The sequence below is a fragment of the Triticum dicoccoides genome, chromosome 3B (assembly GCF_002162155.2).
Source record: "Triticum dicoccoides isolate Atlit2015 ecotype Zavitan chromosome 3B, WEW_v2.0, whole genome shotgun sequence".
NCBI classification, from domain to species: domain Eukaryota; kingdom Viridiplantae; phylum Streptophyta; class Magnoliopsida; order Poales; family Poaceae; genus Triticum; species Triticum dicoccoides.
In genome coordinates this window covers 732827705-732899793 of record NC_041385.1, presented here as the reverse complement: position 1 = coordinate 732899793, position 72089 = coordinate 732827705, and the positions used below count along the sequence as shown (strand labels likewise).

At 48.9% G+C, this 72089-nt stretch overlaps 1 pseudogene; it reads left to right on the top strand.

The window, feature by feature from the left end:
- The first annotated feature begins 40228 nt into the window (after positions 1–40228).
- On the top strand, positions 40229–41803 carry LOC119279877 (annotated as a pseudogene).
- Positions 41804–72089: the final 30286 nt, after the last annotated feature.

Below are 72089 nucleotides of genomic sequence, written 5' to 3'. Positions count from 1 at the left end.
CACTCCGGTCATGTAGTTTGCAAGGTAATCATCAGTAAATAGCTTCGGAAACAACTGAAAAGAGAAAATATCAGATACTGAGGTCTAATAGAGTAACTTGTTATGGCCAGGGGGAAAAGGCAACACATTACTTACCATCATAAAGTTCACTGTTGTCTTGGACAAAGTGTAAATAAATAGCTTAATTCCCATCACCCGTTTCTTTCGCTTAATCTTTCTTAGTTTCCTCACTTGACGTTTGTTCATGAATATCTCATTGTCCCATACGCAAAAAGGATCGAAGCGTGGATCAGTACCGCTCATATATGTACCTACAAGCAACCAGTAAATATTAGAAGCTAAACTGAGATTGCACAAATGATGTAAAATACAACTACCTGCGTTCCTCAGTACAAGTATTTTTAAAGATTTCAATATGAACTACATATGGATGTATATAGAATTATAGATATAGTTTAGATTAGAATCTAGATTCACTCATTTAGCTCCTTATGTAGTCTATATTGGAATCTCTAAAAATACTTATATTTAGGAATAGATGGTGTATAAGACATGAGATGCAGCTAACCTCGACGGCAAACAACAACATCGCCCATTGTAGCCCTGTTTAAGTACATGGAAAGCCAATGTTAACTACAACAGGGTTAACATCCACCAAAAATAGCAAATGGTAATAAAACGACGACATCTGTAGTGATATCTCCATTGCGAAAGAATAGCACGATAGCAAAGGGACAGATTACAAATGGATACAACTGTTAATTGCAACAGGCTTAACAACATCCTAAGTCATGTTTTGTAAGTTTGTAGCAATTGAAATACAACTATTTAAAAATAGATACAACTGTTAATTGCAACAGGCTTAATGGCCACTGAAATCGGTACTAATAAAAATGCAATTGGCAGAGTTAAACATCACAAGGCAGGTGCTGCCAGAGCAGATAATGGCCCAGTTGTCTATAAAAAGGTAGGGAAATAGCCAAAACGGGTTAGGCATGTTTACTACAACATGCTTAATACATCGACCATACAAAACATAGCCATTAATTGCAACTGGTATTGGTAAGATTGAACTGGTGAGTTCATACTTGGTAAGTCCTAAAAGGTAATTGCTGGGGCACTTCATCTTGGCCAGAGCTCGCCCAAAGTCAGCGGCTGCAGAGACGAGCTCTTCCTCCGGGTCGAAGCATGGATCAGTGTCGTCGACATGTGTACCTACAAGAAGCAAGTATATGTTAGAAGCCAAACTGCAATTGCACAAATGATGTAAAATACTGTAAGACATGGGATGCAGCTAACCTCGACGGCAAACTACCGCATCACCTGTTATGGCTCTGCGTAAGTACATAGAAAGGCATGTTAAGTACAATAGGGTTAGCATCCACCAAAAAATAGCAAATGGGCAGCATCTCTAGTATATCTTCATTGTGGAGAGTAGCATGGTAGCAAAGGGACAGATTAACAAATGGATACAACTATTAATTGCAACAGGCTTAGCAGCATCCTAAGTCATATTTTGTAAGTTTGCAACCATTGAAATACAACTGTTTAAAAATGGATTCAACTGTTAATTGCAACAGGCTTAATAGCCATTGAAACTGGTACTAATAAAAATGCAATTGGCAGAGTTAAACATCACAAGGCAGGTGCTGCCAGAGCAGAGAATGACCCAGTTGTCTATAAAAAGGTAGGAAAAGTAGCTAAAACGTGTTAGACATGTTTCTACAACATGCTTGATACATCGACTGTACAAAACATAGCCATTAATTGCAACTGGTATTGGTAAGATTGAACTGGTGAGTACATACTTGGTAAGTACTGAGAGGTAGTTGCTGCGACACTTCATCTTGGCTAGAGCCGGCCATAGTCAGCGGCGGGGGAGGCGAGCTGTTCCTCCGGGTCGAAGCGTAGATCAATGCCACTGAGATGTGTACCTACAGGCAACCAGTAAATGATAGAAGTTAACTGCAATTGCACAAATGTTGTGAAATATTATAAAACATGGGATGCAGCTAAACTCGACGGCAAACAACAACATCAGCCGTTATGACCTTGCGTAAGTACATGGACAGGCATGTTACATACAATAGGGTTAGCATCCACCAAAAATAGTAAAAATGTGCAGCATCTCTAGTGATATCCTGAGTCATATATTGTAAGTTTGTTGCTGGTATTGGTGAAATTGAGCTGGACAGTTAATACTTAAACATCACACAGTGTGCAGTACTAAAATAAACAAGGCATGAACATGCTTAATACATCAACCGTACAAAATATAGCCATTGCAAGTGGTATTGGTAAATTTAGCTGGTCAGATGAAAGGATCGATATGGTTGACTAGAGGAGGGGGGGGGGTGAATAGGCAACTAACAATTTTTAAGCTTTTCTTTAACAATTTAAACCTTGCGATAAAATAGGTTGTCTAGATATGCAACTAAGTGGACAACCTATATGATGCAAAGACAACTAGCACACAAGCAAGCAATAGATACAACACAAGTAAGCTTGCAAAAGTAAAGGCACGAAATAACCAAGAGTAGAGCCGGTGAAGACGAGGATGTGTTACGGAAGTTCCTTCCTTTTAAGGGGAAGTACGTCTCCGTTAGAGCGGTGTGGAGGCACAATGCTCCCCAAGAAGCCACTAGGGCCACCGTAATCTCCTCACACCCTCACACAATGCGAGATGCCGTGATTCCACTATTGGTGCCCTTGAAGGCGGCGACCGAACCTTTACAAACATGGTTGGGGAAATCTCCACAACACTTAGAGGCTCCCAACAACACCACGAAGCTTCACCACAATGGAGTATGGCTTCGAAGTGACCTCAACCGTCTAGGGAGTAACAAGATCCGCTAGGGATTAGTGGGGGGAATAGAATATCTCTTGGTGGAAGTGTAGATCGGGGCCTTGTCACCCAATCCCGAGCAAATCAACAAGTTTGATTGGCTAGGGAGAGAGATCGGCCGAAAATGGAGCTTGGAGCAACAATGGAGTTTAGGGTTAGAAGAGGTCAGTCTTCTTGAAGAAGAAGACCCTCTTTTATAGTGAGGGACAATTCCAACCGTTGCCCACCACTCAGCCCGCGGCCCACGGAACTACCGCTCCACAGGCGCGGTACTACCGCACCGGCGTGCGGTACTACCGCGATGGACCGTGGTACTACCGCGAGCACGACAGAGACCTGACCAGGCAAAAAGGAGCACCGATAGGGTGCGGTAGATCCGCAGGAGCGGTACTACCGTGCCCCCAAGCGGTACTTCCGCAAGGCAGACACGGGCCAGGCCTGGTAGGCACAGATGTAAAAAATTACATCCGTGACTACCTCCGCTGAGAAAAATGTCATGCAAAAATCCGACACAGAACTACCGTGACCGAGGGTGCGGTACTACCGTGAAGGGTGCGGATGTAAAAAATTACATCCGCCCCTACCTCCGCTCCTGCTCCGAAACCTGGCCAGGTGCCACGGTACTACCACGCCACAGCATGGTACTACTGCGGGGAGCGCGGATGTAAAAAATTACATCCGCGCCTACCACCGCTAGAGAGCGGTGCCAGACCATAGCTCGCGGTACTACCGCTCGGATGAGCGGTACTACCGTGGGAGCCTACGGTACTACCGTGCCGGAGCCCGGTACTCCGCTGGCTCCTGCGGTAGTACCGCTCAAAAGAGCAGTACTACCGCTAGCCTGAGAAGAGCAAGACCGAGGGCTTCATTTCGCAGAGACACGGTGAGACGGAGGAACACTCCGAGGAGCTCGAGGAAAGGCGGTGCAAAAGGGTGTGTACGTGAGATTCCAGCCAAACCTTTCCAAAGCGGACCCCCTCTTAATAGTACGGCTTTCCTATGACTCAACTCCACCGAACCAAACGTAGAGAAAGGCCGTCTTCTATAATCTCCGAGGGGCATCAAATCGTCTTGTGTTTAGTCGTGATATATCTGAAAAGCTCGGTACACACGATTAGTCCGCAAAGGCATTGTCATCAATCACCAAAACTACATAGGGACAAGAATGCCCTTACGATCTCCCCCTTTTTGGTGGATTGATGACAATACGGGATTTGCACAAATGAAATGAATATAGCACAGGCAAACCCCACAACTTCTAAAATATAGATGAGCTCCCCTAGATTCGTGCTATAGAGTAAAGTGCTTTGGACTGCACGACGCGAATACTAGGAGCACCACTCCCCCTATATTTTAGAAACAAAGCATATCTTTGCAATAGTAAGGCTGACACTAGAGATGATATGAGCATAACATGAATAGCATGATAAGCACAAGCTCAATAAGGAGATAACGAGAGACTGCATATGTCTTACACCATATGTTAGACTTAGTCTCACGAGCACAACCAAAGCAAAGCAAGCAGGTTCAACAACGGAGAGCAAAGCAAACGACGAAACACACGACAGGCACGCAAATCCTACACTCTCTCCCCCTTTGGCATCGAGACACCAAAAAGGCAGAGAGGTCACCTACAACACAGGTGGTAGCTCAGGCAGAAAACGACTCATCATCGCCAGACTCCACAGCAGGAACATACTCCTCCTCTGAATCGGTCCAATGGTAGCTCTGCTTCGCCATCCAGGCAGTCTCTAGAGTGATGTGCCTCTCAGAGCTGCTTGCCACGTCCTCCCCGCAAGCCCTCAAGATCCTGATGTCGCGACGACGACTCTCCTTCTGAGCAACATGGGCCTTGTACTGCCCCTGAACCTGCAAGCAGAACAGCCTCTTCATCTTGTCCTTCAGCTTCTTTGCCCAAGAAGGCTCAGCAGAGGGAGGCGTGAATGCAGAACGATCCTCAGCAGCGTCTTCCTCCTCAAACTCCTCATCAACAGTCATCTTGGCAGCCTCTGCAGCAGTGGTGGTGTTAGCCCATTGGGGCTTGATGCGAAGCTTGATGGGCTCATGACGAATCCAGCCTGGAGCTTCAAACTCCTCATTGGGGAGGAGCTTCTCCCACGTCTTGGAGATCAGGTAAAAACAGATAAGGCCCATAGATGGGGACCTTACGGTTGAACACGGCGAACTGAAGCTCACACCACATGATATGTGAGACATCAAGTGGCTGAGTCTGAGCCTGACGGGCCTCCTCACAAAGAAGCATCATGTCAACGAGATAAGCATGCACCTATCCCATGTCACCAATGTGCGGAAAGAGCGTGTTCTGGAAGAGCCTATGCATGATGTCAAGGAAGGGTTTGAGCACCCATGTCTTCTTCTTGTTAGGAAGCGTCTTCTCAACAAGGTATGGCATGAGCTTGTTCTTGTTGGCAGAGTCAGTGTTGGCGTGAGGGCGAACTCCAACTAGCGTGTCGAGTCCTTCATCGGGAACAAGGAGCAACTCCATGAACTCCTTCCAGGTAGCAGACAACTATCGACCATTGGCCATCCAAGTCATGGTCCTCTCTTCATTGACGCCAAAGTGGACCGAAGCAAAGAACTGTGCAATGATCTCTGGATCAAAGTCCTTGTGGAAGGTGAGAATGTGTTCAATGCCGAACTGCTCCACAAGATCCAAGGCCTCTCCAAAGTACCCATGGTGCTTCTCCTGCCTCATGTGAGTCATGTCAATCCATTGAACTTCAACATAGTGATTCTGCTTGGCCTTGATCATATCCATATAGATAAGATTCTGCTGCTTGTTCCAGAAGAGTTCATTGCCCCGCGTGCTAGACCGGAGAGACACATAAGGATTGATCTTTCTTCTAATGACAAATTCTGCCTGGGGCATCTCATCCATGCCCATGATGGGCTCCTTCTGTTTGCTGGCGGTATGCTTGGTCCTGCGTTGGGGAGCAGCAGAGGACCCCTCTGGAACATCATCTGGGTTGCGCAGACGCTTGGACCCTGTGTCACGGCTGGGATTCGAGCGGCGAGGGAAACCGGAGCCACCACCTAGACACAAAGACACAAAGACACACGCGGGAACAAAACGAATCAAAAACAAACGAAAGAACACAAACACATGCGACTTGGACAAAAGACAAAACGGCGCAGGAAGATCTACGGTAGTACCGGGCGGGGTTCCGGATGTAAAAAATTACATCCGCGCCAACCGCGGAAGCACAGTAGTACCGCGCATGGGGCGAAAGTAATGTTTTACTTCCGGACGCCCAGCGGTAGTACCGCACCAAGGTGCAGAAGTACCGCGGAGTATCAGATCTAGAAGGGGCTGCGGTAGTACCGCTCCAGGAGGAGCGGTAGTACCGCACGGAAGGAACAACTGCCATTGAGGATGCGGATCTAGATCTAGAACCTCTGCACGATAACTTCGGTACTACCGTTGATCAGATGGAACTATTTTGACTATCCAAAGAGCATGCAACTACTCTACCACTCTACAACGAATCCCACTTGCATAGATTTAGCCAAAAATCTCAAGAACACCACATGCATCTCCCCAAGACCTAGAAACACAAGGAAGGACAAAAACGAGAGGTATTTGGGGAAAAACCTGGGTCCATGGCAAGAGGGCGAGGTGGGGAGTGATGAAGTCATGTACCTAGGGTAGGGTCATGAACTTGTCTAAGGTACCCTCCCCGAGGACATCTTTAGATGAAGTCATCTTCCAGTCGACCTAGAGGGACTCCACTCGACTGATTAGAAGACACTCGACGAACATGAAGACACTCGACCATGAAGACTCACTCGACCACCAGGAGTTCAAGATCTACTCTGTATCCAAATAGTCTGTAATTAAGTAGTCTTTATGGTCATGATGACACTTTATGTAAGGCGTTACCAGTAACGCCAGACCTTAATGTACTTTAACCCTCCGCTACGTGGGCTGGCTGGGGTCTCGGCATCCTCTATATAAGCCACCCCCTCCACTGGCAGAAGGGTTCGCACCCCTATAACTCTCACACATATAATCCAGTTGACCGCCTCCGGGCTCCGAGACGTAGGGTTGTTACTTCTTCCGAGAAGGGCCTGAACTCGTAAAACACTTGTGTGCACAACTACTCCATAGCTAGGATCTTGCCTCTTCTTAGTACCCCCCTACATTACTGTCAGGCATAGAACCACGACAGTTGGCGCCCACCATGGGGCAGGTGTCTTAGCGACTTATTGGAGAAGTTGCAATTTTTCCGATTCCCATCATCATGGTTTCAGGTGGAGTTTTGGTTGAGGGCCACGAGATCCGTCTCGGCGCGCTCATGTTCGTCGCCGACGACTCTGCCTGGCTGCAGGAGGCTCCGCTCGACGTCGACGCGCTCCCAGTCCGTGGAGCTACACACTTTCGAGCGTGCGTCCGCGGCGTCCTTCTGCGGCAACCGTCGACCCAGTATCGGCCGGTTTTCGTGTCATCCTCCCTCCCCGCTTCCCGCCGGCGTAAGCGCTCCGGTCGGTCGAGGCTTCAGTGGTGGGTGAGGCACGCGGTGGCTCGCCAGTCGACCACCGCCCAAGTCACGACAATCGAGCCCGACGAATCTCTCTACGGCCTGTTCGACCCGTCGACTGGCTCCGCAGAGACTGCATCCGAGTGCGACAGCAGTGATCCAGCGGCGGAGGTCCTGATGGTCAATGGACCGCACGTTCCCCCTGGCTTTCCCGGTGCCGAGGGGGGCAACGGCGGAGGCGATCCGTCGCACGCCCATGAGGAATATCTCCCCGAGCCCCTCAATTCGCAGCAGAGGGAAGAGCTTCGCCGCCGGAACATGGATGCACTTCACACTCCGATCGTTGGAGAAACCCCTGAGGCTCGTGCCTTGGAGGACGCGCGCTTGGCCAACCTGGCCGAGCGCACTCGACTAGAGAACCTTCAGCGGGCACTCGACGAGCGCGCGCGGCAACGGATTCCAGACTCCAGTCGACGCCAGCTCTTTCCACCTCCAACTCAGGTATATCGAACTCCGATTCAGAATTTGGCAGCTGCACCCCGTATAGCAGAATCGATTCAGCCTTCCCAGTCAGAGGCTGGCAGAGGTTTGATGCAGATCAGGGATTTGCTCCGGGCAGCAAGGGATCAGAATTCAGCTGTGTCGCAGTCGCGGAACAGGATCCACAGCAGATCCGTGGCAGTGAATACAGTCCAGTCGTCTCATAGCCCCAGATCACCCCCGAGGCGTGAAGGGCGTGGTGACCAACACGATCAGTACAGGAACCATGAACAGTATGATCACCGATTCGATCGCAACTATCGACGTCGAGTGCCTACTCCCCCCCAAGGGGTGGGTCCTATATGCCTCGACAGCAGGATGATAGACGCCAGCACAGTGGCGGGCGAAGGATTCCGGTCGACCCCAGGGAACCAGGCTTTGATGCGAGATCCATCATCGTTCAAGGTCTGGTCGACCAAAACAGAGCCCACAGAGAGGGTAACAACAGAGGTATACCCACCAGCAGCCGAGTGCATGTCTCCGGACCAGAGTGCTTCAGCAGAGCCATCAGAGCCACGGTGATTCCTCCCAACTTCAGGTTGGCGACTGGAGTCAGCAAGTTCAACGGTGAGTCTAAGCCCGATACTTGGCTTGAGGACTACCGAGTGGCTGTTCAGATCAGCGGCGGGAATGACGAGGTGGCCATGAAGCATCTGCCTCTTATGTTGGAAGGGTCAGCCAGAGCATGGCTGAATCAGTTGACACCCAGCAGCATTTACACTTGGGAGGACCTCTCCCGAGTGTTTGTCAGGACGTTCGAAGGAACATGCAAGCGACCAGCAGGACTGACAGAGCTGCAATCTTGTGTGCAGAAGTCGAATGAGACTTTGAGGGATTACATCCAGAGATGGATCATACTGCATCACACAGCAGAGAATGTATCTGATCACCAGGCGGTCTGCGCCTTCAAGGAGGGCGTAAAGCACAGAGAGCTAAGCCTGAAATTCGGTCGAACCGGAGACATGTCTCTGAGTCGAATGATGGAAATAGCCACCAAATATGCCAATGGTGAGGAAGAGGATCGACTCCGGAGCGGCAAGCATAAGTCAGTCGCCCAGGAAACCGGAGGAGGGAACTCCAGTCAGAAGCAGAAGCGGAAAGCCGAGCCAGCTGCTCCTGGAGAAGCCTTGGCTGTGACTCAAGGGAAGTTCAAAGGAAAACCCAAAGGGCCCTGGAACCCCAAAAAAGTAAAAGATAAAGAAGGAAACGACGTGATGGACTTACCGTGCCACGTCCACACGAAGAAAGATGAAGAGGGTAACTTCATTTACCCGAAGCATACCACTCGACAATGTCGACTCCTGATACAGCAGTTCCAAGGAAAGCAACACAAGGATAAGGAAAAAGACTCGGACAAAGTTGAGGACAAGAAGGACAGTGACGAGGAATATCCACAGGTCAATTCCACCCTGATGATTTTTGCTGACGTTGAGAGCAAAAACCAACTGAAAGTTATAAACCGAGAGGTGAATATGGCTGCTCCGTCAACACCCAATTATCTGAAGTGGTCTCAAACTGCCATTACATTCGACCAATATGATCACCCGACGCACATAGCCACCCCTGGGAGGCAAGCACTGGTGGTCGACCCAGTCGTTGAGGGCACTCGACTGACTAAAGTGTTGATGGATGGTGGCAGTAGTTTGAATATACTGTACGCTGAGACGCTGAAAGGGATGGGCATTCCGATGTCCAGACTGAGCACAAGCAACATGAGTTTCTATGGAGTCATTCCTGGCAAGAAGGCCATGTCACTCGGCCAGATTGCTCTTGATGTGGTTTTTGGTGATTCAAAGAATTTCCGCAAAGAGAAGCTGACATTTGAGGTTGTGGATTTCCAGAGTGCCTACCATGCTATTTTGGGCAGGCCAGCTTATGCACGTTTTATGGCCCGACCATGTTACGTGTACCTCAAACTAAAGATGCCTGGCCCTAAAGGCGTGATCACTGTCACTGGTAACCGCAAGAAGGCAGAAGAGTGCTTCCAGAAAGGCTCAAAGATCCCCGATGCTCAGATGGTGGCAGAAGAGTGGCAGGAACACCAGAGGAATGCAGACCCGAGTGATTTGTTGCGAGCCAAAAAGCCTGCTACGGAATCAGCGTTCCAGTCGTCCGGTGAGACAAAACCAGTTCACATCCACCCGACCGACCCCAACGCTGCTCCGACTCATATCCCCACAACACTCGACCCCAAATAGGAAGAAGCGCTCATCCAGTTCCTCCGTGAGAACTGGGACATCTTTGCATGGAAACCTTCTGGCATGCCGGGTGTACCCAGGGGACTGGCTGAGCATCGTCTGCGAGTCAATTCAAAGGCAAAACCTGTGAAGGAACATCTGCGACGGTCCGCCGTCCAGAAAAGGAAGGCTATTGGCGAAGAAGTGGCTCGGCTCCTAGCAGCAGAGTTTATCCGAGAGATTTACCACTCCGAGTGGCTCGCCAATGTCGTCATGGTCCCCAAAAAGGACAATTCGCTTCGCATGTGCATTGATTTTAAGCATATCAATCGGGCCTGCCCGAAAGATCATTTTCCTCTTCCCCGCATCGACCAAATAGTTGACTCGACTACGGGATGCGAGCGACTGTCTTTTTTGGATGCTTATTCCGGATACCATCAGATCCGTCTGTTTGGACCCGATGAGATCAAAACAACTTTCATCACCCCATTCGGGTGCTTCTGTTATGTCACCATGCCATTTTGCCTCAAGAATACCAGAGCCATGTTCATGAGGATGATTCAGAAGTGTTTGCTCACTCAAATCAGTCGGAATGTGGAAGCATACATGGATGACATTGTGGTCAAGTCACGGAAAGGTTCTGACCTGCTGACTGACCTCGCTGAAACATTTGCCAACCTCAGGAGGTATGATATCAAGCTTAACCCATCCAAGTGCACATTCAGAGTTCCTGGTGGAAAGTTACTCGGTTTTCTCGTTCCGAATGAGGAATCGATGCAAACCCAGAGAAAGTGGGCACTATACTCCGAATGAAACGACCTATGCGTGTGCACGATGTTTAGAAGCTTACTGGTTGCTTGGCCGCTTTAAGTCGATTCATCTCTCGTCTCGGTGAGAAGGCATTGCCTCTTTACCGACTGATGAAGAAGTCAGACAAGTTCGAGTGGACTCCTGAAGCTGATGCAGTGTTTGTAGAGTTAAAAACCCTGCTTTCCACCCAGCCGGTGCTTGCTGCCCCGATTAGCAAAGAGCCTTTGCTGCTTTACATTGCAGCCACAGGACAAGTCGTCAGTACTGTACTTACGGTCGAGCGGGAAGAAGAAGGGAAAGCCTTCAAAGTTCAGCGCCCAGTATATTACATTTCCTAAGTCCTGACCCCATCCAAGCAACGATACCCTCATTATCAGAAGCTTGTATATGGGATTTATATGACCACGAAGAAAGTTGCTCACTACTTCTCTGACCATATCATCACAGTCGTCAGCGACGCCCCCTTATCAGAGATTCTGCACAACAGAGATGCAACTGGTCGAGTGGCAAAATGGGCGATTGAACTTCTTCCCTTGGATATCGGATTTGAGGCAAAGAAAGCTATCAAGTCCCAAGCAATAGCAGATTTCCTCGCCGAGTGGACTGAACAGCAGTTAGCGACTCAAGTTCACTCGGAGCACTGGACTATGTTCTTTGATGGCTCCAAAATGCTGAATGGTTCCGGTGCCGGGGTAGTGTTGGTTTCCCCCCGAGGAGATAAGCTCAGATATGTACTCCAGATTCACTTTGATTCCTCCAACAATGAAGCAGAATACGAAGCACTCTTGTACGGGTTGCGTATGGCCATTTCACTCGGCGTCCGTCGCCTCATGGTCTATGGTGACTCGGATTTAGTGGTCAATCAAGTGATGAAGGAGTGGGACGTCAGAAGCCCAGCCATGACTGGTTACTGCAATGCAGTCAGAAAGCTGGAGAAGAAATTTTAGGGATTAGAGCTCCATCACGTCCCCCGACTGAAAAATCAAGCAGCCGATGACTTGGCGAAGATAGGTTCCAAAAGAGAAGCCATCCCGAGTGGCGTGTTTTTGGAGCATGTTCACACATCGTCGGTTCAAGAAGATCCGTTCACTGAAGAAGCCCCACAGCCAAAAAGCGCCACGGATCCGACCGAAGTCGAGATCCCAGCTGTGGTCGACTTAATCATGGAAGTTCTGGTTATCACTCCCGACTGGATAGTGCCCTATATCGCGTATATTCTAAGGAAAGAGCTCCCAGAGAATGAAGAGGAGGCTCGAGAGGTCATTCATCGATCCAAAGCCTTTACTGTCATGAGGGGATAGTTGTACAGAGAAAGTACGACTGGAGTAAGCCAGGAATGCATAACACTGGAAGAGGGTCGAATGATTCTCAATGACATCCACTCGGGGACCTATGGCCATCATGCGTCCTCTCGGACCATCGTGGCTAAAGCATACCGAGCGGGTTTTTACTGGCCCAGAGCAAACGAAATGGCGAAAGAAATAGTCGACAAATGTAAGGATTTCAGTTTTACTCCAACATGTCACACAAACCCTCCTCAGCCTTGAAGACCATCCCGATCGCCTGGCCTTTCGCTATTTGGGGTTTAGATATGGTTGGACCACTGAGAACTGGCAGGAGCGGCTTCACCCATGTGCTGGTGGCAGTCGACAAGTTCACCAAGTGGATCGAAGCCAAGCCCATTAAAAATCTTGATGCTGGCACTGCCATCAGCTTCATCAGAGAATTAATATTCACATATGGAGTTCAGCATAGCATCATCACTGATAATGGGTCAAACTTCGACTCCGATCAATTCAAAGCTTTCTACGCTTCCCAAGGCACGAGAGTCGACTACGCTTCAGTCGCCCACCCCCAGTCGAATGGCAAGCAGAAAGAGCAAACGGCCTAATTCTCAAAGGACTGAAACCCCGGTTGATGCGCGACCTCAAGCACGCAGCAGGCGCGTGGGTCGACGAACTTCCATCAGTTCTTTGGGGATTGATGACTACTCCAAATCGGTCGACTGGGAGGACTCCGTTCTTTCTGGTTTACGGAGCTGAGGCGGTTCTGCCAAGGGATCTGCTCCACAATGCACCGCGAGTCGAGCTCTACTATGAAGCTGAAGCAGAACAAGCTCGGCAGGACGCAGTCGACCTTCTAGAAGAAGAAAGAGAGATGGCCATGATCCGGTCGACCATCTATCAGCAAGACTTGCGTCGATTCTACGCCAGAAATGTGAAGAGCCGAGCCTTCCAAGAAGGAGACTTGGTCCTCCGAGTGGACCAACAGAAGCCACACAAACTCGCCCCTACTTGGGAAGGCCCCTTCATTGTTACCAAAGTTCTCCACAACGTAGCATACCGTCTTTACAACGTCGACCGCCAGATCAACGAGCCACGAGCTTGGAATGCGGATCTGCTCCGCCCCTTTTATACTTAAGTATTCACTCAGATGAGTTGTAATAAAAGTACTTCTGTAGTTTATTTATCAAAGACAAGAGTTTCATAATTTTCTCAGTGATTGTTATTGCTTTTGTTCTCATAAATCAGTCCCCCAGTGGGTGGTTAGCTGCGAATCCGTTTCGCCTAAGTTTGTAAAAAAAATCCTACCGAGTGGTAAGCCAGCCTTCCACTCGGAGGCTTAGCTGCGAATCCGTTTCGCCTAAGTTTAAACAAAATCCTACCGAGTGGTAAGCCAGCCTTCCACTTGGAGGCTTAGCTGCAGTCCAAGTACTCGCCTAAGTTAAAACAAAATCCTACCGAGTGGTAAGCCAGCCTTCCACTCGGGGGCTTAGCTGCAGCCCAATGCTCGCCTATGTTTTTGAAAACCCTACCGAGGGGTAAGCCAACTTTCCACTCGGGGGCTTAGCTGCAACCTAGTGTTCGCCTAAGTATAAAATACAACGTGCGCTCCGCAAGAAGGACGAGGCGCAGGTCGACTCCTGCCTTCTCCTTCCGAGCTACGCCACAAATACAATGTGCACTCCGCAAGGAGGACGAGGCGCAGGTCGACTCCTGCCTTCTCCTTCCGAGCTACGCCACAAATACAACGTGAGCTCCGCAAGGAGGACGAGGCGCAGGTCGACACCTGCCTTCCCCTTCCGAGCTACGCCACAAATACAACGTGCGCTCCACAAGGAAGACGAGGCGCAGGTCGACTCCTGCCTTCCCCTTCCGAGCTACGCCACAAATACAACATGCGCTCCGCAAGGAGGACGAAGCGCAGGTCGACTGCTACCTTCTCCTCCAAAACTATGGCACGAAAACCCCATCGAGTGGAGAGCAAACCTCCCACTCAGAGGCTTAGCTGCAGCCCAGCGCTCGCCTAAGTTTATGAAATCCTACCGAGTGGAGAGCAAACCTCCCACTCGGGGGCTTAGCTGCAGCCCAGCGCTCGCCTAAGTTTATGAAATCCTACCGAGTGGAGAGCAAACCTCCCACTCGGGAGCTGCAGCCCAGTTGCCGCCTAAGTTTATGAAATCCTACCGAGTGGAGAGCAAACCTCCCACTCGGGGGCTTAGCTGCAGCCCAGTGCTCGCCTAAGTTTATAAAATCCTACCGAGTGGAGAGTAAACCTCCCACTCGGGGGCTTAGCTGCAGCCTAGTGCCCGCCTAAGTTTATAAAATCCTACCAAGTGGAGAGCAAACCTCCCACTCGGGGGCTTAGCTGCAGCCCAGTGCTCGCCTAAGTTTATGAAATCCTACCAAGTGGAGAGCAAACCTCCCACTCGGAGGCTTACCTGCAGCCCAGTGCTCGCCTAAGTTTCAAAAATCCCGTCGAGTGGAGAACTAACCTCCCACTCGGAGGCTTAGTTTCAGCCCAGCACTTCCCTAAAACATGACGAGTACAAGTCGACTGCAATTTGTGCTTCGCCCCTGCCTGCAAAAGAGCATCACAGACACTGGTATATATTCCAACCCAAGGATGATGATTGTTCGAAAGCAGAAGTAAACATATTCAACGGCATACCAAGTTCGGATAGCGTCCTACGGATCCAAAAGCGCTCAGGCATCAAGCCTGTTAAGGTTTATCGGTTACAAAAATCACTCGGCATTCCGAGGCAAATTCAAAGCATCAAGCATAGAAGTTTTTTACCCTTCCCGCGGAGGGCTGGAAGGCGCAACAAACTCGTCCAGGTCGATTCGATCTGCGATCCGAGTGGCGGCGGCGATGAAGATCTCCATGAAGGATCGAAAGTCATGCTTCTTGGTATTGGCCACCTTGAGAGCTGCCAGCTTGTCTTCTCGAACATCCTTGCAGTGGACACGGACAAGAGATAGAGCAACGTCGGCACCGCACCTAGCAGAAGACTTCTTCCATTCTTGCACTCGACTTGGTACTTCGTTCAGTTGAGTCATCAGGGACTCAAGGTCATTCTGAAGTGCTTCTCCTGGCCATAGCGTCGTGTCGATGCGTGACGTCACAACCTTCAGCCTTGCAAGATAGTCAACAATGGCAGCAATGCGAGACTCGAGTCGGAGCACGCTCATGGTAGTTTCATCCTTCATAGGAGAATTGATGGGATCCAGGCTCGTCTCCAGTCGACCAGTCTCCTCCTCAAAGTTCTGGCAGAACTTTGTAGACACAACCCCAAAGTTAAGACAACAGTTTGGTGGTGAGGTCAATATTAAAAAGCCTGTCAGATACAAAGGGTTACCTTCAAGCATGAGGAATAGCTTCTTGGCGGGTCCTCCCAGATAAGCCTCCAAGTCATTCTTCTTTCCCACCAGTTCGCTAGCTTTGTCACTCAGGACCATCTTGTCATTCTTCAGTCGAGTGACCTCCTGGTTGGCCACGTCGAGAGCAGCTTTTAGATTAGTGTTTTCCTCTTCAAGTTTGCTGACGGAAGCCAACTTCTCTTTTGCAAGTTTTGTCTTGTCCGAAGCTGCTTTCTGCGCCTCGGCGAGGTCAAGGTCCTTCTTCTTCAAAGCATCCCTCAGTTTATCTACAAAATCACAATAAGATCAGACTCGGGGACAGGCAAGAAGCAAAGACAGTCGTCAAGATTCTCACCAAACATACCTTTTGCCTCCTCCTTCGCCTTCGTGAAGTTCTCCTGGACAAGCTTCAGATCAAGTTCGAGTTGGATATGCTTGTTCTCCAATTCAGTATAACAAGCTGCAAGCTCGCAAGATCTCTGCAAAAAACCAGTCGACAGATGGCAAAGATAGGTCACTTCCGAGTGAACTAAGAGAAAAATTGTAGTATTTCTCAGACTACAGCTGAATCTAAACATTCAACTGTAGTCTCGGGGACTACACCCAGTGGGTGCACTCAGCGTGCCCCCACTAGTTCTATCAGCTAGACTCAGAGTCGATCAGTCGCCCAAAAAAAGAGAGTATGTGTGTTCTTCAGACTATAGTCGACTGCCAGCAGTCAACCACAGTCTCGGGGACTACACCCAGTGGGTGCACTCAGCGTGCCCCCACCGGTTTATGATTCCATTCGACCAGATCGAGTGAAGACAATAATGGGAAAAAATAAAAACTCAAGACATAAAGACTATAGTCCACTGCCAGCAGTCGACCATAGCCTTGGGGACTACACCCAGTGGGTGCACTCAGCGTGCCCCCACCAATCCAGATTCTCAATCGACACACCTAGTGGGTGTACAACAGACACTAAGATTTTCAGAAAGAAAAGCTTTCAGATACCATATCCTAACAGAACAGGCAGTGATCGACCAACCTGAACATTGCTCTAAAGGGCTGAACTGGCGTCATAAGCTGCTTGACTGGCGTCTCGGATCGCCTTCACTTGCTCCATCATAACCCCCGCCTGGCGTATGGCTTCTTTAGCAGTGCTTGCTTGGTCTTCAGGGATGTGGTGGGTAGAGAAAAGTGAAGGCTGGCCGGCACTCGACGTCGAAGGGCGAGCACTCGTCAGCGGCACCGCAAAGGATACGGTAGGCCGAGTGACGCTGTCCCCATCCGTGACTAACATCTTAGGTGCTGATACGACCTGAGTTGGCTTGCCGGCAGACGCTCTCCTGTTCCTCCTCTGCCTCAGTGGTTCCTCGTCTTCATCATCATCAGGAAGATCAATAATGATGTTAGACGGAGCTGCAGAAAAGAGTCAAAGTTTAAAAACAAAGATCACACTGACTGAAAACGAAACTTCAAAGGTCATACCAGGGTTGGAAGTGACGACATCCTCCATTTCTTGGTCATCAGGTCTGGCCGAGGTGTCAGAAGTAGCAGCACTGCAGTTTCAGAAATCAGTCGACCAGCTAACGAACCGACCAAGAATAAATCCATGAGAAACAAGAGGACACAAGCTATGTCATTACCCAGAAATAGTGGGAATCACCATCTTCATTTTCGGCAAAGCCTTCGTCGGCCTCGACGGCACCACTCGAGATTGCTTCGGCACTTTCTCAGTTGGCGCCGGAGAGGTCGTCCGAGGACGCTTGGTCGATTGCACAGCTAGTGCGGTCCCCTTGCCGCGCTCGACCGCAGGGTCATGAGCAAGCTTGGACCTTCTTTCAGAACGGGGAGGCGCAACTTCCTCCTCCTCTTCCTCCTCATCGGAGCCTGCATCTTCATCACCCTCATCGCCATCCGATTCCCACTCCTCCTGACTTTCACCTCCACTTCCTTCCTCCTCCTCGGTCTGTGCTTGCGCCCCGTTGGGCATCGAATACAACTCAGTGGTAGCCTGAAAGACAACAAACAAGACAAAAGTCAATCGACTAATCTGGAATGAAACAGAACGGACGGAACGTGATTACAATCGGAGATAAGTGGTCATACCTTGTCTGCCTCATAAGATTGGTCGAGTGGCGGGATCCTCCTGGCTCCACGAGGGTTGTCCTTGTTCCCCGTGATGGCAGTCATCCACATCTCCAGTGTGACATCGTCGACCTCTTCTGGGTGGACCCGAGTGGTGTCTTCAGTACCAGAGTACAACCACATCGGGTGACCCCGGTACTGGAGTGGCTGGATATGTCGTCAAAGGAAAACCTCCAGAAGATCCATGCCAGTCACACCATCGTGAATGAGTTGGACTACCCACTCCATCAACATTTTAACCTGAGCCTTCTCCTCCGAAATTACTTTCAGAGAAGATGGCTTGTTCACTCGACTCAGGGTGAAGGGAGGGAGCCCAGTCGACTGCCCTGGCGTAGACCGGTCTTGGCAGTAGAACCAGGTCGACTGCCACCCTCTAACTGACTCGGGAAGGGTCATAGCTGGAAAAGCACTCTTACTCCTCATCTGGACCCCAAGACCCCCACACATCTGGATTACTTGGGTTCTCTCGTCATTCGGATTGGCCTTTTTGACCGTATGAGAGCGGCAAGTGAATATGTGTTTGAAAAGGCCCCAATGCGGCCGACAACCCAAGAAGTTTTCGCACAGAGACACGAAAGCGGCGAGATAGGCAATGGAATTGGGTGTGAAGTGGTGGAGCTGAGCCCCGAAGAAGTTCAGAAACCCCCGAAAGAAGAGATGCGGCGGCAAAGAAAACCCACGATCGACATGAGTCGCTAGGAGGACACACTCACCCTCCTGAGGCTGCGGCTGCCACTCCATCCCCGGAAGCCTCGCCGCTCCGTGCTTGATCAGTCCCTCGTTGGCCAGGTCGTCGAGATCCTTCTGGGTGATGGTCGAGCGGATCCAATCCCCTTGGATCCAACCTTGTGGCAGGCGGGACCGCGACGAGGATCCACCCTGACTGGTCGCTCTCCCCTTTGCCTGCACCGTCGCCTTCTTCACCGCTCCAAAGCCGCCGTCTTCTCCTTCACCATTGTCGCCGACGAGGCTGATACGGAGCAACTGCGCCCAATAGATGGCAAGGGCATCGGATGGATCTGAAGATGGAGGAGGGGAAAATGAGGGAGCACTGTTCAAAAACCTACGCCCGGTTCCTTATATGGAGTCGCTTCTGAGTGGCTGACTGGTGGACCCGGGCAATCCTGTCAAATCCCGAAACAGTCGCGCGAGGGATACGTGGCGAAAAAGGCGGCGTGGGGATCGAGGCATCTTGTCTTGTCCCATCCGAGTACCGCGGCCTTCTCCGCTTCGCGCGCTTCCCGAAATTCAGATCCCACTAAATCCGCTAACCGCGGGGAAACTTGTCAGACGGAAGATCTCCTGTGATCCGTCGCTCGGAGACCTCCAAGTGTTGAAAGATCACTCGACCTACATCGAGAATGGATCAAGGCGATTGAAAAAGAAGTTGATACCGTCACCTACAGTCATTTGATCCAGAACAAGACGTACTCATAGCATGGAAAGAGGAGTCAGAAGAATTCTCAACTCCTTCCTCACTCAAACCTCGATCCATTCGGGGGCTAATGATGAAGTCATGTACCTAGGGTAAGGTCATGAACCTGTCTAAGGTACCCTCCCCGAGGACATCTTTAGATGAAGTCATCTTCCAATCGACCTAGAGGGACTCCACTCGACTGATTAGAAGACACTCGACGAACATGAAGACACTCGACCATGAAGACTCACTAGACCACCAGGAGTTCAAGATCTACTCTGTATCCAAACGGTCTGTAATTAAGTAGTCTTTATGGTCATGATGACACTTTATGTAAGGCGTTACCAGTAACGCCAGACCTTAATGTACTTTAACCCTCCGCTACGTGGGCTGGCTGGGGTCTTGGCATCCTCTATATAAGCCACCCCCTCCACTGGCAGAAGAGTTCGCACCCCTGTAACTCTCACACATATAATCCAGTCGACCGCCTCCGGGCTCCGAGACGTAGGGCTGTTACTTCTTCCGAGAAGGGCCTGAACTCGTAAAAGACTTCTGTGCACAACTACTCCATAGCTAGGATCTTGCCTCTCCTTAGTACCCCCCCTACATTACTGTCAGGCTTAGAACCACGACAGGGAGCAATCGCACCGGTCGGAATCCGAAGAGAGCGGCCGGAGGCGGAGATCCGGCGAAGGCCTCCGGCGCCATTCTTGGTCAGGAGAGAGAGACGGGGTGGGGAAAAGAGATGAATGAGTATGGGGGAGTTAGAACTCCCCCTATCCTGCTCTTAACCCCCACCTGCTCGCGTGGGCGCGGAAGTACCGCGGGTCATCGCGGTAGTACCGCCCAGGCGGAAGTACCGCACTCTAGGCGGTAGTACCGCTCGTTCAGCGGCAGTAAAAAATTTCTGCCGCTGAAGTAGCGGTAGTACCGTGCCCCTGGAGGGCCATGCACTTGGAGAGACCCACCAACTCCTGCGGTAGTACCATGGCACACCACAGTAGTACCGTAAACCAAGAAAGAGCTAGGACGCAAGAGAGAAGAAGCAGGAAAAAGCAAAAACACCCACCGGGGAAACACCAACCAACACGAGAGAGAAAACAACTTCTCCAAGGAAGGGTGGTGGCCGGAGCCACCTATATTTGAGTCAATTGGTATGGCACCGCGAAGAATTACCCTTGGGTCCATGACCAAAACTCGTCTTTGAAGCACAAGTACCATAAAAAATGGCTAATGTGAAAGAGTTGATTAGTATATGCATAATGGGGGGAGGAAGAGTTCATTGAGAGAACAACACTCCCCCTATGTCCATGCCTACATCTAGAATAGACAACAAGTAGAGTGAGGAGGGGTGTGCATGGGCTCAAGTCACATTGCTCGAATCTATGATATTTAGCTCATGCCTTAACTCGCGAAATCTTGCTTCATCCAAGGGCTTCGTGAAAATATCTGCAAGGTTATCATGAGTGTTGACATACTTGAGCTCGATCTCCCCTCGTCTAATGTGATCCCGGATGAAGTGATACCGAATCTCAATATGCTTCGTCTTGAAATGTTGCACCGGGTTGAGAGAAATCTTGATGGCACTTTCATTGTCACACCAAAGAGGCACTTTGTCACAAATGACACCGTATTCCTTTAAAGTTTGCCTCATCCATAAGAGTTGTGCACAACAACTACCTGCCGCCACATATTCCGCTTCGGTGGACGAGAGAGACACACAACTTTGCTTCTTGGAAGACCAACTCACCAAAGAGCAACCAAGAAATTGGCACCCTCCGGAAGTGGACTTCCTATCCACTTTGTCTTCTGCCCAATCGGAATCCATAAATCCTTCTAGCTTGAAGTTTGCTCCTCTTGGGTACCATAGGCCAAAGTTTGGGGTATGAGCCAAATATCGAAAGATTCACTTGACCACCACAAAATGGCTTTCCTTCGGTGCGTCTTGAAACCGTGCACACATACCCACACTCAACATGATATCCGGTCTAGATGCACAAAGGTAAAGCAAGGATCCAATCATAGAGCGATATAACTTTTGATCCACCACTTTACCATTGGGATCAATGTGAAGTTGGCACTTGGTAGGCATTGGAGTGGAAGCCGGCTTGACATCACTTAGCTTGAATCTCTTAAGCATGTCTTGAGTGTATTTGGCTTGGTTGATAAAGGTACCTTCTCTTCTTTGTTTGATATCAAAACCGAGGAAGAACTTCAACTCTCCCATAGAAGACATCTTGAACTTAGAGGTCATGAGTGCGGCAAATTCTTCATTGAAAGCTTTGTTAGGGGAACCAAAGATAATGTCATCAACATATAGTTGGCACACAAACAACTCCCCTTTGACCTTCTTAGTAAAAAGAGTAGGATCGATTTTCCCAACTTCAAATCCACGATCTTGTAACAACTCGGTAAGGTGGTCATACCACGCACGTGGGGCTTGTTTAAGGCCATAGAGTGCCTTATCGAGTTGATACACATGATCCGGGAAGTAAGGATCCTCGAACCCGGGGGGTTGCTTGACATACACCAACTCATGAATAGGACCATTAAGAACAACACTTTTCACATCCATTTGTTGTAACTTAAAGTTATGATGGGACACATAAGCAATCAACAAACGAATGGATTCAAGGGGAGCAACAGGAGCAAACGTTTCACCGTAGTCAATACCCTCGACTTGGGAGTAGCCTTGTGCTGCCAATCTTGCCTTGTTGCGAATGATGTTCCCATGAGCATCTTGCTTTTTCTTGAAAATCCACTTGGTTCCAATGACGTTGTGGTTCCCCGATGGCCTTGGCACCAATCTCCAAACCTTGCTGTACTCGAAGTTGTTGAGTTCTTCATGCATGGCATTGAGCCAATCTGAGTCTTCGAGCGCCTCATAGACCTTTTGGGGTTCAACACAAGAGACAAACGCATGATGTTCACAATAGTTTGCTAATTGTCTACGAGTGCTTACCCCCTTTCTTAGGCTTCCAACCACATTTTCCATGAGATGGCCTTTGGTGGTGAGCTTGGAAGCAATCTTTGTGGCATGACGCTCTAATTCCTCCTCGGGTGTGGAAGAAGGAGGGTTAACTTGATTATCTTGAGCGACGTCTTGAGCTTGTTCTTGATCTTGAGCTTTCTCATGATCTTGAACTTGCTCGAGGGGGAGAACTTGCCCTTGGGCATCATTTGGAGGTTCACTACTATCTTGAGATTGACCTTGCCCTTGGTCTTGTTCACGAGGTTGAGGGCCTTCACTTTGTTCTTCGGAAGCGTGTGAGTCTTGAGTAGGTGAAGGCTCCACTTGAGTGGAGCATTGTCCTTCTCCTTCGGCCACAAGGGGTTCCTCAATGGGTAGAATATGACCAATACCCATTCTTCTTATGGCTTGGGGAGGAATTTCATCACCTACATCACAAGTACCACTTTGCTCCACTTGGGAGCCGTTATTTTCGTCAAACTCCACGTTACACGTCTCCTCAATGAGTCCGGTGGACTTGTTGAGAACACGGTAAGCATGAGAGTTTGTAGCATAACCAACAAATATGCCCTCATAAGCTCTAGCCTCAAATTTAGACAAACGAACACCTTTCTTGAGAATGAAACACTTACACCCGAACACCCGGAAGTACTTGAGATTGGGCTTGTTTCCGGTGAGAATCTCATAAGGAGTCTTGTTCAAGCCTTTGCGGAGATAGAGCCGATTGGATGCATGACATGCGGTGTTAATGGCTTCGGCCCAAAAGTTGTATGGAGACTTGAACTCCACCATCATGGTTCTTGCCGCATCCATCAACGTCCGGTTCTTCCTCTCTGCAACACCATTTTGTTGAGGGGTATATGGTGCAGAATATTGATGCTTGATCCCCTCATCACTAAGAAACTCATCCAAGGTGTAGTTCTTGAACTCAGTGCCGTTGTCACTTCTTATTGTCAAGATCTTTGCATTATGTTGACGTTGAGCTTCATTTGCAAAGTCGATGACGGTTTGTTGAGTCTCACTCTTCCTCTTGAAGAAGTATACCCAAGTGTATCTTGAATAATCATCCACAATCACCAAGCAATACTTTCTACCCCCAAGACTATCAAAGGATGGAGGCCCAAAGAGGTCCATGTGAAGGAGCTCCAAGGGTCTCTTCGGGTAGATGATAGTCGTGGGAGGGTGAGCCGTCTCATGAAGCTTTCCTTCGATACAAGCACTGCAAGCACGATCTTTGGCAAAACTAACATTTGTTAGTCCACGGACATGGCCCCCCTTTAGAAGACTTTGCAAAGATCTCATATTGACGTGGGATAAACGGTGATGCCAAAGCCATCCCACATCAACTTTAGCCATTAGGCATGTCACGGTCTTAGTGGGTTGCTCCGAAAAGTTAATCACATAGAGACCGTTCTCGACATGCCCAACAAAGGCTACTTTAAGAGTCTTGCTCCACAAGAGGGCCACGGTATCAATATCAAAGAAGGTGGTAAAGCCCATGAGTGCAAGTTGACGAATGGAAAGTAAATTGAACGCAAGGGACTCAACAAGCATGACTTTCTCGATCGTTAGATCATGAGAAATGACAACCTTGCCAAGACCCAATACCTTAGAATGTGAGGCATCACCCCCCTTGACATTGGTGGGCATAGATGGGATCTTTTGCACGTCCACCACCAAGTCCTTCCTCCCGGTCATATGATTTGGTGCTCCACTATCGAGCAACCATGATCCCCCACCGGAAGCAAACACCTACAAGAGATCAATGCTTGGTTTTAGGTACCCATTTAGTAATGGGTCCTTTGATGTTAGTAACAAGGGTCTTAGGCACCCAAATAGACCATTCAATGTACTCATAAGAAGAACCAACAAATTTAGCATAAACATGCCCATCACTAGCACGGCACAACACATAAGAGGGGTTAAAGTCGCCGGCTTTGTTGGGAGAGATGGCTTTGCCCCTTTTGGCATCACCACTCTTCGCATTGTTCTTCTTCTCCTTAGGAGCACCTGTCCCTCCTTCACAAAAGTTTGCTTAAGCGGGGGAGGTCGTTTGGTCTTGTTATTCTTCTTCTCGTTCTTCTTCTTGTTCTTGGACTTGGGTGAGAACCCAACTCCCTCCTTGCCCACAACTTCCTTTTGATTGCTCAAAAGGTCATTTAGGTTATTCTCACCTTGTATGCATGACACAAGACCTTTCTCGAGTTGTTCCTTCAACTTGGCATTCTCCTTCAGAAGATGCACATGCTCACAACACGGGTTAGTAGCATTTGCATTATCAATTAAGACCATGTGAGGAAATATGGCCTTTTCCTTGGTTAGCTTAACTTGGAGTTGAGCATGAGACTCCTTGAGGTTTGCATGAGCACCTTTCAAGACCTTATGGGCCTTGTCAAGTACATCAAATTCCTCCTTGAGTCTAGCATGATCAACCCCAAGTTTAGCCTTCTCGGAAGTTAGCACACGAGACACAACAAGAGCATGATCAAGATCTTTCTTTAATTTGGCATGGTCATCGTTGTGTGACTCCTCAAGAGCCAAACGATGCCCACGCTCTTCCTCAAGAGCATTAGAGAGATCCGATATCTCATCGGCATAGTCACGACTACGACCTTCCATCTTAGAGATGGTTTCTTCGTGAGCCTCGATCATGTCATTGGCTTCACCAAGTTGTTCCAAGAGAGCAACAAAGTGCTTCTTGGATTTGCCCTTGAGCTTACTCATGAAGGACTCAAATTCATTTACCTCCTCATTAGACCCCTTACCATCATCAAAGCCAACGGTCAAAGAGGGGTTAGGAATAATGGTGGTTTTGATGTTGGGGGTTACCTTGTTGGTGGCTTTAGCCATGAGGCACTTGGCGGTGATGTTCTCGTTGGGTGAGTCAAAGAGAGACACCCGGGGAGTTGTGGCAATGGCAACGGATGTCATAGCCATTGCTTCACTATCTTCATCATCATCGTCATCCTCACGCTATTCTTCTTGAACCACCAACCCGCGAGTAGGAGTCTTCTTGGTGAAGTTGTTCTTGTTCGGGAAGGACTTGGCTTTGTCTTTTCGGATGAACTTGCCACCATTGTCTTCCCGCTTCTCGTAAGGACAATCCGCAACAAAATGGCTCACATTGCCACAGTTGAAACAAGTTCTAACTCGTTGCTTGCCCTTGAGGCCACTTGAGTTGTTCTTGTTGAAGTTGGGTCTTGTATTCTTCTTGCTCCAAAATTGTCTTGAGGCAAGAGCCATGTGCTCATGATAATCATATTTCGTGTCTTCGGGGTTGCTCTCCTCATCCTCCTCTTCTTCCTCTTCTTCCACACTGACCTTGGCCTTCAAGGCAAGGTTGGGCTTCTTTGCCCTTTGAGAACGGAGCACCGCATTGTCTGCGGTCTTGTCCAAGATGCTCATTGCAACGAACTCATCCAACACTTCACTTGAGGTCATGGAGTGGAAGTCCGGTCTTTGACGAATGACGGAGGACATTGCCTTGTTGTAGGGCATCATGGCCTTGAGGAACTTGCTCTTGATCCAATTGTCATCCGTGTCCTCGCTCCCATGATCTCGAAGTGCGACCGCGAGTTTGGTCACTCTTCGAAAGAGCTCACGACGTTCTTCATCTTCTTTCATTGCAAACTCATCGGCTTCATCTTGAACCACTTCATAGTTGGAGCGTTGAATGCTAGCACTTCCTCAATAGAGAGACACAACACATTGCTACGCGTCTTTAGCCATGGCATGAGGTCGAAGATGAGGGAGATCTTCGGGAAGGATTGCATCTTGGATGATGAAGAGAGCACTCTCATTGAATTGATTATCCACGGCTTCTCGAGGGGTGAAGTTGCTTGGGTCACATGGATAGAAACCTTCTTCTATGATTCTCCAAAGATTAGTATTCACATGTTTTAAATGACGCTTGAAACGATAAACCCAAGCATCAAAATCCTCATTTTTCACAATCTTAGGAGGAGGACTGGCATGATTTAAATGAGTAGAGGGAATCGGTCCACCATAAGTAGGAGGTTCCACATGGGTAAAGATGCCGGTGCCATTCCTACCACTAGTAGAGGACCCTTTTCACTATTAGCTTCCCCCTTGTCGAAGTTAGCATCCGTCACCTTGTTAGTGGGATCACCCACTATCATCGGCGAGGTGGATAGTTTAAGTCCTTCTAGGAATTTAGTAAACATGCTTTCAACCTCGGTCGTCATGGAGGTTTTCAATGTGTCTAAAGCCACATTGAACTCCTCACGGGAGACCGAGGTTCCCCCATCGGTCGTAGACGAGATAGGATTCACACCGGAGTGCTCCTCCGCGCCGTTGTTGGTGTCAACCATACTCTTCGGATGGCAAAGTCCTTAATAAAGAGACGAGGCTCTGATACCAATTGAAAGGATCGATATGGTTGACTAGAGGGGGGGGGGTGAATAGGCAACTAACAATTTTTAAGATTTTCTTTAACAATTTAAACCTTGCGACAAAATAGGTTGTCTAGATATGCAACTAAGTGGACAACCTATATGATGCAAAGACAACTAGCACACAAGCAAGCAATAGATACAACACAAGTAAGCTTGCAAAAGTAAAGGCACGAAATAACCAAGAGTAGAGCCGATGGAGGCGAGGATGTGTTACCGAAGTTCCTTCCTTTCAAGCGGAAGTACGTCTCCGTTAGAGCGGTGTGGGGGCACAATGCTCCCCAAGAATCCACTAGGGCCACCGTAATGTCCTCACGCCCTCACACAATGCGAGATGCCATGATTCCACTATTGGTGCCCTTGAAGGCGGCGACCGAACCTTTACAAACAAGGTTGGGGCAATCTCCACAACACTTGGAGGCTCCCAACAACACCACGAAGCTTCACCACAATGGAGTATGGCTTCGAAGTGACCTCAACCGTCTAGGGTGCTCAAACACCCAAGAGTAACAAGTTCCGCTAGGGATTAGTGCGGGGAATCGAATATCTCTTGGTGGATGTGTAGATCGGGGCCTTGTCACCCAATCCCGAGCAAATCAACAAGTTTGATTGGCTAGGGAGAGAGATCGGCTGAAAATGGAGCTTGGAGCAACAATGGAGTTTAGGGTTAGAAGAGGTGAGTCTTCTTGGAGAAGAAGACCCCCTTTTATAGTGGGGGACAATTCCAACCGTTGCCCACTACTCAGCCCGCGGCCCACGGAACTACTGCTCCACAGGTGTGGTACTACCGCACTGGCGTGCGGTACTACCGCGATGGACCGCGGTACTACCACGAGCACGACAGAGACCTGACCAGGCAAAAAGGAGCACCGACAGGGCGCGGTAGATCCGTAGGAGCGGTACTACCGCGGCCCCAAGCGGTACTTCCGCAAGGCAGACATGGGCCAGGCCTGGTAGGCACAGATGTAAAAAATTACATCCGTGACTACCTCCGCTGAGAAAAATGTCGTGCAAAAATCCGACACGGAACTACTGCGACCGAGGGTGCGGTACTACCGTGAAGGGTGCGGATGTAAAAAATTACATCCGCCCCTACCTCCGCTCCTGCTCCGGAACCTGGCCAGGTGCCACGGTACTACCGCGGGGAGCGCGGATGTAAACAATTACATCCGCGCCTACCACCGCTAGAGAGCGGTGCCAGACCATAGCTCGCGGTACTACCGCTCGGATGAGCGGTACTACCGTGGGAGCCTACGGTACTACCGTGCCGGAGCCCGGTACTACCGCTGGCTCCTGTGGTAGTACCGCTCAAAAGAGCAGTACTACCGCTAGCCTGAGAAGAGCAAAACCGACGCCTTCATTTCGCAGAGACACGGTGAGACGGAGGAACACTCCGAGGAGCTCGAGGAAAGGAGGTGCAAAAGGGAATGTGTACGTGAGATTCCACCCAAACCTTTCCAAAGCAGACTCCCTCTTAATAGTACGGCTTTCCTACGACTCAACTCCACCGAACCAAACATAGAGAAAGGCCGTCTTCTATAATCTCCGAGGGGCATCAAATCGTCTTGTGTTTAGTCGTGATATATCTGAAAAGCTCAATACACACGATTAGTCCGCAAAGGCATTGTCATCAATCACCAAAACTACATAGGGACAAGAATGCCCTTACATCAGATCATACCTGTTAATTCCTAGGTGGTAGTCACTGGGGCACTTCATCCGAGCCAGAGCCTGTACCATGTCGGCGGCGGCGGAGGCGAGGTGTACCTCCGGGTCAACACGCATAGCGGCCATCGTGCCATGGACCGCCATCAGCTTCTTGATCTCCACGTGATATGTGGTTGGGCTTGCGCGGCAATGCTCTGGAGGTAGGGGCGGTGGGATTTGGAGGCTTGAGCATGTTTCGCAGGCGCCATTTAAGCAATCAGGCAAGGGCCGTGATAGAGATAGGTGGGTTACCTGATTGGATCCGAGCAGAACGTAGATGTGGTTGAAGTTGTGGTTGGGGCGGCGGTGGTTTGAGCTGCCGGTAGGGGGAGGCGCGCGGGGGAGGGGGGGGGATACTCAGGAAATTTGATGGGTGGGAATGTGGTTGAAGAAATAAATTCTGAAATAGCGCGCCTAATGAAATTTTTTGCTGCAAACTTGAAACTTGGACGGGGAAAACACACAACACAGACGAAGCGCGTAAAATACTTGTGTGCGAGAAAAGAGAAAATTGGCAGATCCCGTCTCCAAAAAATGTACACGTGTAGTTGATTTTTTTCGGTCAATGGTACGCCTGATTTATTAGGAAACACCGCACATGTAACTGACTAATGGATCATTAACGCAAAAAAGTGCACATGGGTAGGCCATAGAAACCGTGTTTTTTGTGATCTTCTAATGATTAACGCAAAAAAACGCATACGGACACACATGCTAATCAACGCTCAAAGCCCTCAAAGGATGCTCTTACCGACATTGTACGTTAATGCTACAAACTTAAAGTACTACTGGTAATTTGCTCTAAGACTACGGGCAACACACGCACTAACTACTTCTCACATGCTGCCATCAGGGCATGCTAGCTAGACGCCGGTGTTCTCCTTCCTAGCCTTGTAGGCGGCAACCCACCGTGCTTCGATCTCCGCCAAGCTCTACTCACCATGGTGTGTGGCCTCTTCTTTCTTGCGGCGGCGGGACTGTCTTTTCTTGACTGCTTTCTGCCTTTTCCACTCCTTCTGTGCGGCTTTGGCCGCCTCTAGATCCATCGCCCATTTGGCCATGGCAGCCTCAAAGTACGCCCACGTAACTGTGTGGCCGCCGGCGGCAATGAACTTGGTGTGGCAAGATGTCATCGCTTCCTTACCATGTGTGCAGTCGCGAGTGGCGAGGAACTCGATGCAACGGGATGCCATCGCTTCCTTACCAGTTACAGTGCACCGCGGTGCCATGAACAACGCTTGGAGAGAGCTCTGGGACGGAGGGGCCGGGCAGCCGTATAGTGCGGTGGTTTTTAAGAGCTCAACGATAAACGACAAAGGAAATTTGGCTTCCCTTAAATTTTGCTTGTTCATTATGGCACGCGGTTCATCTCCATCGCTTTCGAAAATAGTATGCGCTGAGCCTATTGTGTGTTGCGTTATGATTGGCCAGAACCCCAGCAACGCGGATCGCGTGTGTGCACTGTAGGGTGCGCCGTGATCGAACGACAGTCCACCTCACTCACATCACACCCGTGTAACTGTAGCTGGATTGGATTTATTTGCGCTAAATGCCTAGAAAATGCACATAATCCCCTAAATATGGTAAACGAGCCCGGAAAAATGCCAAATTTGAACACGGTGATTTGCAGGGTGTATGTTCATCATAGAAAAAAAAACTCCAGGGCAAAGAATGAAGAAACTTTGGATTCTCCTTCAATCTTGGTGATTTCCCTCTCGAAAGCATGAAACTTCCTCGGTGAGGTCATACCATGGCACCATGACAGGCGTCATGTTTTTCAAGCATTTATTTCATTTTTTCTATAGTTAAAACCCCAATAAACAAACGTTTGTGGTTGGCTATTGCCACACATTTCATCGAAATATTTGTCCATTCCTTGTAAAAGGCATGAGAATTTACTAAATGACATGAGCATGGTTTTCCAGGTTGTTCTTGTGCACCCTTTCATGCACCGATTGTTTGAACTTGAAGTATGTACATTAATGCCTAGAAAATGCACATAATCACCTAACTATGGTAAATGAACCCGAAAATGTGCCAAATTTGAACACGGTGATTTGTAGGGTGTATGTTCATCGAGAAAAGAAACTCATGGACAAAGGACAAAGGAAATTTGGACCCCCTTTCAATCTTGGTGATTTCCCCCTCGAAACCATGAAACTTCTTTGGTGATGGTTCGATTTATGAAAGGCGTGCATGATGGCATAAGAAAAACATTTTCAAATTTTTACCAGGGCATAGTGAGGCCATACCATGGCACCACACCAGGCGTCATGTTTCCCAAGCATGTATTTCATTTTTGTATAGTTGTTAACCCAGTAAAAACGACGCGTTTATGGTTGACTATTGCCACACATTTCCTTGAAATATCTCCCATTCCTTGTAAAAGGCATGAGAATATACTAAATAGCACAATCATGGTTTTCCAGACCGTTCTTGTGCACCTTTTCATTCACCGATTGTTTGAATTTGAATTATGTGCATTAATGCCTAGAAAATGCAAATAATCCCCTAAATATACTAAATGAGCCCGGAAAAATGTCAAATTTGAATACATTGCATTTGAGGCAGTATGTTGATTGTTGGAAAAAAACTGAATGACAAACTAGGATGGAAATTTGGATTCCCCTTCAATCTTGGTAATTTCTCTCTCGAAAGCATGGAACTTCCTCGGTGATGGTTCGATTTATGAAGGGTGTGCATGACAACATAAATCAAACTTTCTCAGCTTTTAACCAGGGCACGGTGAGGCCATACCATGGCACCATGTCAGGCGTCATGTTTTCAAAGCATGTATTTCATTTTTCTATAATTGATAACCCAATAAATGACACGTTTTTGGTTGACTATTGCCACACATTCCCTTGAAATCTCTGCCCATTCCTTGTAAAAGGCTTGAGAATTTACTAAATACCACGAGTATGGTTTTTCGAGACTTTCTTGTGCACCTTTTCATGCATCGGTTGTTCGAATTTGAATTATGTGGATTAATGCCTAGAAAATGCACACAATCCCCTAATATGGTAAATGAGCCCGAAAAATGCTAAATTTGAACACGTTGCATTCAAGGGGGTATGTTGATTGTAGAAAAATCTGAATGACAAGCTAGGAAGTAAATTTGGATTCCTGGCCTCTTCAATCTTGCTGATTTCCCCCTCGAAACCATGAATTTTTCACGGTGATGGTTCGATTTATGAATGGCATGCATGACGACATAAGACAAACATTCTCAAATTTTTACCAGGGCATGGTGAGGCCATACCATGGCACCACGCCAGGCGTCATGTTTTCCAAGCATGTATTTCATTTTTGTATAGTACCCAGTAAACACATTTCCTTGAAATATCTGCCCATTCCTTGTAAAAGGCATGAGAATTTACTAAATAGCACAATCATGGTTTTCCAGACCGTTCTCGTGCACCTTTTCAAGCACCGATTGTTTGAGTTTGAATTATGTGCATTAATGCCTAGAAAATGCACATAATCCCCTAGATATCGTAAATGAACCTGGAAAAGTGCCAAATTTGAACACGGTGATTTGCAGGGTTTATGTTCATCGTCAAAAAAAACTCATGGACAAAGGACAAAGGAAATTTGGATTCCCATTCAATCTCGGTGATTTACTATCACACACGATTCATCTCTGCCGCCTTTGCGAACCGTGTGTGCTCACCCACACATGCAAAAGGAAAAAGAAAACCCTTGCCCACTTCGTCCCCACCCACTCGCCGCGGACTCCTTCGCAACTCTGGACCTCATCAACTTCTATCGTGGAGGTCACCCTAAGCTCGACGGCTATTTTCAGCGGGCGAGGTTGCGCTCCAAATGGCACAGGATTTCGCCCCTACCGCTTTTCGCCGCCTATCTGCACCGACATTCTAGGCCCTAGTCGATTGGGGTTTTCTACGAGATAGGGTCGGGAATTTTTCTCATGGATAAGGTAATCAACTTAGCAAAATATTCACTCATCTCTTATCGTAATCCATCCATCGCTGTTAATCAACCAGCAGAAATCGCTGTGGATTCATTCTTTTTCTAACTAATTCGTGGGTGTTCATTCATGTGTCCACAGTGCGAGCACAAATCGGGCAAGTGTGGTCCCGGCCAGTCGGAAACGAAGTTCTATCTCACCATTCTGGATGGCTTCAGGGAGCGCTCGGTATGTTCAATCTCAACCTACCACGGTCGACATGGCCTAAATTTGTGAACATATACCGTTTGTTGCTACATTTGGATAAAAGGTACGGTGCCACGTGCAACCTAGATGCCGAAGCCAATCCCCCCTATATTAGGCAAATATATGATGTATTGTTCATTCAGTTACTCTCATATTTGCATCAAATCTTTGTTACATTATCTATTTTTAATTATATAATTTTGTACTTTGCTTTCATCTATATATTGATCTATTCTATCAGTTACTCCCATATTTGTATCTTGCTTTGTTATTTCAATATATCTAATTAACAATCTTAATTTTCATTTCAAGCAGTATATCCCTTGATTTGAAAGAACATGAGTAGAAGGAAATTTTGGGCTTTACTTTGTTGATAACTACCTGGATGTCATATTGACAACCCAGCATGGATTTACAATGACGTTTAGCGTAAAACTTGATAAAGATGGTCACTCCTATTTTGATGCGGACCTTTGGAGAAAAATGTCTATGTGTTATGAACTGAAAGCTAGCAATAAAATTCTATTGCGTGCACCACAACCTGGTCTAATTAACATGGATGTTTACTTCCCCAACGTCATCAGCCCATCAAAGTCTGATCGAGGTTAGTGTCCTTTCAACTTTCTCCGTGCTGTCATATTACTTAGCAAAATCGGGGTATTTTCTCTGACTAATTGATCACTATTTAGGCAACCAATTGTGATTTCATTTTCTGACTCCGTTCCTAGGCAATAATAAATTCTATTTACCAATTTATGCGCACTATATATTCTTCTGTCATGTCCTGAATAAATAATACCTTTTCACCTTTTAAGCAGGATATGTTGGATGCATAGTGAATGATCTGTATGTTACTAAGCGTATCAAATTTCACTAGAAGGACTTGAAGTATGTCATAAACTTTGTTGGTAATCTGACAGAGATAGCACATCGTATGAACGCTGGATTTTGGATGAGATTAATTATACCTATGGTACACACATTGAACAAGACCAATTGTGTGCACCATAGCTGGTAAAAAAAATTCTTATTTTAATGTTGATGCTCATAAACGATATATATCTTGAATGATATGTTACAATTGGTTTTTATTCTACATTTCAACAGAAATTGCCCACTATAGCAGTTCCTGGATCAATTTCCCGGTGTGGTCGAATTACACTTGTGCCTGCTAATAACGCCAAAGTGATTGCAAGATACTGAATTTCCCGCAGAAATAGAACCATTCAAATTAACAAGTTCTCGCTTGTCGTGGCAATGCATCCATATTGGAAAACTGGAGACACTGTTCTACTCATGGTCTACCAAGGCACATGAGGGCTCTTCCTTTTCCTTGACAAGATGTCGAGTCATCGTGATCAAGCTATTTCCAGCGGATAGTTGTGGTTGTTGGCCCTCAGCCTCTTAAAATGTGTTATCTGTTACTATGTTAAGTATGTAGATATGGACCATATGGTTGTTGGCCCTCAGCCTCTTAAAACATGATAGTTATTACTATGTTAAGTATGTAGATATGGACCATATGGTTGTCAAAACCGTGTTACGAAGATCCTCCTTTTGTCGAATAGTGTAACCACTATATATATGTTACTCGAATGTTGTTAGCCAAGTTCTCAAATTTTCATGGAAATTATTAGCATCGTACACAATTCATTGAGTTTAAGCATGTGTCCGATGTCCAAAAGGCATTTGCATATTAACTGTCCATATTGCAAATTCACACACGTGTTAACATAACGAAACGTATGTGTAACTTACTAATCATCGTACACAAGTACTCGTAGACGCATCATGTGCGATACTCATAGCCACCGCAAGCAACTAGTTTGCATACACACAGAATCGCACATGAACTAACTGTATTAACTGGCTGTGTTGTAATTTCTCATCGCAAACAGTTCATCCGAGTCGTCTGTTTGCCACGTATCACACACATCTTGTTTACACGACTCATTTGTGTTCTTTTGGCTCATCACAAACAATTCATCCATGTGAACTGTATGCCGCATATCACACACATCTTGTTAATATTAACCGTTTCTATTGTCTTCCCTAATCAAAAACAGTTCGTCTGAGTGAACCGTATGCCCTATATCACACACAACTTGATCTAGCTAACCATTTTTGTTGCACTCCCTAATAGAAATCTGTTCATCGGAGCGAATTGTATGCCGTATATCGCACACACATTGATATGGCTGCCCGTTTCTATTGTTCTGCCTCATCGCAAACAGTTCGAATGGATTAATCGTGTGCCCTGCATCGCACACGCAACTACAATCGAAACCATGTTTGATGGCTCCGCCATCACAAATGTTTTTCATCCTTTTTGATCGGTTTTTACATCACCGTTCGCGATTAATGCATCGCACACAGTTTCATCAAAGGGTCTCTGATCGTAGTGTCGTGTTAGCAGCATCCTGCAGTAGTGATAGGAAATGTCTGACGACAATGATAGGATCCCGGAGTGCGACTACTACGGCGACCGGGGTCTGTGCGACAGGCCTCACCTGGTAGACGGTCGGCGCTTCAGTATTAAGCTCGACGAGACCTTCGATGTTGAGACAGTACGCAACGACGACAAGTCTTTCTTCGTAATTAAGCACGACTTCCGCTTCTTCAACGTGTAATTTCTGTTTTTTACAATTCTACTAGCTTATCCCATGCCATGCAAGACAGTATGTCTTGGAGAGGCTGAATTTCAAAGATAATGAGAATATGGACACAAAGATAGTTCAACTCAGGACTCATCTTGGTTATGCTTTTGCTGTAAAGCTATACAAGTCGGAGAGCGTATCCCATTTTGGTTGCTCGAATTGAGAAGCACTGTGCAAGGCGTATGATTTTCAGGAGGGTATGTATGTCACCTTCGATCTTGGTGATCCTGAAGATGACCTCGACGAAGAGAATATGGACATTTGGGTCCTTGTTTATACGTCTGCACTTCTACCTCTATGTGAGTTTTTCAAACATATTTATTAAGTAAATTATATTGTTTATTTCAAAATAGTTGACAACTCATTTCCATTGACTTCTTATTTTCATTCTTCAAAAAATGTACGAAAGATGGTAGACAGAACCTACTACACTGATAGCGCTGAATTAACTTATGAGGAGAAAGATCATCTTATCTCATTTATTATTGATATTGAGAATTACAATATCAATTATGAAACTTCTGCACATTATGGTCAATACGCGCCACTAGTGCACGTGTTGAACTACGGTAACATCCGTGGAGATGGCATGGTAAGATTTTTTACTATTACGACATTCGTGCATCTTTTGCATATATTCTTCTAAAGCTAAACTACATTTATAACTACGATGTTATTATTATATTTTTCAACAGAAAATCCCGAAGGATTGTGTGCCTGATCTGATGTTTCCTAAAGGTCGCCTTGATGTTATTAGCTTACGACCAAGTCTTCCTAGACTTCACCGCTGTTCATACCAGATTTCTAAAACGATGAAGACAAGACAATCGAAGAATGGAAAAAATGTATGAACAATCATAGGGAGCTACTTGGAAGCAACATTGTGCGAAACGCAAGAATTGAAGACAGGATAATCTCCATTCTCCACAATGGAGCGTCAGGGCCTATCTTGTTTTATGCTATTTTACCTTAGAGAGGGTAGTAGGTCCTAACTAATACTCATGATCATGTGCTAAGAACAATTAAGTAGGGTTGGTTAGATGACTAAGATGATGATGGGTATGACTTGTTATTATGATAATGAGTAGAAGTTGTACGATGATGAGTATGACTTCTTATTATTAATGAGTAGAAGTTGTTAGCTGACTATGATGATAATCAGTAGGACTTGTTATGATGATAACAATGATGAGTTATATATTATTATGATGATGCATGATACTAAGTTGTTATATGAGCATGATGAGTTATTATATATATATCAATGGGTGAAATGAACATGGATTAGATTCAAGTGGAGGCAACATGGTGCACATCAAAAGTATTACTAATCCAAACTAAAGTGAAGTTAGTAGTACTTTCGATGTGCACCATGTTGCCTCCACTTGAATCTAATCCACGTTCATTTCACCCACTGATATATATAATAACTCATCATGGTCATAAAATTATATGATGAAACTACTGTATAAAACCTATACAAATACGACGCCAATAAGCTGTAGGAAAAAATACAGGAAAATTTAGCAGTAGCGCTGTTCATAAGAAACGCTACTCATATTTACAGTTATCAGTAGCATTGTCTATAGGGCGTGCTACTGCTAACAGGCATATTAGTAGCGCGGGGAAACCAACGCTACTGCTACAAGTTATCTGTAGCACCCTAGTGGTAGCGCTTCTACCCGCGCTACTGCTAGCTCTATTTCCAGCGATACTTCTAGTGTTATCCCTAGTAGTGCAGGGAAGAGGCACATGCATGCATCTTCCTGTGGAAGTGGCACCCATCCAACCCAACGACGGCAGCTTTGGCTTTCCGGTGTCCACCCCTAGTGCAGCGTGCAATCGTAGGATCAGGCCGCCAGGCACGTGTATGTACGACGCTCTGCATAGGCGGGTCGGTCGGTGGAGAAGTGGACGTGAGGGAGGAGGATCCGATGGATCGGTAAAGCTCGCCGGCTCGTGCTAGAGTGTGCCCCCTTGGCTTCTTCTCCCTCCCCCATCTTTTGGCTCTGCCCTCTCTCTTTACACCTTTCAAGCGATAATCACACTGGCTGGCTTGGCAGTTGCATCTGGCATTGTTTGTACTGCCACTACACACAAGGTCCAACTCCAAAGCCTACCAACAGCGTGTGGAGTTGGTGTAAGTGTCTCCCGGTCCCGCGCTACGCCAAACCAATAACCCCGCGTACGATTGACCCACAAGATCCCTGGCCGCACGCGGCAGCTTTCCTTTTGGCAGCCAGAGTAGGCAGGCAAGCATCGGATGTCCCCCCTCCCTCGCTACACTAGAACGACAAGCGCTCAGGGCTAGCCCATAGGCCAGGCAAAAGGGACGACCGCGCCGGACCCCAAGATGGGAGGGCCCCAACTACAAATTATACTTCTAACCACTATATACCCCTCAAAGAAAAACTTCTAAACACTATATAATTATACATTGCACTTGAAGATTATTCAATGCATAAAATAGAGCCTCAATTTGAAGGAGCGCAAATACACACCACATAGTAATACTTTACACCATGCGGAGGAAAACCAAACCGACTAGCAAATTGAGTTTAAATATGCTAGTCTCGCTTTATTATGGATGTCTTAGTATCACAATGAAATATATGATAACAAGATTTCAATTTTTAAAGCCTTCAGTTCATGCCTTCAGGCCGGCCTGCTCTTGCCTATGAATGAGATGCCTACTTCCCAGATGCACAATTTTTCATTTGGGAAATGGGTAGGAGATCTCATTTTCACCAAATCAAACCAAGTGAATCTAGATAAGCATGTCAGATAATCAAATCATGCGCAGAAGTACAATCCACAACATTCTTGGTTCTTTGATGATTCTATCATTGAATTCAACTTGCAAGTTATATTCGTTATACGTTAGAAGTTTTTATGAATATGGTACTAGAAACCACCACTAAAATATTTGTTAGTATGTATAATTAATAAATATTTAACATGTTATTTAATAATATTAAAAGATATATGAGCACACACACATATATATACTATATAGTTTATGCAGTTGTTCACTAAAATATATAGTTTATGCAATATTAGAAAATTAATTTGAATGATTTTAAACAAGAAAGAGAATTTTTGGTTAATCATGCAATTTAAATTTTGTAGAGTACAAAAATTAAATGATATACATTACAATTGTGTACCAATGGATAATATAACTATTATTTAAAAACATTTTTATGTGACTAAGTAATAAAAAATTATATTAATTTAAATTATAATATGGTACACATAGTTTAAATAAGTACAAAAGTTTAGTATGTAAAAAATATTTATTTTACATCGCCCCGGGCCCCAAAATCATTTGGGCCGGCTCTGCAAGCGCTGCAGTGCATGCACGCCACGCATGTGGTTCCTGTGGCTGCCCTGTACGTACACGGTCGTATGTGTCGAGGGCATTCATGTATGCCGGGCCACTTCTTCTAGAGTACTCTACGTTCTACGTGGTTGGGGAGACGGACGAACGGACCCGCCGATAGATCGCACGGAGTAGGAGAGATTTGAAAGTGTGGCCCAGTGCTTCGTCGTCGTCGTCCAACATGGAAAGGAAGAGGCACCTGTATGCATCTTCTTGTGGAAGTGGCACCCACCCAACCCAACGACGGCAACTTTGGCATTCCGTTGTCCACCCTCGCTGCAGCGTGCAACCGTACGATCAAGCCGCCAGGCGCGTGTATGTACGATGCTCTGCACAGGCGGGGCGGTCGGCGGAGAACGTGAAGGACGTGGATCCGATGGATCGATAAAGCTCGCCGGCTCGTGCTTCGATTTGCCCCCTTGGCTTCTTCTCTCTTCCCCCATTTGGCTCTGCCCTCTCTCTTTACGAAAGCTTTAAGCGATCATCACACTGTCTGGCTTGGCAGTTGCATCTTGCATTGTTTGTACTACCACTACACACAAGGTCCAAGTCCAAACCTGGCAAGAGCGTGTGGAGCTGGTGTAAGCGTCTCCCGGTCCCGCGGTGCGCCAAACCAACAACCCCGCGTACGATCGACCCACTTGATCCCTGGCCGTGTGCGGCAGCTTTTCTTTTGGCAGCCGGAGCAGGCAGGCAGACAGGCATCGAATGTCGCGCGGAGACGCATTCATGTCCCACCCCACACGCTCTCCCCTCCTGCGGTTGTCCTGTACGTACACGGTCACATGCGTCGACGACATGTATGCCCCCCACTTCTCCTTCTAGAATACTATACCTTCTACGTGGGGGAGATGGACGAACGACTCCGCTGATAGATCGCAGGAACTAGGAGAGATTTGCAAGCGTGGCCCGGTGCTTGGTCGTTGTCTAATCTTTGCTTAGTAATCTGGATGCCTGCCGCTTTCGAGTTTGTTTCAAAATTAAAACAAAAAATACGTGCGCGTGCAGCCACATGCATGGTTTTTTTAGGGGGTAGCAGTAGGCATGCAAAATGCTAAACATACGTATCACTTGTATGCAGTGGCGTAGCCAGGCCTAGGGCTGCCCTGGCCGTGGAGATGAAATCGTTTGGGACACTGTAGCTACAGTTGTGTACTGTAGCTACAATATGTACTGTGCCAAGAAGGCTGGCCTGGGGCGTTGAGATTTTCTGCCTACGCCGGTGCTTGTATGCACCTTAGAGCATCTACAACATGACATATCAACAGGGGCGGACCCAGATTAAAAATTACCCAGTGTCCATATAGAAGAAAAACATGCCTACATTTAAAACAATCAATGACCTACACACTAAATCAATGGATTATATTAAGTAAGTGCAAATTGGACCCGGTGCCAGTGACACCGGCTAGCTGTACATAGCTACGCCCCTGCATATCAAATCCGCAGACCTAAACGTCCGTGGATATGTGGGCGCGACCCGGACAACACTGGACGACCACTTATATGTCTTGCCCGACCACACCCTAGTACATAAACCCAAATCCATGCAAATTCATCCACGTTAATCATATACATAAACATCACATGTAAATAACATTTGTTGATAACAAAAATACATAGTTCAAACATAAAGTTTATTTGAAGTGCACAATCCAAACATTAAACACCTTAATTTCCTACTTGGTTTTTATTATGGGTCCACATATGCTCCATAAGATAATTGAATAGTTGCACGTGCACCTGTTGACCTCTGTTTCTAAGCTGCTAACTGTATTGTGAATATTAGTTCCAATATGCGTTTCATATTTCTTTATCCGGGCACTTCTTTTTTATTAAACTGTTGAGACTTGAGACTAGTATGTCGGTCAGATTATTAGTTTAAATTTTGTTTCTCTTTCCCCTAGTGTATGGATGAAGCTGGAGTTGACGGCGTGCTCATTGTTCAGCCTATTAATCATATGTTTGACCATTGTTTGGTAAGGCTGGAGAACTTGGAGCACCAGTTGGAATAATGGTGATGAAGGTAAAAGGAGCATTCCTATAGTACATGCATGTGTACTCAAACTATGTAATGGCTGCAACTGAATTTTAGGTTTCATATTAATATTATGTGTTTCTGCTGCAAATTTGCTAGTGGTAATAAACTTTGTAACTACAAAAAATAATTAACAGCTTGACAGAAGATAAGTACACATCATGGGCTCCAATAAGGTTCCAGGCAGAAAAATTGCACGCTTGAGATCATTGTTGTTTCACTAAGCAGCTAGAACTGATGCAATATTAAAAGTTAGTTACTGTTATGTATTAGTATCCAGTGAAATGTAAATCCCCTGCTACTTCGTAAAACAATACATATCTTCTGTTCCATGAACTTGATATTTTCCTATTCTTTTTTGTTGTTTGTTCATCCAGGGGATCAGTTCATACATTCAGCAAATAGAGGAGCTGTGTACGGATTATCCGCAACTACGGTTATACTTGATCATATGGCTTTCTGCAAGCCACCAACGTAAGCTTGTGTATCTGCTTGTTCATAAACTGGAAAAATGTAATTCTTACCATGTTGTCGTCTATATTAACTTCTTCTGCATTGACATGCAGGAATGATGATGAAGAAAATGCATTCTCTTCATTTCTAAACTTATCCAGATTCCCACAGGTACCTTCCTTAATTCTGTTCCCTTGTACAGTCAGCTCAACTAACTCTGGTTCATATTCTTGCATGATTATGAATAGTTTCTGAAAAAGAAATCTTGTGCAAGTTAGCTCTTTCCAGTATTTATCTTTTTTTTATGCGGGAATATTTCCAGTATATGTCAAAGCTAGTATTCGTAGTTTCTAGTACCAGAACAAAGGAACCAGGGATTAATAAAAACATTTTGTGAGGTGGAGTACTTGCTGATAGTCAAGTGACTGTACTAAGAATTAAGCCAAAGAGATCGAATGACGGCTGGTGCCTGAACGAACAGAAGTTGCTTGGCTACAGTACTATGTTTGGTTCTTCTGTTCAGTGTCACCTTATTAACACTGATGCAATGACGCATTACTTGACTTCAACATGTTTACGTCAAATACAGAGCTCTTTTCCGGATCACAAGAGAAGCTTATCCATATGAGGACACATCTCAGCTTGGGTGATCTCAAGCTATGGAGCTAACCGAATAATGTGGGGAAGGTGAGTTCAATCAGCGCATCAATGAGAGTTTCATTGCATCAGACTATTTTCACTATACGTCTATACCTCCATGAGTGTGATGGTATATTCTTGGATTCTTCTTTGCAGTGACTTCCCCTACGTCGTTCCCGAATGCGGCTACAAAGGAGCAAAGGAGGCAATCTCTCATGTCGCTGGCAAGGTCGCCGTTTCAAGGTGGAGTGGATTTTAGGCAAAACAGTAAGCCAACTATTTCAAGCTGCATGGGTTACTCCATGAGGGAGATGTAGCATGGCAGGCATGAGAGTGTTGCGGCTCAGTTTGGTATGTTCAGTTTAGACATCCTTGTTTGAAAGGGGGAAGGATGTATCTAGTTTGGTACTGTGCAGTTTGACAGTCATGTTCAAGTGTCTACCCCTTCTCCAGAGGTTTAATAAATTCAATAGTTCTTCCTACTGCAAACCTTTCTGCTCCCCCACAAGAGTACATAGTATATGAAAATAATGACTTGTATCACAGAAATAAATCAGAATTTTCTTTTTTTTAAATGAAACCGGTGATGGGTATAGTTTATTTTTTTTAAAACCCATGGAAGAAGCTGTGGGAAACTTCAGTTTTAGTGCCGAGTACTTGTGTCTGAACACTGCTGGTTTTGCCGTGATAAGTCTTCCATGGTTCTGTGAAGACGTGTGCTACTGCTACATGAGTATCATGTTTCTATTACAGCATTATTAGTACGTTGATGAGATTGATGGTTAGTATTGCGACTCTAATTGCAAAGTTTATGATACAATTCCTGTTGCAGCATAGCATTTGTTCTCCATGGTTCCACTTTTCTGGACACAATTTAATTAACTTTTCAGGTGCAAACGTACGTTTTTTTTTACTCTGGAGATATTTTTAGTTAACTCAAACGGTTAGGCAAATCATCGGCTCGCGCCATGCACTGCCTACGCACGGCCATGAAGCAATGCCTTAATTTGCCATTTGCCATTTGGACTTAAGAGTTCAGGACTAAGATTATATAAAAAAAATCACACTTCACGATAAATACACTTTACTCTTTAATATTCTTTTTTGGGAATACTCTTTAATATTTGCTTCATTAATAACGACTGACTCACATGTGGATGATCAAGTGTATGACTAGGGGCGTCAAACAACAAACATCTACACCTAAAATGTTGTTATGATCCATCTTTACAGTTGACTTGGTCTCGACAAGACTTCGATACTAAGAGCATCTATTGCTGAGCTTTGCATATCTGGCCTCTCACGGCTTCTCAAACGCCTGTGGACGACCCAGGCGTGTCCATAAACACTGACCGGTCAAGCTTCAAATTTGCTTCTCACACCCTAACACCTCAATTATCATATCTTCAATCCATACAAACTCATGCAACTACGTCGATGAATTTACACACATTGTCCCGCTACTCCATCACTACTAACATGCCACCGGACTATCAAAATTTGGCATGTTTGGCTATGGTGGCGATCATCCCACGCCGCCCTTGCCCTTCCCGGCGCCCTTGCCGTCCTACTCGCGGAAGTACCAGTCGAAGACGCAATAGGGATTGAGCCGGATCTGCTTGTTGCTGGAGCTGTCCTCGTCATCGTTGTCGCCCTTCTCCTCCTTCGGTGGCAGTTCGGCCATGGCAAAGACCGCCCGATTCTGCTCTCAGGCGAGGGTGCGCATGTTCCTCTGCTGTCGTTTCTTCACAATGCAGGCACGGCTGGCTTTCTCCTCTGCGGCCGCCCGTGTCGCCGCCATTTCCGCCGCTATATGGGCCTCGACGGCCCTTATCCTCTCCTTCCGGCCGCCGGGACCACGATGATCGAACTGACCCGAGCGCCCGTTGAGCCGACGTCATGGAGTCGTGCCGGGCAGATCCTTCTGTCGGCCGGCCGCTGTTCTCCCTAGAGCGGCGGAGTGCAATGCAGACCGTCATTGCCTCCTCCAACCCACATGGGATGACACCCTAGTCGACGGATCCGGATTGATCGGAGTCAAATCCGCTGCCCGCCATGCCGGAGACGGTCAGGAATCGCCGGAGGTGAGCTCGGGTGGCGGAGGGAGTGGAGGGGAGAGGAGTGTGAAGTGGCTAGCGTTTGGTCTGGCGAGCGGATGGGGACGAATATATGTGGGTTCGGGTGGGCCAGTGTGGGCCGGGTCTAAAATGGTGGGTGCGCCCAGGCACCCCATATCCGCCCCATGTTGGACTGAATATGAGGGGTGTCGGTCAGCCCAGACGTTTGAGGAGGGTTTGAAATGCCCGGCTGTAGACGCTCTAAGGAAGTAAAATTTAATAATGTCCCCGCACCTTGGTACAACATTGGTGATAGTTTTGTTTTTTTAGGAATGCCATCATGACTAGCTTTATTAAATCACAAAAACCTTTACATCGTCTATGAGCGTGCCGACAATAAAGTCAGGAGCCTCGTCCAACCAAGTAAGAGTAGACTTGTTACAAAAACTATAGTTATCACTTCCAAAAAAAGAACTATAATTAGCAAGCACATAAGCCGTTTATTACATGAACGAAAACAATGCTTAAAAATAACCTCCCCAATCACAGTACCTATGTCCACACATTTTGTAAATAGTGTTGCAGCTTCCTCCCACCATCTTGTATGACCAGAACATAAATTAGTTACTTGAAGTGAATCTGATTCCGCTTCAATCCGATTGAAACCAAGAGAGTTATTTCTACGCAAGTGTCTACAACATTTGAAAACGACCATGCGCCCCAGGCACCACCACGTGGTTGAATGGTTATCTCATCGAGGAGCTGGCCCCCTTGATCTCCGCTCGTATTACTCCCAGGGTTCGTTCGTGCAGGGAAGACGGTGGCGTCTGGCCTCCAAAACAATTTCTTGGCTTTGGATATTGGACCGACCCTCAACTACGGGGAGCTACTGCAACAATGGTCAGCGTTGCTTACCGTGCAGCTCAATCATATGGCCGCTGATGTGGTCAGATGGGGTTGAGAGCTTGATGGAAACTTCTCGGCAAGGAAGTGTTACGCCCCGACAGGTGTGGTTTGCCGTTATCCCGGCGTTGGGAAGCCGGACAGGTGTCGATGCCGACTGAATCCATCGTTGAGTGGCGCAGCAACACAAGTGTTGGCCACGAGCAGTAGAAGCAGAAGAATCTTCGATCCTTCATTATGCCACGTGCTTTGGGAGCTATCGAAGAGAAAAGCCATCGTTTTCGACGGAAACCTTCCATCGGCACAGTTGGTTTTTCAGAAGGTTGACCAGGAGATACGGGCTTGGTCGGCAGCAGGACTGCTCAGGGGAGATTTTAGCGTGTTCTTGGTTACACTTAGCTGTAAAATGTGACATATCGTTGGAGCATCCTTGCTGATAACACTCCTGGCGGCGACTCGAGACCCGCCCGCGGCGGCCGTCGCTAGCCGGCGGCCGGAACCTGCGGCTATGCCTGCGAGCCGTGTTGGAGGGCGGTTTTGGGTGCTTGCAGACTCGGATGACGAGGACAACGACGACGAGGAGCCGGCGGGTGGATCGACGACGGACTACTCGCCAACGCCATCTGATGTGATCTGCGAAGCCTATACACCTGGATACTCGGAGGAAGAAGTTGCTGCGTTGGTCGACGAATTTGTGCCAGGAGATGATCCGGCGCGGATCGGGCTGCAGGCTGAGGATCGGGTCGAGGTGGTTCGCCGGATAATCCACCGGAGGACGGCGGCGTCGGCGATCCGGCCTTGGAAGGGGCCTCTACCTAAGGTATGTATCCAACCGATTACTCTGTCAGATTTCTTCCCACAAGATGATTGGAGTCTAGTGCTTAAGAAGAAGAAGAAGAGAGGGAGGCCGGAGCCAGCGCCGCCGGCGCCGGAGATCCGGGCGGCGGCCGAGATCCGGGCGGCCAGGGAGGCTCGTTTGAATTTCCTTCTGGGCCGAGAAGGTGTCGTGGAGAAGTGGGCCGATGGTGAGACCCTGCATGGGTATGAGGCCCATCATGGGGGTGTTCACGAAGGCCGGGTTGGGCAGGCTGCGACTGGGTATGTGGCCCAGGAGCGCCGCGTTACGCTCGCTGATCCCGACGTGCCTGGTACGGCCGAGGCATCTTCTCGACCTGGTAACACCGCATGCACGGACGAGGGAGATCGTATCCTTCTGGTTCGTGCGCCGCCGTGTCCTAGGGTTCGCAAGGCTGGAACGAGGGGTTTCCCTTCTTGTGGATCACGCCGGGCGCGGAGAGTAAGGCCGCTGCCGGGCATGGCTGGCCGTGGGGATGTGTCGCCGCCAGCCAAGAGGCCCTCCTCGGGCGCAGCGGGGCGGGGTGGTGTGGCTCCTCCACCCGCGGTGGCTGCCGGACGCGGAGCCCAGGTGCAGCACGGCCAAATGACGCCGGCGGTGGGGGCTGTCGCGACCGCTGCTTCTGGTAGAGGCGCTCCAGCATCGGGTGCGCGGCCTCCGGGGCAGGCTTCTTTGCACCAGGCTGCCGGGAGAGGTGGCCCAAGGCCGCCGGCGCCGGGCGCGGGGCCCTTAGCCCATGCAGCCGGACGGGGTGGTTTGAGACCACCGGCGCCAGCTGCTGCGTCACATGTTCCCCAGGCTACGGGACGTGGAGGCCCTCGGCCTCCCGCGCCGGGCGCAAATGCTGAGAACTCGGCTGGCCGCGGCGGAGGACCTAGGCCTGTTGGAGGCGCGCCGGTGACCACAGGCAAACCACCGCCCCACTACGTTGCAAGGCCGGCACAAAACCGGTCCGGTCAGAATCAGACGAACAACAATGAGCCCAATGATCCGCCCCGACGACAGTGGGGGGATGATGGGTATGATGCGTATGGTGAAGGACAGCACCGAGGCTCCTCTTCTACGGGAGGAGGGCGTGGTTACGCTTGGCAGAGCGACGGGTCGGCTGAGAGACCGTTTCTTGGCCCGGCAGGCGGTTTTGTTGAGGGGGCCTCCGGCCCGGATCACCGTCAGAGAGGAGGCTTTCATGGACATCATGGTGGTCGGGGTGGCGGCCGTGGGAGATTCCACCGCCCGCCCCCGCCTAGGGTTGCTGTTCCTACAGATGCTACAGAGGAGGCTCAGCATATGTCCTCAGAGTTTCCTTCACAGGCGATGGAGGTGGTGAATGCTTTGGCAAGTGTTGAGGTTCCTGGGGCTGGGACGGTGGATGAGGCTACCGACAGGTCTGATGCCGAGAGGGCGTCCAAATATGCTCGTAAGAAGGAGAGGATGATTTGCTATCGTTGTGGTGAGAAGGGCCACTTCATTGCTGAGTGTGTGGCCCAGCTGTGCGAGTCATGTGGCAAGTTTGCACATGACTCGGGGGAGTGCCCGTTATTGCGTGACGTACCTCCGACTCTGAATATCTATGGAGTCTACTGTGCTGAGCTTATGTTTTTTGAGTCCCAAGAGGCGAGAGAGGTCCTGGAGGATAACCCGAGTTTGACTACTGGGATTGTGAGAGCGACCCAGGGCGAGGTGATTGAGGCACAGATTATGAGGAGGCTTCAGGAGCTAGCTCCCGGTGATTTTGTATGGGATTTGGTGCTCATCGAGGACAGGGTTTTTAAGGTTGATTTCCCGTCTGTGGATGACTTGCAGAGATTGTTGAGTTTTGGCTTGTGTAAAGTTCCCGGTACTAAGTGTATCCTGGAGTTTAACGAGTGGAAACAGGTTGAGCCTAAGGGAAAGCCGCTTACACAGGTTTGGTTGCAGTTTTTAGGGGCTCCTTCTAAGCCTCTGCAGGATGCTCGCGTGGTGGCCAGTTTGGGCATTATGGTTGGAAAGACAGAAAAAGTGGATATGGCTTTCACACGTGCCAATGGGGTAGCCCGGCTTTTAGTAAGCATTCTGGATATTGAGTTTGTGCCTGATAAGGTCAACTGGACCTATAAGGGAGAGGTGTTCCCGTTAGATATTGAGTTTGTGGACACCGATTTATTCGATGATGCAGTTAATGGTAAAGATGTTGACATGCACGACAGGGATGGTAATGCGGGGGCTAAGGGGGCACCGTTAGATGAGCCCATGCGAGAGGGATCTAACGGTTCTCACACAGCCTCTCAGTCGCCTGGGAATGGATCTGGGGCTGAGCCCACAGTTTCACCGGCGGTACCCATGACTACTCTGCGTTTTGGGTCTTTTGAGCCAGCCTCGGCACCTCCCAGTCTATGGAGTGACCGGGTGGAGTCTGGTGATTATCTTGAGCACACGCTCCCTCCATTGGAGTTCGAGGGGGAAACTGGTTTGTCTGCTGATCGTCAGGTGAGTTCTTTGGGCGGCGCTACGGAGAGGAGGCCGGTGGATGGTTCTCTTGGTCTGCCGCCTCCCGCGGACGTGACTTTGGTGTCGGCGATTGCGGGCACGATGGGGTGTGGAGGAGGGGGTTCGGGACAGGGAGTCCTGTCTTCCCCCATCCCCATACTGATGCCGGTGTAGCCGGTGGCGACGGCCCAGAGGGGGTCGGCTACTGCTGGGAGAGGGAGCCCGAGGCAGGCGGCCTCGACTCCTACTCCGTTGGTGGTCACAACCACTGTAGCAGCTGCTGCGTTTGGGGGGACGCCGGGGTAGGAGGCCCTGTCTCCTCCCTCTACGCCGATGGTCAGGAGGACCACCTCGCCGATGGCTACGCCGTCTGAGCTGGCGGCTGTGGCGGGAGGAGGGCGCGGGCAGGAGGCCCCTGTCATCCACTCTTCCCCACTACCTGGTGTGGGGCACCCGTCTAAGGAGATCGGGAGCCCGCAGACGCCTTCTCTGGTAACATCGGCACCACCTTTCAGGGTTTCGGTGCCAGGTTATACTAGGGAGGAGGTGATCACGTTTGGTGGGATCCCGGACCCTATCTCCGAGGGGAGACGGATGAGTGCTCGCATCCTCGACATCCCTGAGGTGGACGATATGCAGCAGCGGTGCGCTATGAGGGCGGCCAAGCTTCAGGAGGCTGCTTTATCTTCTGGTATGTCCGTCAACTTGTCTAATTCCCTATTGCATTTTTCTAATGAGGACATTATAAATAATGCAAACCAATTAGGAGTTTCACTAGGTGCTACGGATAGTGAGATTACCAATTCGGTGAATGATATTTTAGATTTGGAGGCGGACCGTGCTTTAGAGACTATTCGCAATCTTGCAGCAGTTAAACCAATGAATGATGATGAGATCGATGCGTTAGGGGTTAGAGTGCTTGATAGTTTGTGTGCGGATCTAGCACCCCCCAATCATGACGCTGAGGAAGATGATGTACCCCTAGAGAATGATGCTAGTAATATTTGTGAACCCGGTCATGAGGACCGGGTGACTGAGCTTAGTAAACCTAAGCGTAAGTGGAAACGGAAGATCTATCCTGATTCCGCAGTTCGTAGGAGTTCTAGGATTCGAACCACCAAAAAATTCCATGATGAACTATGAGAGGAATTTTTTGGAATAGCAGAGGTCTGAAGGACTTGGCTAAAAGAAGATTCCTGGCTGAGACAGCTTTAGAGCAGAAGCTAGATTTTGTTGCTCTATCAGAGACGGGTAGAGATAACTTTGCACCGCAGTTTCTCTCCTCTCTGGTCGGTGGTATTGATTTCGATTGGCATTGCCTCCCTCCGAGAGGAAGATCGGGTGGTATCTTACTAGGTGTGAGATGCGATTCGCTTCAAGTCCGTAGTGTAGTGATGGGCGACTTCGCGGTAAAGTTTCGAGTTAGGTCTAGGATTGATGGCTTTAACTGGGCTTTGGTGGCGGTATATGGTGCCGCGCAGCCAGAGTTTAAAGCGGAGTTTCTTGCGGACCTTGTTCGAATCTGTGGGTCAGAGCAGCTGCCAATCTTAGTTGGAGGTGATTTCAATATCATTAGGAGGAGAGAGGAGAAGAACAATGATAACTTTGATGGCAGATGGTCCTTCATGTTCAACACCATTATCGAAAGCTTGGATCTGAGAGAGATAGAGCTCTCTGGTCGAAAGTTTACATGGGCTAACGCTCTGCCAAACCCAACCTACGAAAAACTTGATCGAGTTCTTGCGAGCGTGGAGTGGGAACAAAAATTCCCGCTGGTTACGGTGCAAGCTCTTTCGAGGGGAATATCTGATCATACCCCATTGTTCGTGGACTCAGGGGAGCCGAACCACGTGGGTAACAAGAACACCTTCTCCTTCGAGACGTCATGGTTTGAACGTGAGGGGTTCTTAGATTTGATTGCCAGGGAATGGGTTAAATATGTACGAGGCAAAACTGCTATTGAGCGGTGGCAGAATAAGATTAGGAACTTGAGAAGCTTCTTACGGGGTTGGGCTAAGCACCTTAGCGGTGTGTATAAGATTGAAAAGGATAGACTCCTGACTCTTACACAGGACCTGGACATTCAGGCCGAATCCAATATTTTGTCACCAGCAGAGCTTCAGGTTAAAAATGAGGCGGAGGAGAGGTTAAAAGAACTACTCCGCGAAGAAGAACTGAAGTGGGATTTGCGTCCTAAAGTATGCAAAGTGGTCCAGGGGGACGCGAATACTCAGTTCTTCCATTTGATAGCTAATGGCAAACACAGAAAGAAGCGAATCTTTCAGCTTGAGCAGGACGAGGGTACTATTTTAGGTCAGGATAACCTAAAAACATACATTACCGACTATTATAAGCAGTTATTTGGACCTCCGGAGGATAATACTGTGTCCCTTGATGAGTCCAGAACTGAGGATGTACCTCAGCTATCGGCTGCTGATAATGAGATTCTGGTTGCCCCGTTCTCGGAGAAGGAGGTTTTTGATGCTATTGCACAGATGAAGAATAATAAGGCTCCCAGACCGGATGGTTTCCCGCCTGAGTTCTATAAGAAGTGCTGGCACATTATTAAGGGGGATTTACTACCTATGTTCCATGATCTGTTCTCTAGACAGCTTCAATTATTCCACTTGAATTTTGGGACTATCACACTACTTCCTAAGAATACGGATGCGGTGAGAATTGAGCAATTCAGGCCGATCTGTCTCCTTAATGTTAGTTTCAAAATTTTCACCAAGGTCGGGACTAACAGACTCACACATATTGCACATTCTGTAGTGCAACAGTCCCAAACCGCTTTCATGCCGGACAGAAATATCCTTGAAGGGGTGGTAGTCCTGCATGAAACGCTCCATGAAATCCAGTCTAAAAAATTAGATGGAGTGATTTTTAAGGTGGATTTCGAGAAAGCGTATGATAAGGTCAAATGGCCATTTCCCCAACAGTCTTTGCGTATGAAAGGTTTTGATGAAGCCTGGCGCCGACAGGTTGAATCATTTACGCAAAAAGGTAGTGTGGGAATTAGAGTTAATGATGACATAGGCAACTACTTCCAGACACATAAAGGCCTAAGACAAGGAGACCCGATGTCCCCTATCTTGTTTAACATTGTGGTGGATATGTTGGCAGTTTTGATAGGAAGGGCTAAGGAAAATGGTCAAGTAGGTGGATTGGTGCCTCATCTTATTGATGGAGGTGTCTCTATCCTACAGTACGCCGATGATACAATCATCTTTATGGAGCATGATTTGGCTAAGGCGAGAAATATGAAGCTGGTGTTATGCCTATTCGAACAATTGATCGGGCTAAAGATCAACTTTCATAAGAGCGAGCTGTTCTGTTTTGGTAGGGCCAAAGATGAACAGGATGCTTATAGGCAATTGTTTGGATGTGAGTTGGGAGAGCTACCATTCTCATACTTGGGGATTCCTATCCACCATCGTAGGCTGACAAACAGAGAATGGAAGTGCATCGAGGACCGATTTGAGAAGAAAATGAGCTGTTGGAAGGGCAAGCTCATGTCATATGGAGGCCGATTAATCCTAATTAATTCGGTGCTCACGAGTATGCCGATGTTTCTTCTATCGTTCTTTGAGGTACCAGTTGGTGTTAGGAAGAGACTGGACTTCTATAGATCGCGGTTCTTTTGGCAGGGTGATGAGCTTAAAAGAAATTATTGGCTTGCTCAGTGGGATATCATCTGTAGACCGAAAGACCAAGGGGGTCTAGGTATTGAGAATCTCGAAATTAAGAATAAATGCCTTCTTAGCAAGTGGCTGTGGAAGCTCTCTTCAGAGAATGATGCTATGTGGGCTCAAATCCTTCGTGGCAAGTACCTTCAGTCAAAAACTTTGTCACAGGTCACAGTACGGCCGACCGACTCGCCCTTCTGGAAGGGTCTCATGAAGGTCAAGCATGCATTGTTTAATAGGACAAAGTTTGTTATTGGAAACGGCACGAGTACACGTTTCTGGGAGGATACTTGGCTCGGTGACACACCCTTAGCCATCCAATACCCTTCTTTGTACCGCATTGTTCAACGCCGTGAGGTGGTCGTTGCATCGGTCTTTCAATCTACCCCCCTTAATATCCAGTTCAGACGAGTGCTAGCGGGCAATCATTGGGAAGAATGGCTCCGTCTAGTTAGGAGACTAATGGAAGTCCAGCTTTCTCAACAACCTGATGAATTACGCTGGAAGTTGACTAAGTCTGGAGCATTCACGGTTAAATCAATGTATATTGATGTTATTAATTCGAACTCCATTCCTACGCCCAAACATGTTTGGGATGTCAAAGTTCCTTTGAAAATAAAAGTGTTTATGTGGTTCATCCATAAACAAGTAATTTTAACTAAGGATAACATGATAAAGCGTAATTGGACAGGACCTACTAGGTGTAGTTTTTGCGATCGGGATGAGACTATTAAACACCTCTTTTTTGATTGCCCGCTGGCCAAGGTATTTTGGCAGACGGTCCACATTGCTTTTAATATCAAACCCCCGAATTCTGTTAATGCGTTATTTGGGACATGGCTTAATGGGATTGAGCCTAACTTAGCGAGACATATTCGGGTTGGAGTTTGTGCTTTGCTGTGGACTATCTGGAATTGCAGAAACGATTTGGTCTTTAACAGAATATCATGTATACATTTTTTGCAGGTCTTATTCCGGACTACGGCACTGATCCGTTTGTGGTCGCTACTCACCCAGACGGAGGCCAGGGGGCATTTGGTTACTGGGTCTTTCCGCTGGGAGATGGTTGCTCGGGATATCTTCAACCGGTTTGGATGGCGGTCATGTAATAGGATAGGCATTTAGTATCCCTATCTAGTTCAGCCAGCCGGTTGTGGCATCTTGATTTGGCTAGTTGATGTTTCTAGCCTTTTTTGGCCCCGTGTGAGCTTTTTGTGCTTTTCTATGACTTGTGGAGACCTTTGGAACCATGTTGGCACTTCTTTATTTTGATAATAAGATGGCCGTATGCATCGTTCTGATGCAGAGGCCGGGGAATCCCCCCTTTTCGAAAAAAAATTGGGTCGATCGTCAAGGTGCCTCTTGGCCAAGTTGTAACTACCCGGACCTTCTTTGCCCTTCTCTTCTATAATAAAATATGATACGCACGGAGTGTCAGATAAACCCTGAATCGGTAGCTAGACCGGATCGGTTTCCCCGGTCCGTTTTTCCTTTCCGCAAGAAATAAGGTGCGAGGCCGCGACTTGTGCGTGCCCGAGCGCGATTAGTTCAGGAGGTGGCCACGGTGAGCACGCCCATCCCGCGAGCGTGGGATGGCACGTTCGTTCTATGCGGGTAGTGGCGTGCGCATCGGCCGGCCCCATTTTGATCCAACTGAATAAGAGAACGAGAAAGAGAGAAAAGCAGAAAGGCATTCGCTGCGCAAAAACCTTTTTTTTTGAAATTGTCACCAGGGGGAAAAGGCTCCCCACCTGAATATATTTCAAAAAGTGTACTCGACAAAGTTTTAGGTAAGACGAGAGGAGAAGAAATCCCACCACAGACCGGCATGGATTATTTGTTCCGCCTTTGAGAGGCGGTGTGACCAGAGAGCGAGGTCAGAGATTACTACCCTAATTACATCATGTGGGGTTTGGTTAACCCCTCTGAAGGTCATAGCATTCCTTGCATCCCAAATTTTCCAGAGTAGAAGGAGAAGGATGAATGGCCACACGGACTGCGGTAGGGTGGGGTGACATGGCGTGCTCCACAGCTTTGAAAGCGGTGAGGAGACCGGGTGTAGTCCGAGCGCGTCCCATATGGCGATGGCAGCGGGGCAAGTGAAGAAGAGGTGAGCACGATCCTCCGGCGCACTGCCGCAACGTGGACAGGATGATGTCTCGATGATGGACTTATGGCGTAGATTGGCTCGAGTGTTAAGCCTGTCGAGGTAGAACAACCATCCAAACACCCTCACCCGACTAGGGACCCTCGAGTCCCATATGTGGATGAGGTTAGGGTCAGCCAGCTGAGAGGCAAGGGCGTCGTATGCACCCTTGGTCGAGAAGGCGGCCCCGTTGAGCAGCGATCTTTCGTCCGGAGTTCCCGTACGGTGCACATCCTGCAACAACAATCTCAAGGTAGCAAGTTCATTGGTAGCAGTTAAGGTGAGCCGGCTACGCAAGCCCAGATCAATCCCATCCATCAAAATATTTGCGACCATCGCATTTGGTTGTGTGTGGTGGGAAAATAAAGCTGGGTAGGTGGTGGCAAGAGGCTTTGAGAGTAACCATTTGTCTAACCAAAAGAACGTGGAGGAGCCATCTCCAATCCTGACCTGAGAGATCTCACGCAGAGCATGGAGGTGTTTGAAATTAGCCCTGCCAAAGAAGGAGGCATTTTTACCTAGACCTATATGTAAAGGGGAGTGATGTATAATCCAGTTTTTCCAAGGCAGGGGGGGGGAGAGTGTAGGAATTTGAAAGCAAATTTCAACATAAGGCAAAAGTTCTGTACTCGTAGGTTTTTAACACCTAGACCACCTGCCTGCTTAGGCATACACACACGATCCCACGCTACTAAGCATTTTGCCCCCGAGAAGGTGTCACCATTTGACCAAAAGAAAATGCGTCTACGCTTATCGATTTCCTCTATGACGCTTACAGGGAGGGAGAAACACATCATGAAGTATGTGGGGAGGCTGTCGAGGACGGCGAAGAGCAAGATGAGGCGTCCTCCGCGAGAGAGCAAGAGGGCGCACCATCCGGCCAAATACATATCGCAACGGTCTATCACGGGTTGGAACGCGGAGGGGTGTAGCTTATGGGGCGAATGGGGAAGCCCAAGGTACTTTTGCGGGAAGGCAGCGACAGAGGTGCCAAGTGTAGCCGCCATCTCAGCGGCCAGTTCTGGCTCAATATTTAGGGGGACGAAAGAGGTTTTTGAGAAGTTTATGGTTAGCCCGGTGGCGTTAGAGAAGTCATCGAGGATACGCTTTAGATTGGCGGCTGCGTCATTGTCAGCCCTGATAATGATTAGGGTGTCATCGGTGTACTCAAGGACCGGGCAGGAGAGACTTGGGGAGATGGGATGTGCTAGCAGGTTTTGCTCACAGGCCTGAATGATCATTCTTTGGAGCACATCGGAAATTATTATGAAGAGGAACGGGGATAGGGGGTCCCCTTGTCTTAACCCATTTTTACATTGAATCCATGGGCCGGGGTTTCCGTTTAGCAGGATCGCCGTTTTGCCAGAGGTAAGCAGTGATTCGATCCATTTGATCCATTTGTCAGGGAAGCCGCGGGCGCCAAGGATGGCGAGTAGCGAGGGCCAGCAGACAGAGTCGAAAGCTTTTGAGAAGTCGAGTTTGATCACCATAGTGGGGGCTTTTCTTCTAGCGCACACATGTAGGACGTCGGCCGCATATAAGAAGTTCTCGGAGATAGTGCGACCAGACAGAAACCCCGTTTGGTCCTGGTGTACCAGCAACGGCATGACAGGTTTAAGGCGGTTGGTAAGAAGCTTGGCGATGGCTTTGATAGGGCAGCTTTGGAGCGATATGGGGCGGAACGCGTTCGGGGAAGTGGAGCCTTGAACTTTTGGGAGAAGGATAATGAACGCTCTGTTCAAGCAAGAGATGTCTGCGGACTGGTTGTAGAAGCAGTGAAAGAGGTCTGTTATTTTTTGCTTCAGGATGGGCCAGTATTTACGGTAGAAACCAGGTCCAAAGCCGTCCGGTCCGGGGTTGGCCAACATGTTCATTTCCGCGAAAGCATCATAGATTTCCTGGGCCGTAAAAGGAGCCTCCAATTGGAGAAGTTGAGGGGTTGGATGAGGGTAGAGAGATCCTAGTGAGAAATTCCATGTCGGGGAGAAAGGAGTCCCCAAAAGGGAGGTGTAGTAGGATGTTAGGATTTGGCACTTGTCCTCATGGGCAGTGTAATCCTGGTTATGAAGAGAGATAGAGCGGATTTTGTTGTGGCAGCGGCGGTGGGACGCCGAGGCATGGAAAAACCTTGAGTTTTCATCCCCATCAATAGCTTTCTTGATTTTTGCTCTGAGGCTCTAGAAAATCATCTTTTCACGTATCGTTCTATGCAACACTTTGATAACCACTCGCCTAAGAGCAAGCTCCGAGGGGGAGAGGAAGCGGGATTCCTCGGTCCAATCGAGGAGGTTTATCGTTAATCTGCAGTTTGTTTCGTGGGTATTTAGAGGGATTACACTTTTGCGCCATACCCGTAGGGCAAGGCGACATTTTTTTTAGGGCCCGAGCAATCGTGAGGGGGGCTGAAGGGCGACGAGGGGCCGACTCCCAGGAAGAAGCGATAACCGGTCTACATGCCGGATTTTTGGCCCAGCCAAGTTCAAATCTAAAGACAGCGGGACGGGGGCAGCGGGTACTAATCGAGATGATTAGGGGCACGTGGTCAGAGACGTAGCGTGTGAGACTCGAGAGTGAGGACTCAGGAAAGGTCTGGTCCCATGAGTCATTTACAAAGACACGGTCCAGGAGTTCTAAGGTCGGCTTGTCCCGTTTATTGGACCAAGTGTATCTCCTATCAAGGAGAGGTAGCTCGATGAGGGCCAAGGTATGGATCCATTGGTTGAACAGATCAGCCTCACATTGCCGGAAAGAGTCATTATTTTTGTCCGAGGCATATCTCATGAGATTGAAGTCTCCGCATATCATCCAGGGCATATTTTGGCCGGGGGCCGCCGCCTCGATTTCCGAGAGGAAATCACCCTTAAGCGAGTGGTCTGTTGGGGCGTAAACATTGGTGATTGTGAGTGGATTGGGCGAGGCTAAGGACGAGAAGGTGATTATTTGCGAGAAACGGGATTGGGTGTATGTGACCGCAGTGAACAGCGAAGAGGAGCATGAGGCCATCGTCCCCCCTGATGTGCCATCCGCATCTTTGTGATGGGATATGTCGATCTGGGCAGGGATGAAGGATCGGACTTTTTGAGCGTCGGGAGAGTTTAGTTTTGTTTCCTGAAGGAAACATGCATGTGGTTTGACGGATATTAGTTCTGCAAGAACGTCTGAACATTTTTGTGTTTCTACAAGACCCCGAACATTCCAACAACAGAAAGTATATTTTGTGTTAACCATAGCGTTTTGGGGCACCAAGGTGAGGCGGGGGGCGATAAACTAAAATGCCGGTCATATTGAAAGTAAACATGGGTGTGTGGGCGGTTACAAGGGAAATAAAGTAGAGACCAGAGGAGCTAGCATAGACTACGCACGGAAAAGGCACGTGCACCCTTGACTGCTGCCACAGTTCGGCAGCGCAAAAAAGCTAGCGAGGGGTGGATCCTCTAGTTGCTGAAGTGAGAGGGGATGCATGCGTGTTGGCGACCGGCCAGGGGGGTTGGAGCAGCAGTTCATGGCTCCGGAGTGGTCACCACAACGATCTCACGGACGTCCTCCGCCGTGGCGCCACACTGCACAGCAATGTGGGACGGTGCATCAGCATTGGCAGAGGGGGTGGACGCAGCGTCATCAAGGCCGACGGCGTTGATGGCCGAGGCGAGCCCGCGGGACGCAGTGGAGAGGTCGAACTTCTTGGCCTTGGCCCTGATGGCCTTGGTCGTCATGTCAGCAAAGGCGGGGCCCTCAATTCCAGCAATGCGGCGGCTGCGGCGCAGGGTCTGGGTCAGGTCAGCTTGTCGCTTGTCGCAGGCCCAGAGGCGATGAGCGACGATCTCATGGTCACCCTCGTCCTCAGCTGGTCGTGAGAGTGGAGAAACGGGTCCGTTAGGCGACGGGTGTGGGGTAAGCAAACTGACGGGGGTTGAGGGTGGGCAGAGCGTACCAAGCGGATTGTCGAGATGGGCCTCGTCGTCCTCCTCGTCGACGGCAAGGGCGGAGAAGGAGTTCTCCACCAGGATGCTATCGGAGGTGATGGAGATGGCACTATTATCATCGGCCCCGGTGTCAACGACAACATCATTGTGGACCGGGGTGAGTGCGTGGGGTTCATGGAAGAGCGGGGACATGTTGTCGGCGTCGTTGCTGCCATAGGTGGCGACAGTGGGCGACGGCGGGGGCATGAGGTCGTCGTCGTGGTGGATCCCGTTGCAAGGACACGGCTGGGTGCCGCCCACCCAGACCCCATGGACGTGGGGGATGGCCTCCGGCACGGGCCCATGTTCGTCGTGGTCACCGTCTAAGGGGACAGTGAGCCCGTCGATGATGGCCCAAGTTTTGATGATGGAGAGCCGAACTTCCACGATTTGCGTTGGAGGCAGCCGCAGGATGCAGCGGTCGGGGAGGCTCACGGACGACTCCACTTGGACGAAGGCCCGCATGATGGTGAAGTCGCCAGGATGGAGGCAGCGACGGTCAACGTAGCAGAGCAAACCCAGGTGGCCGAACACAAAGTTGGCCCCCTGGTGGTGCCACAGCTCGAGTGGGTAGGCCGCGGCGTCAATCTCGACAAGGCGGTCGTGGACCGTGGTGGCTCGGTTGTCAGCATCTTCGGGGCGGAGGAGCTCCATCTTGATGCCCAGGAAGGTGGCGGGGAAGAAATCGACGGCCTCCTCCCTACCCTCCGCGGAGTCGAATACCAGCAGCGCAGAGCAGCCGGAGGCAGCCGCGAAGTGGAACTCCGCGGAAGGAAGGCGCGAGTCGAAAAGGTGGCGGATGAACTCGTGTGGCTCCACCATGGCCATGTTCAAGGGTCTACCCTTGTTCATCGGAGCGAGAGAGAAAGAGAGGAAACGAGCGAGCGATCGGCTGACAATTGGCATCAGAGCCATCACCGACGAGGGACCATGGCAGGCAATGGTGAGCACGCCGGCAACGACACGCCGGACGACACTCCCAAGGCTCGCGACGGAGAGGCGACACCCCAGCAGCGCACAGAGACACGGGGGCGTAGCCGCGGACGCGGCCATGTTAACAGGAACGCGGGGGAGGTGATCGTCCACGAGCGCGTGATCCGGGAAGGCGCCGGACACGGCGGCGCGATCGTCTAACCCATCCTGACACCCACCAATTACATCGAGTGGGCCCTTGTGATGCAGATCAATCTCCGCGCGCAAGGACTCTGGGAGGCCATGCTCGGCGAGGGCATGGTCACAGACCGCGAAGACATGGCTGCCCTCGCCGCGCTACTCCGGGCAGTGCCCCCTGATACGTGCATGGCACCATCAATTGTTAATGCTATCGAAGCTAAGCCAGTTAAGGAGAGAAGCCATGAAAGGATAACGGAAAATAATGTCATGCATGCGGTCAGATTGCATCGAGGAAACGATGGTCATGTACGTCAGTTGTGTGGACCGAGAATAAATTCTATAATTAGCAGACCAAAGATCAATGAAGTGTTGCATGCATTAGATTCAAGAAAGAAGAAGAGATGTGCATGGTCCTGTACGCATTGTACGACCAGATTTAGACTATAAGAAAAACATGACGTGGGGAGGATCATCATGGGGCAGTATGGCAAGAGATCAGGCGTGTTTTGATTTTAAGAGCATCTCCAACAGACGCACAAAAAAAGCTTCGCGCACTAAAAGTTTGTTTTTTTGGGCGCCGGACAGCTCCAGCAGAAGCTATAGCGCAAAAAGCTTTTGGGCGCGCGATGAAAAACGCTATTGCGCGCAGCATATTTAAGGCGCCGGATTGCGCGCGCTTCACAATTTGCACTATCTGTTTTTTGGGCGCGTGTTTTTGTGCACCTGCTAAAGCAAAGTTGGTCCCGACGCCTTAAAGGTGCTACAGTGGCGTGCTATAACATTTATTGAGCGCGGACTTTTTGTGCGCATGTTGGAGATGCTCTAAACAGCAGTTAAAATCATGTCAGCTAATAGATATGCATCAAAGGAGGAAGCATGAGATAAAAGAAGATCATGCACGTGACAAGGTGCTACCAAATTTTAGGACACCTTCTAGATATGTCACGATAGGAGTCCTTTCCTTCCAAATCAATTAGTAGTATTTTATTCCTTTGATTTGCGTCCACTAGTTTTGTTACCTATGTGAGAATGACTTTTGTTAGGATCTAGTCATTTGTTAGTTTATTTTTTTTAGAGTCCAGACATTTCTTTGCTTTAGGCGTACGAGACTTGAGCCATATAAAAGGCTGGCTTCGGCTGTGAAAGAAGGCAGTTTTGAGTTTTGTTTTCGAGTATGAGATATACAGAAAAACGTCCGAGTTACGGGCGGCCATATCTTGTGTATTATCTGTGATTTTTCTATCGTAGAAATTTCCTAGCGACGTAGGGTTGATCATCACATCGACTCCTACGTGCTAATCCGAGGGGGTCATTATTTTCGTTTGTGTATTTTCGTACACAGGTGAAAATTATCTCGAAGGTAGCAAGGAGGAACAAGGGGACGAATTGTTGATCAAGCATGGCCGTGAAAGATCGGGCCATCTACACGTGCGAACTAGCATCTTGCTAGTTTGTGCTTCATCACCCCCGGAGATGCACGGCGTCCTCGCCGTGAAGAACTCGGCGTACGAGGCGTGGGAGACCGTGCGCACCATGCGCATGGGAGTGACGCGCGTGCGGGAGGCCACGGTGCAGCGCCTCCGAATGGAATTCGAGCAAGTCAACTTCAAGGACGGTGAGACGCTGGACGCGTTCGCCATGCGGCTCACCAGCCTCGTCAACAACCTCCGGTCGCTGGGCGACAATGTGGAGGAGGTGCGCGTGGTGCAGAAATTCCTGCGCGTCGTCCCGGCCAGGTACACGCAGATCGCCTGCGCCATCAAGACCCTCCTCAATCTGAGGACGCTGACGGTGGAAGAGCTTGTTGGCCGACTCCGATCGGTCGAGGAACGCTACGGCACCGAGCTGAAGGGCCACGCCAGCCAGCTCCTGCTCACAGAGGAGGAATGGTACGCGCGCAAGAACGAATGAGAGCAAGGGCAGGGCTCGGGCTCCAACGGTGCCGCTGGTGGCGGTGGGCAACGCAACGGCAAGCCACAAGCTGGTGGCGGCGGCCAGCGACGGGGGCGCGACATGTCCAAGGTAAAGTGCTATAATTGCAACAAGCATGGGCACTTCTCCAGGGACTGCAAGGAGCCTCGTCACGAGCGGAAGGGGCAAGGCTAGCCGGCAGCGCAGCCGCCGGTGGCACAACCTCAACTACAGCCATGGGCCAACCTGGCCAGGATCGATGACGACCAGCAAGCCTCCTGCTGGCGAGGTCATGCACCCTGCACGAGCAGGAGCCCGTGCTCTTGATGGCCACGTGCAGCCGCCGGGACTGCTCCAGGAGACAGAGCGCGGTGTCCCGCGCGCGACGCACGCGCACACGCATGTCACCCTGGCCAAGGAGCAGGTGTTCCTCACCAGGGAGGCTCACGTCGACGACGTCTGGTTCCTCGATACAGGGGCCAGCAACCACATGACAGGCGTGAGAGGGGTCTTCGCCGAGCTCGACAACGGCGTCACCGGCACGGTCAAGTTCAGGGACGGCTCGGTGGTGGAGATCCAGGGCGCGGCACAATACTCTTCGCGTGCCACAATGTTGAGCACCGCACCCTAACCGATGTCCACTACATACTTCGTCTTCGCAGCAACATCATCAGCCTCGGCCAACTCGATGAAAACGGCTGTCAGATCCTCATCGAGCACGGTGTGCTGCGCCTGCGCGATCAACAGCAACGACTTCTCATCAGGGTGGAGCGCGCTCGCAATCGCCTATACATCGTCACACTTGACACCACACGGCCGGTGTGTCTCGCCGCGCACATCGGAGAAGCTGCATGGAGGTGGCACGAGCGGTTCGGGCACCTGAACTTTGACGCGCTCCGCAAGGTCTCTCGCCACAACATGGTGCGGGGCCTACCATCGATCGAGCACGTGCAGCAGCTCTGCGAGAGCTGCCTCGCCGGGAAGCAGAGGAGAGCCCCGTTCCCGCAGGCTGTGATGGGGCGGGCACATGGTCTAGTTGACCTTGTCCATGGTGATCTCTGCGGCCCGATCGCCCCGGCCACAGCAGGAGGGAAGCGCTACTTCCTCCACCTCGCTGACGACCTGAGTCGCTACATGTGGCTCACGCTCCTCACGACCAAGGACGAGGCTGCTGCGGCGATCATGCACTTCAAGGTCGGCGTCGAGGTGGAGACCGGGCGCAAGCTGCGTCTGCTCCGCACGGGTCGGGAGGGAGAGTTCACCTCTACCACTTTCACCACCTACTGCGCCAAAGAGGGCATGGGGCGACAACTCACGGCGCCATACTCACCACAGCAAAACGGCGTGGTGGAGCGGCGGAACCAGACGATCGTTGCTGCCACAAGGAGCCTGATGAAAGCCAAGGAGGTGCCCGCGCGCTTTTGGGGCGAGGCGGTCACCACCGCTGCGTATCTCCTGAACAGGTCTCCGACAAAGAGCGTCGACGGCAGAACCCCGTACGAGGCCTGGCACGGGCACAAGCCGGACGTGAGCCACCTGCGTGTCTTCGGGTGTGTGGCACACGTCAAGGTGGTGAAGCCACACGCGGCGAAGCTGGACAACCGGAGCACGCCCATGGTGCTCCTGGGCTATGAGCCTGGGACGATGGCGTACCGCATCTACGACCCGGCCCGCAAGCGCGTGCACGTCTCCCGCGATGTGGTGTTCGACGAGAGCGCACAGTGGGACTGGGAGGCGAACGAAGCGACACCGGCGGCCGTGGAGTTCACGGTGGACACCTACTCCTACACGTGACGCGCACGCTGGCACACCCGGCGCCGGACAGCGAAGGCGGGAGGAACGAGCCCTCCTAAGCTACGCCCATGAGCGCGGCACGGCCCGCGCAACAGGAGGGCGCACCCAGCCCACAGCGCGCGGCGGACACGGACCCCGTCACCGAGCCAGAGCCAGATGGGGCACGCGACAATGAAGGGGATCACGTCGATGAGCCGGAGCGCCAGCAGCATCCCATGAGGACGTGCACGCGCGACGGAATAGTACAGCCCAACAAGCTCTACGAGGACTATGTGCTGCTGGCTCATGACGACGAACTCTACCTCGGCGAGATCGACGAGCCCAAGACCTTCACTGAAGCAGAAGATGAGGGAACATGGCGCCGTGCAATGGACAAGGAAATGGCTTCGATCGTCGCCAACAAGACGTGGCGACTGGTCGATCTCCCTGCTGGCCACAAGCCAATCGGCCTGAAGTGGGTATACAAGGCCAAGCGCGACGCGACTGGTGTCATCCAGAAGCACAAGGCCCGGTTGGTTGCAAAGGGCTTCGTCCAGAAGCAGGGGATCGACTTCGAGGAGGTGTTCGCTCCCGTGGCGCGCCTCGAGTCCGTCCGCCTGCTGGTCGCTCTCGCAGCGCACGAGGGGTGGCAAGTTCACCATATGGACGTCAAGAGCGCCTTCCTCAATGGCGAGCTGAAGGAGGAGGTGTACATGATACAGCCGCCAGGGTATACCGTCGGCGGCGAGGAGCACAAGGTGCTCCGCCTCGACAAGGCACTGTACGGACCGCGGCAGGCGCCGCGGGCTTGGAACGAGAAGCTGGACAAGTACCTGCTCGGGCTCGGCTTCACCAGAAGACCGGCGGATCACGCCGTCTACGGACGGGGCAACGGAGCAACGCGCCTGCTCATCGGCGTCTACATCGACGATCTCATCATCACGGGAAATGACGACGACGAGATCAGAAGATTCAAGGCGGAGATGCAGAAGCTTTTCAGAATGAGCGACTTGGGGCTGCTAAGTTTCTACCTCGGCATCGAGGTGAAAGAAACGGCAAATGGCATCTCCCTCAACCAAGCTGCATACGCCGACAAGATCATCGACAGGGCCGGCCTGGTCGGGTGCAACCCCAGCCAGACTCCCATGGAGGCGCGCCTCAAGCTCAGCAGGGTGAGCACTGCGCCTCCCACGGACGAAACGACGTACATGAGCATTGTGGGTGCGCTGCGCTACCTTGTGCACACGCGCCCGGACATAGCCTATGTCGTGGGCTACGTCAGCCGCTTCATGGAGGCCCCAACGACGGAGCACCTTGCCGCCGTCAAGCAGATCATAAGGTATGTTGCCGGGACGCAGCAGCACGGCTGTTTCTATGCAAGGGGGCCCACCGGAGCTACCTTGGTTGGCTTCAGTGACAGTGACATGGAGGGCGACGTCGACACCCGCAAGAGCAGGATCGGCGTCTTCTTCTTCCTCGGCTGGAGCCTGATCAGCTGGCAATCGCATAAGCAGAGGGTGGTAGCTCTATCCACCTGTGAGGCAGAGTACATCGCTGCCGCGACGGCGGCCTGCCAGGCCGTCTGGCTCGCCCGGCTCCTTGGCGATATCAAGAATGCAGAGGCAGAGAAGGTCACGCTAAAGATCGACAACAAAGCTGCCATCTCCCTCAGCAAGAACCCCATCTTCCATGATCGCAGTAAGCATGATACAAGGTTTCATTTTCTTCGCGAGTGCGTAGAGGACGGCGCGTTGAGGTGGAGTTCATCGACACCAGTGGCCAGCTCGCTGACATCCTGACGAAGGCACTTGCGCGCGCCAAGTTTCAGGAACTGCGGGAGGCGATTGGTGTTGTTCAGATACAGTAGATATTGAGGGTTTAGGGAGGCATTTTCAGATAAACCCTGAATCGGTAGCTAGACCGGATCGGTTTCCCCGGTCCGTTTTTCCTTTCCGCAAGAAATAAGGCGCGAGGCCACGACTTGTGCGTGCCCGAGCGCGACTAGTTCAGGAGGTGGCCACGGTGAGCACGCCCAGTCCGCGAGCGTGGGATGGCACGTCCGTTCTATGCGGGTAGTGGCGTGCGCATCGGCCGGCCCGTTTCGATCCAACTGAATAAGAGAACGAGAAAGAGAGAAAAGCAGAAAGGCATTCGCTGCGCAAAAACCTCAAGTGTCTACCCTTGTTCATCGGAGCGAGAGAAAAAGAGAGGAAACGAGCAAGCGATCGGCTGACACAGAGTGTGCGTACTCTAGGGATATACTGTATATAAGATCAATGTATGCAATCAGGGTGGAATGGAACCACGTTGTGAAACGACGAGCTGGAGCTGGGGACGTCGCGATTGCGGGTGAGGCCGGCCGGGAGAGGAGAAGCACGGCGAGAAGCACAAGTTGCCCATGCATGCATGCAGAGGTGGGATGCACCCCGAGGGCAGCGCTTGGGTTTTCCAGTGTCCCCACTAGAGCGTGCAACCGCAGGATCAGGCGCGCGTACGTACGACCAGGGGCGGATCTGGGCCCCAGGCCCCCAGGGCCCCGGCCCGAGGCGTGGCAAATGTTTTTAGCTATTACCTATGTATCTTTTTGAATGGGCCCGGGGCTTAGCCCAACAACATCCAGCCATCCAGGCCCAGGCCAGCAGATGTGCTCGCTCCATGCCTCCATTCGGTCGCATCAGCACCGAGCCAACGAGGCACCGCATCGCCCTGCACACCGCTCGCCGCCTCACCCCAGACCTAGATCGACGCAGGAAGCCGCCGCCTCCGCCGCCCGCCGGTGACTCCCCTCCGCTCCGGCGCTCCCCTGCTCGCCTACTCCGGCTGGTCCACTGCTGCTCCGGCCTCTGGTACTCGCCGGCTCGTCGCCCCGGCCTTCTTCCCTCTGCTCCAGGCACTGCTCTAGTGCTCTGCTCTGCCTACTGCTGCCCAGAATTGGTAATGACCTAGTGGGGCTGTTGTCTGTTGATACAAATTTCAAAGATTAAACATTTTTTATCTGCAATCTGTTTATGTAGTTGCTGCTGCTGTCAAACATTGAATTTCACTTGAACTGTATCTGAATGTGAATGTTGCTGTTGCTACTGTTAATGTCAATAAAAGACTGAGTTGAGGAATAAGATGGGTGATGATTGGTTGAATTTTTCCATGGTGTGCAATATTGAGCGAGAAATATTTGCAAAGGTTGATGATGATGCTATTTATATATCGTTTTCAATCCTATAGATCTCGCAAAGGAACTTTACCTCCTCGTACTGTAAGTTTTCAACTCTGTACAATGTTGATTGTTTCACTTGATGTTTATGTCTTCTCTTATTAAATTTTATTTTTCATTTCTCCAAGGCGTTGGCTCTTCTTCCACCGTTGACCAAGTTATGGAAGATACTAATGAAGCGAGCCATTGATTTGGTACTCTTTTTACTGCATGTACTGTTCATAGTTTTTGTCATTTTTTTATCTATTTTGTTGTATCTTTAAGCATTGAGTTTAAATTTGAAATTATTGATGCAGTTGAGCCATATTTGAGGTAGCTATAGTTTGATGGAGGTTAAGTTTTTCTTTCGCAAAATTTTTTTTTTGGGCCCGGGGCTTGCTCCATTCCTGGATCCGCCACTGCGTACGACAGTACCAAATCATTCCGCTTGCCTTCTTTTTCTCTCTCTACCCTTCTTTTTGGCTCCGCCCTTTCTCTTTTTACCAAAGCAAAGCAATCTTCAAACTGGCCAACTGGCTGGTTGGCAGTTGCATGTGGCATGTACTGCACTACACAAAAAGCTAGGTCAAAAGCCTGTAGCCCCAGCTAACCTTGACATGGTTCGAGGGAAGGCGCAAACGCGAAGAGCTTGTGCTACATGATCGTGATATTTCCATTACCCCATTATTATTGCTAAGTTAATCACATTGACAAATTAGTAGCTGATTTTGTAACAGGTTGCACTAATGCTCTTCGAAAATTTTATGGCACAATTTCATCCGGTAAGCTGTCTGACCTATAGTATGAAAAACTAGGCATTTTCGGTTAAACCAAACGGTTAGCAAAATCAATGGCTCGCGCAATGCACAACTTGCATCCTCTACGTTAGTTAGTACATGCATGGCCATACATAGTGCGGCCCCACCATTGATCGCCTCTGCAGGAGCGCCTTTATTGATAGTACTTTGGGAGCTGGAGTATTATTTTTGTTTAGCAACACAAACAGCTGTGTAGTACAAGTAGTAACATTTTGCTGTGAATCGCAGACAACTAGGATGTGGAGTTTCTACACCCGAGCTGGTGAACAGTAAAATCGAAAAAAAATCAAAAAAATTTCAAAAAATTCCAAATTTTTTTGGCTAGAAACATTGAAAAAAGTTTTAAGTGCTTGCAAAAATTCGTCATGAAATCACATTTCTAGAAGGCGTGGCAAAAAAAAAAACAAAATTGGTACTCTGAAAATGCTACTTTCAAAAGCATTTTGGAGGCTGAATTTGTTTTTTTTTGCCACGCCTTACAGGAATGTAATTTCATGATGAATTTTTGCAAGCATTTAGAACTTTTGTCAATGTTTCTCAGAGATTTTTTTTGGAATTTTTTGAAGTTTTTTTGATTTTTTTTCGATTTTACTGTTCACCGAGCTCAAATGAGCTCGGGAACAGAAAGGCACTTTTGAGACAACTACAACTACTTAAATCTTGTGGCCTATGGAACTCTTTTTTTTCCTGAATAATGGCCTATGTGGAAGTTAAAACCCTTTGTGTCAAACGAGTCAAAACAGAATTTAGTGACATGCGTCTCCCGTCCCGTGCTGCGCCAAACCAATAACCCCGCGTATGGTTGACCCATGCGATCCCTGGCCGCGCGCGATAGCTTTCCTTTTGGCAGCTGGAGCAGGCAGGCAGACATTGGATGTCGCGCGGAGACCCGTTCATGTCCCGTCCCACACGCTCTCCCCCATCCCTCGTTACACCGAAACGGCAACTGTATGCACGCTATGCATGTGGATCCTGTGGCTGTCCTATACGTAGACGGTCAAATGCGTTGACGGCATGCATGTATGCCCGTCCACTTCTCCTTCTAGAGTACACTATGTTCTACTTGGGGGAGACGGACGAACGGCTCCGCCGATAGGAGATCGCATGAAGTAGGAGAGATTTGCAACCGTGACCCAGTGCTTCGTCGTTGTCTAAACTTTGCTTAGTATGATCATGAGGCCTGCCATGTTCGAGTTTGTTTCAAAATTAAAACGAAAAATACGTGAGCGTGCAGCCACATGCATCGTTTTTTTTTGTGGGTAGCAGTAGGCATGCAAAAATGCTAGACGCACGTAACAATTCTATGCACCTTAGAGCATCTTCAATAGGACATAACAAATCCGCAAGCCTAAAACCGGCTCAAACATCCGCCAACTGGCTCAATCATAGTCAGGTACAGCGGTTGGAACCTAGCCGCCGCCAAGAGAGGCCAATCTTCCAGCGTCGTCCTCCGGCAGCTCCCCTCCACCGGCGACCTCGGTCGTCGGTGGTGAGGGGTCGCCGGACGTGTGTGGATCGTTTACGCAACGGAGGGTGGCAATGAAGAGGTATGATTTCGAAACATTTTTTGGAACTGGGCAAATTAAAATAAGGATTTTATACCAAATGTTTATCTAAAATTATTTTATCATACTACATTAATGACTATAATTTTTATTACTTAGTGGACTAACCACATAACAATGTTGTGTAATATTAATTATGTCATTTTTCTTATCATTTTTAATGTTTGTTACTAAAAAAATCCAACTCTGCGGATTTTAATTGTATGTTTTAAAACTTGTGTTTAAGTATAAGTTGAAAAACTTGGTGTGTATTTGCATGTATTGGTATATATTTTAATATTATCAAATATCATTTTAGAGATCTCTAGAAGTGTATTGTCTAACTAATATCTTAACAATGGGTTCTAGTATATTGTCTCTGTCTCTACTTTATTTACTTGAACTAGGAATTTTGCCATGCGTTGCAACAAGACATACTACGCTACAGAACAAACACAATGTCCATGAATCAAGATCGTTTAGTTTGCCAGCTCATATATGTATCCAGCACAAACATGCCCATGAAGAATTACAGCGAGCGATAATGATACACCCCACTGGATCGGCTCACATCCGGTTCATGTCCGTGGTTGGCACGGATCATGATGTGCGTGCCCAACAACAACAATATGTCGATGGACAACGTCTAGGGGGTTGTGTAATCTAGATGGGTAGACGGATGCGAGTAATTGGAAAATCTCTCAACGAGCATGACATAGGCTTACAATGGTTGGTGTAGATTGAACTGTGAAATTCGTCCTCCATAATGCACGGTTCGAACTCTTCTTCAGCGGAATATATTCTACTCATCGATGCAGTGTTGGTGGTGCGAGAGTAAGTTCAGGTGAGCTCCGATACATCAAGAATGATAATGGTGTCCGGTGATGACATAAGGTGACAACCTAGGCAAAGCTATGTGTGTGAAAGAAATAGAGCATAAAGGTTAGAGTAGGAGGCATGGCGCTCTTGCATACGTGTTTGTGGTTTGCAGATGTTTTGATAGACTACTGGAATTAACTAGCACAAATGCCCGTGCGTTGCCACGGGTATAGGTTACAATGTATTTTAATTCATGTAAATATTTCACCTCTTAACCAGAGTGATATGGTAAATGTTACAAATGATGTTTGATCAAGCAGGAGCTAGAGCTGCCGAGCTAGAGATGCAGGCTCGCCCTGCAGCACGAGCAGGAGCTACGAGCTGGGGGTCCTGTTCATCTTAACATATGCCCAGCAGACACCTCATTGTCCAAAAGAGAGCCTTATTGGTAGTGTAATGTATTAATAAATTAGCAAGGTATTCTTTTTTATTTTTAGGAAAGTTTTTTTGTATGGAACTGCCTTGGCATGCATCCAGGCCTGTCGATGAGGGGGAGCGAGGTGAGCGACCGCACAGGGCCCCCCAAAATCATGGGGGCCCCGTCGAGAGGAAAACCGCTTCGTTCGATGCCTCCCTTCCGCTGAAAGATCGCTAAAAAACCAGAAAACCAAATACGTGTACATTTTTTTAGCCAAACGTACGTTTTTTTTGAGCAACTGCATCCTTTATTAAACGTTCACACAATGAGGGTTACAGACAATTTCGGGCAAAGTAATTAGCCACACATGGCGTCCGGGAGGTAGAGAGGCTGCTACCTTAGCTAAAGCATGGGCCTCCCCATTATGCTTCCTACTTTCATGTATAAACTTAACATCACTAAGAAACCGCATCTGATGCTTGATGTCCTGCAAGATGGGAAAATAAATGCAAGGGGAATCATCTTCAATCCGGGTGACTACTTCCAGGCAGTCCGACGCCACACAGACAGACTGAAGTTGAAGATCCATGGCGAGAGCGAGTGCCTCGCTACATGCCCGAGCCTCCAAAATGGTTGGATCCAACAGGCCTTCATAAATAATCACCGACGCCCCTAGATAATTTCCGTTCTTATCCTGGCAAACCGCAGCAGAGGCACCACGGTCTCCAATCTTGGAGAACCCTCCATCAACGTTAATTTTGACAGCATGAGTGACCGGTGGTTGCCATCCTGATCTTCAAATTGGTCCATCTACGCTTCTCCCATTCACATGAAGGTCCCTGGGCCTTACATGCAAGTCCCTAGAGATTGCATGCAGGTCCTTAGTTCTTGCCATCCTCTCTGGTAGTTGTTCAAGCTCGGCAATGAACTTGTTGATGAACACATGGGTAGAAAGCGGGCTCTGAAACTGATTGTCATGAATTGCACGCCGCCTCGCCCACCAAATGGCCCACATCGTGACAAGAACACGTGCGAGCTCTGTCGCTCGGAGCGGTCCACCAGCCAGAACATCCACAGTTTGGCATCCTCCGACCGGTTCGAGATAACAGTTTCAGTCAGGTCCTCCTCCTCAAGCGCCCAAACACAACGAGCCAAATGATAGTCAAAGAGAGAATGTCGACATGTGTCTTCTGCAGCATGGAAAAGTGAGCAAGAAGCCGAGTCGGCGATGTTCCTGTGCTTGCGGACAACACCAGTCGGGATCAAGGTTTTGGACAGTCGCCAAGCGAACACTCTGACCTTTGAGGGAACCGGAGCTCCCCACAGTTTGGCCAAGACCTACTATCCGCTGCACCATTTGAGTGACCATCATTATGTTCTAGCCAATCAGTCCGCTGTTTTACTGATGAAAGAAGTCGGTATGCTGATCGCACAGTAAACACTCCCCTTCTTTCATAATGCCATGACCAGAAATCCTCTCGGACCCTATTACTAAGGGGAATATTTAGTATTGCCTCCGTGTCCATTGCATAGAAGTGCTCATCCAAAACCGCCCGGTCCCAAGAAAAAGTGACATGGTTAATCAGTTCGGATACCATCTGCAGGGGGTTTGGGGTCTTCGGACAAACATGTCGTAGTTTGAAGTCCCGAGGAATCCAATTCTTCGACAAAATATTGGTCTCTTCTCCCGAACCAATACGCTTGATTAAGCCAAGTTTGAGGGAGTCTCGTCCTTCAATGATAGAGCGCCAAACTTGAGATGGATTCTTCCCACATCTGCCTCAAGAATCATAGAGGAAGGATAGTAGACAACCTTTAGAATTCGCGCGCTGAGAGTTTCTGGTGCAGTCAGTAGCCGCCAAGCTTGACGGGCAAGCAGGGCTAAATTGAAAAGCTCGATATCTCTGAACCCCATCCCTCCCGTTGATTTGGGCTGTGACATAACTTCCCAAGATACCCATGCGGTCTTTCTTTCTCCATTCTTAGAGCCCCACCAGAACTTCCTCAATATTCCATCGATGTGCTGACATAAACCCCTTGGTAGTTTGAAACACGCCATAGAGTAAGTAGGGATTGCTTGGGCTACAGACTTGATAAGCACCTCCTTCCCTCCTGCTGATAGCGCTTTTTCCATCCATCCTTGCACATGTTTCCAAATCCTGTCCTTGAGGTATTTAAATGAACCTTCCTTAGCTCCCAACATCAGCAGGCAGGCCAAGATACCATTCTGAAAGTTGCTCATTCTGGACTTCCAGACTCTCCTTGATCTCCTGTCTCAAGGAATCGGCACATCCCTTGCTAAAGAAAATGGAGGATTTCTCCTTGTTTATGCGCTGTCCAGAGGCACCGCAGTAACGCTGAAGAAGAGAATCCACTCTTGCTGCCATCTCAGGCGTTGCATTAAAAAACAAGAGGCTATCATCTGCAAAAAGTAGGTGATTTACCTCTAGCGCTCCTTCTGCCACCGTAATGCCCCTCACAGTCTCATCCGGATTGGTAGACTTCAATAAACAGGAGAGTCCTTCCGCTGCCAGCAAAAAGAGATAGGGCGAGATCGGATCACCCTTTCTAAGACCACGAGAAGGCTTGAACTCCTCTTGTTCCCCCCCGTTGAAGATAACAGAGAAAGAAACTGATGTGACACACCTCATAACAATCTCAGTAAAACTTGGACTGATCCCGAGCTTGAGCATGACTTTCTTCAGATAATTCCACTCTAGCCTATCATAGGCTTTCATCATATCAAGTTTCAAAGCACAATACCTATTACCCTTCAGCTTCCTTGTTTTCATATAGTGCAGGCACTCGTATGTACAGATGAAATTGTCGGTAATAAGACGTCCTGGCACAAATGCTGACTGCTCCTCAGAGATGATATCGGGGAGAATGAGCTTGAGCCGGTTAGCCAAAACCTTAGATGCGATTTT